Source organism: Ranitomeya variabilis, chromosome 6 (assembly GCF_051348905.1).
Source record: "Ranitomeya variabilis isolate aRanVar5 chromosome 6, aRanVar5.hap1, whole genome shotgun sequence".
Lineage (NCBI taxonomy): Eukaryota > Metazoa > Chordata > Amphibia > Anura > Dendrobatidae > Ranitomeya > Ranitomeya variabilis.
In genome coordinates, this window is record NC_135237.1 from 570329845 (window position 1) to 570401933 (window position 72089).

Below are 72089 nucleotides of genomic sequence, written 5' to 3' on the forward strand. Positions count from 1 at the left end.
GTGAGCTCCCCCTAGTGGTGGCTGTATAAATCTGTATGTAGGGAGCTCCCTCTAGTGGTGGCTGTATAAATCGTATGTAAGGAGCTCCACATACTGGTTGCTGTATAAATCGGTATGTAGTGAGCTCTCCCTCACATATATTTACAAAATTTAATAAATAAAAAAATAAAAAAATCACAGCCACTGTCAGACAAAAAGTTGCACAGATCTAACATTTACGTTAGATATATTTCGGGTGTCATAGCGAAGGGATGAACATAACGCATTTGCTCACATCACGGACATGCCGGCAAAACTCCTCTAACTTAATATTGGTCCTATGGATGATGCTATCCATGACGTTTCCTCTTTATAGACAGGTAAAACAGTTGCAAGAAACATGACAACCATATCTACTGTATGAGACCTCCAGGGACTAAGATATCCTGCAAATTGGGGACCTCAATCTTCTAACATACCCAGTACATCCCACAACCAGCCCCCACATGATCTCACCAAGGGGAGGTATGCTGGCGGAACCTTACTGAAATAAAAATTAAAGGTTGGGTCTCTGTCATTGTTCATTTCTGGAAGAGACAGTTCACTGTGAGATTGTTCCATTTTTCTAAATCTAAGCGTTTCCCTCCATAAAGGGAGCCATTCCTGCATCATCAGGTTTAGTACTTCTTTCATAATTCCTTTTTATCTTAATTTCATATATCGTATTGTTTGTTCCCATTTTGTATCATTTTTGTCTTTTTTATATAAACCCTGCCTACCTTTCTGAACCAAATATATACAATTTACTAGCTGTTCCTTTTGTTCTGTAAACTGCACCCATAAAGCCATACGCAACCTGTAATGAGTCTGATCGGTCTGGATAAACGACTGGAGGCAGCGGAGTTGCGTTTCCTTGACAGTGATGACATGTGAACACTAGAGAAATAAAACATAAAAAGGACCAAACAGGAGAAATCACCAAAAAATGATAATTTATTTCAAGCGTAGACAGATCAGACCCTAGGGAGCATTTATCAGCAGTAATGAGGCGCTGCTGTATTCAGGGCGCAGTCTTTATCTGCTCCAGCTGGTTGGGGCACCTTGCCCACTGTCGGCATGTTCCGCGCTCCCTAAGTAAGTGACCCCTGGTCTGATCAATCAGTGATTTGCATAGTGTTAAGAACCTATAACGACCCCTCACGTCGGCTCCGCTCGCTGCTGTACGTCCGGACAGTGAGGACAGAGGTAGATGATGAGGGTGATGATCCCACAGCCGACACCAGAAACCAAGAGCAATAATATCCTAACAGTCGCCATCGTCCGGGCATCACTACGCGGTTCTCAGCTCTCCGGCAGCGGGTCACTTCCGGGCCTGGGCGTAGTTGGCGTTAAACCAGTCACATGTTTCCTGGACGGCTGCAGAGAAAGCGCAAAATCTGTGATGGGAAGAAGCTGCGGTACATCACCCTGCACGAGACCTGGTGGGCCGGACACAAGTTATAAAATCCACCATGAATCCTGATCCCAATGTGAACAGGGCCATCCTCCCATTCTGTGCATACAGCACCTAGGCAGACCTATGCGTTTCCACATTTACAAACAATCCTTGCGTCGTCTAATCCTGCAGCGACTGCTCAACCGTGTGACTATGGGATCCGACTACGCCGTGCTTGTCTGTAGTCTGTAACTATGGAAACACAGAGATCTGCACTCGAGCTGAAGGTATAAAACGGGTTTATAAAGCGACTCTGTACAAAGCGGCTTCATGGCCGGAGAATAATCCTGTTACAATGGAATCTTACGTGTTCCGTTATCACATATTATCGATTCCTCCTCCTAGTTATTATCCTCCCACTCAGGGGCACATCAGAGCGGCGCCCCCCCGCTGGTGCATCACTTACCCTGACTGAACGGTGTGAACGTGAAGTCGGGCAGGTACTGGCGCAGTTTGCCGTTACTTGCCGTCTTCTTGTATTGTCCGTCAGACTTTGTGATGTCAAACTGAGCGAGGGGTTAAGAGAAAAGACCGCGGAGCCGAGAGAAGTCACAAGAACTGCGAGAATCGCAGCGATCGCTACATATATATGTGCCGTCTGTCTACCCTGCGCACAATGCAGGAGGAGGATTGGGATTGCAGCTCTGGGTGTAACTAGAGCATTATACTTGTGATTGTAGATGCAGGAGTGACAGCAGCATAAGAACTGGGATGGCAGGTTTAGATGTGACCGGTGTGTAAATATTGTGATTACAGCTCTGGAGGCGACCGATGTATGAGAAGAGCAAATACTGCTCTGGATGTGACTGCTTAACAGGATACGAGAACTTCCCCCTTGAAGTCCATGGCGGACACGATACTCTCTGCCGCCTCCTTGATGGACACCTCGTCCTCCTCTCCCACTGTAATACACAAAGGTTATAATACTACACATGTCCGCCGCTCCGACAGGACACGACACGCGGAGCACAGCCTCACCGGAGAGGATGATGGGATCCACCTCATCGTATTCCCGCAGCACCCAGATAAACAGCCGAGCCAGGTCCTGGGAAACAGGAGAATGAGAAAGTGAGCGCAGCTCTGGGGTATAATACTGGATGTAACTCAGGATCAGTAATGTAATGTATGTACACAGTGACTGCACCAGCAGAATAGTGAGTGCAGCTCTGGGGTATAATACAGGAGGTAACTCAGGATCAGTAATGTAATGTATGCACACACTGACTGCACCAGCAGAATAGTGAGTGCAGCTCTGCAGTATTAAGGGTCTGTTTGCTGACTCACCAGTGAGTAGATAAACTGCCGCCGCGGTTTCCCGGATCCCCAGATGGAGAGCGCGGAGCCATTTTCTGCAATCACAATGCACATTTCTGTTATTTGCCGTCTGATGGGGGAAGGGACAGATAATGGTGGCAGGAGATGCTCACCTTTAGCCTGATACACTTTGTGGATGAGTCCCGGTAACACGTGACCGTCCTCGATGTTGAAATTATCGTAGGGGCCGAAAACGTTGGTGGGGATGACGGCGGTGAACTTACATCCGTGCTGCTGGCGATACGCCCTGTAGTATGGGGAGGAGAGAGGTCATTGCAGCGGCTGCAGCTTCAGCAGGATATTCAGCCCTTTACACATTTATATTTGGACTATATTCAGACATTGTGGGTAAAGGAACAGTTTTACTTGTGATAATGCAGAGGATTACTGGATGTGCAAACAAAGAATTACAGACAGGTTGTATAGTACAGAGGAACCACTGCTGAAAAGTCATCCTGGTTCCCTGCACAGTATAAGCCTGCAGCTCCTGTACACTCCAGCTTCAGGTCGGCATGTCTCCCTGCTAATACAACAATCACCTAAGTTCTCCGATGTTCCCTTCTGTGAGGTCTTTGCAATGATCTTCGGGTCCATTTTGGACAAATGTTGTGAGACAGAAGCAGTTTGGACTTCTCTCTTCTTCATGCGCCTTGTTCTCTTCTCCTTCATCTCCGATGCTTAGTATCAGACGTTTTATCTGTTCCATCACAAGTTTCCTCTGCCTGTCCATGGCTTTTGGGTCTTACTCTTTTCCATTCCTTCTTTTTCCATGGTCGTCTTTTCTTCTTTTATCCATGTATTAACTTCCTCTTCTGAAAGCAGAGATATATCTTCCCAAGATGTGCGTTCGTGGACATTGACTGTGCATGTCTTCTCTACGAGACGTGGGGGTGGTTTACCTTTTTCGCTTGTTTAACGCCTTGGTTCTTTATCTGGACACTTGTCGTCTTTGGGCTTGCGCTGACGTCAGCCACTTTCTCAGAAATAGTCTGATCACTGACCATTTTCTGGTCTGGATGTAGTGACCTTGTAGTCTTGGATTTGATTCAAGCATTCTTATCTTCCCATATTTGAACAAGTGGACATTAGATGAATTGTGGACAGGGTCATATGTAGATGTACCAGATCTAGGGTCTCACCTGACCTTTTATTGTCTTGAGATTAGAACACTATTTGGCATTAGCCATCAGCCGCTTTCCCTCCTGATACAGAACGGTCATCTTGGAATGTTATATTGAGTCCTTTGGCCGTTACACGCTTTATAGATAACAGTCCTTCTATAGTGGGAAAATACAACACGTCTTTTACTGACTGTCCATTTTTACCAGGACACGAGAACTCCGTGTTCAGGACCTTTTGCATTTGTTCAACTTTCATAAGCAAGAAAGATTGTTTCCTGCAGAAGTTACTTACATCCCTGCTATCCACCTTCTAGGCTTGGCCTTTACAAATTCTAGTGTCAGGTCTATTGCAACCTCATGTCTACGGCGTAACTGTGTACTGCATGTATCAGGGAAACTGCACAGCACTATGACTGCAGAGTGCCCATCTTCTATGTCCTCACCCACTGATATCAGATGTGCGATCTCTTTCAGCACATTTGTGAGCTCATGTATATACTTTTCTTTGCGGCTTAGCATTTTGTACAGAGTCCTTCACAGATATAATTTGCCATTTAGACTGGATCTCGTGCAGCTGGTGCGTGCGTCCCACCAGTCTATTGCAGCGCATCCCACCAGCCTCTTGCAGCGTTCTCCCGTCTTACTTGGATGAGTTGTTCATCCTCTACTACTGGCAAAGATAAAGTGCGGTGTGCATACAGATTGATCCAAGGTGACAGCACAGCCTAAGGGATCAGTGGTGGTAGACAGAACACCTACCCGCAATGGAGGCACAGGGTAAGAACGATGGAGTTAATGCAGTGAAGGTAAGCAGCGTGTCCTCGCTGCCCCAACGCTCGTCTCGTTAGACCTTCTTCAGAAGCCGTGAGCTACGCTGCTGCACGTTATCTTTGCCGTGTTCACATAGGCAGTCACCGCAGCACTTACCTGTTTGCTGAACATTCTGCGCTCTATATTGTAACCTTTGCTCCACAATTTGGCGTCTCGCCGTTCTCTCTCTCTTAATAATTTCTACGAGATTTGCTCAATAAAGATTGTATAGTTTGGATTATACTCCATGGTGGCGGCGGCTCACTCCCCTCCGATCTCAGCATTTTCTACACGTATGGAGTTTTTGGTCCTAAATGAATTTACCCTTGGGATTTTTTCTCGTTAAATCCTTCATATGTATATAGCAGATGAGATCCTCGGGCAGATCCCATCAGCCTGTCCACCAGGCCAGGCAGTGCTCGGGTCTTCATGGACGGTGTCCAGGCCATGACCTGGAGTAGATTATAGCTTTCAGCCGAATATTTCTGTGCTCAGACACTGGGGGAGAACGAAATGTGATACGAGACATGGAGCAAATGGGACGTACGGCACCAGGAGATGGAGAACTACAGGAGGACACAAAGCCAAGAGGAGACACTGCACAAATCAACTAACAGTCCTCAGTGTCATCTGCTGTCCCTGCACAGTATGAGCCTGCTGCTGCTGTACGCAGACTACCCAGGCAGCCCCTCTATGCAGACTCCCCCGGCGGACCCCGTGCGCAGACTCCCCCGGCGGACCCCGTACGCAGACTCCCCCGGCGGACCCCGTACGCAGACTCCCCCGGCGGACCCCGTGCGCAGACCCCCTCGGTGGACCCTGTACAGTATGAGCCTGCTGCTACTGTACGCAGACTACCCAGGCGGCCCCTCTATGCAGACTCCCCCGGTGAACCCTGTACAGTATGAGCCTGCTGCTGCTGTACGCAGAGTCCCCCGGCGGACCCCGTGCGCAGACTCCCCCGGCAGACCCCGTACGTAGACCCCGTCAGCGAAACCTATACAGTATGAGCCTGCTGTGGCTGTACGCAGACTCCCCCGGCAGACCCCGTACGCAGACTCCCCCGGCGGACCCCGTGCTCAGACTTCCCCGGCGGACCCTGTGCGCAGACTCCCCCGGCGGACCCTCTACCCAGACCCCTTCAGCGTCCTCACGCCCCAACCATTCCCAGTTACACCAGTGAGCACAGCCCCTCCCCGTACAGTATCATGCTGGGGGCGTTACCTGTTCTGGACGTCAATCATCCTCTTGGCGTAGGAATAGCCGAAGTTTGAGCTGTGCGGGGGTCCGAGATGAATCTGCAGGGAAGACTGTGGTGAAAGCGGGTAGAGAGAAGTGGCGGATATATCACATGTGGTGGTCTCTACTAACCATGGTCTCATCAATGGGGTAGGTGGTCTTGTCTGGGAAGATGCAGGTGGAGAGGCAGGAGACCACCTTCTGGACCCCCAGCTCATACGAGGTGTGCAGCACATTATCATTAATCTGCAGGTTCTTCCTCTACAGTAGGAAAGAAGGTCAGCTCTGAGGGCACATCTCATGTAAGCTGCAGTCACATCCGGAGCTGCATCCCCCACTGTTCTCCTCCAGTCACATCCGGAGCTGCACCCCCACTGTTATCCTCCAGTCACATCCGGAGCTGCATCCCCCACTGTTCTCCTCTAGTCACATCCGGAGCTGCATCCCCCACTGTTCTCCTCCAGTCACATCCGGAGCTGCATCCCCCACTGTTCTCCTCCAGTCACATCCGGAGCTGCACCCCCACTGTTATCCTCCAGTCACATCCGGAGCTGCATCCCCCACTGTTCTCCTCCAGTCACATCCGGAGCTGCATCCCCCACTGTTCTCCTCTAGTCACATCCGGAGCTGCATTCCCCACTGTTGTCCTCCAGTCACATCCGGAGCTGCATCCCCCACTGTTCTCCTCCAGTCACATCCGGAGCTGCACCCCCACTGTTATCCTCCAGTCACATCCGGAGCTGCATCCCCCACTGTTCTCCTCCAGTCACATTTGGAGCTGCATTCCCCACTGTTATCCTCCAGTCACATCCGGAGCTGCAACCCCCCCTGTTATCCTCCAGTCACATCCGGAGCTGCATTCCCCACTGTTATCCTCCAGTCACATCTGGAGCTGCATTCCCCACTGTTATCCCCCAGTCACATCTGGAGCTGCATCCCCCACTGTTATCCTCCAGTCACATCCGGAGCTGCATTCCTCACTGTTATCCTCCAGTCACATCCGGAGCTGCATTCCCCGTCACATCCGGAGCTGCATCCCCCACTGTTCTCCTCCAGTCACATCCGGAGCTGCATCCCCCACTGTTATCCTCCAGTCACATCCGGAGCTGCATCCCCCACTGTTCTCCTCCAGTCACATCCGGAGCTGCATCCCCCACTGTTCTCCTCCAGTCACATCCGGAGCTGCATTCCTCACTGTTCTCCTCCAGTCACATCTGGAGCTGCATTCCCCACAGCTGCATTAACAATTCTTATCCTCCAGTAGCATGCAAAAGTAAATAGTCCTGCTTTCCTGATATTTCTGTGGGAAATCACACTTCACCCTTGGAGGCTCGGGGTCTGCAGAGCGTGCTGTGGCGCGTGCTCTGCTGTGGCACGTGCTCTGCTGCGGCGCATGCTCAGCTGCGGTGGCCGCTGGTAGATGTAGTGCTCACATCACGCACTAGATAATATCTGTTTATTTAGGTTCAAAACAGAAGGATGCAGTCAGCTGCAGCCAGCGGTATTGTGAATGCAGCTCTGGATGTGACTGGAGTATACGACCTGCTGATACTCAGCAGTTTCTGGATGTTAGTTTTTCCTGTGATGTGGCTGCAGGTGGATCCTGGAAACAAAGCTGCTCCTACACCTACTCGTATACACACATTACATACAGAAATGGCTTTTCTCCCATTTTTATTTATCTATCGAGAGAAAGGAGGAAAAAATGTTTGCAGGCTACGTTCACATTAGCGTTAAGCTAATGTGCGTCGGATTTGCGTCGGCGACTTAACATGGGGGACGCATGCGTTTTTTTTTGTTGCGTTGTGCCACACATGCGTCTTTTTTGCCGCAAGCGTCGGACCAAGAAAACGCAACAAGTTGCATTTTTCTTGCGTCCGATTATCGGCAAAAACCGACGCATGCGTCGCAAAACGCAGCGTTTTTGCGTGCGTTTTGCGTTGCGTCGCCGACGCAGCGGCGCACAACGCTAGTGTGAACGTAGCCTTATTCATTCATTAATTTGATTTTTTTTCCTTTTTCAAAAGTTTTTTCTCTTTTTTTTTTGAAGGATAGAAGGTCATTTATTGGGATACATCTTAGGGGGAATTTAATTAGATCGACAGGTTTCTTATAAATCGGTTCATGGATATATAGATATATATATATATATATATACACACACACACAACCAGCTGAAGAGCCCGGCGTTGCCCAGGCATAGTAACTGTTAGTTATAGCACCTCACTCCTCTTCATTTCCCCCTCGCTCCTCTCATTCCCCCCTAACACATGTCATTTTGACCTCACATCTGTCTTTTTCCAATCACTCCACTATTTTCCCCCCCTCACTCCTCTCCTTTTGCACTCACACCTCTTCATTTTCACCTCACACCTCTTATTTTCCCCTCAGTATATACCTGTATGTCATCTGCTCCTGTATATAGTATATACCTGTATGTCATCTCCTCCTGTATATAGTATATACCTGTATGTCATCTCCTGTATATAGTATATACCTGTATGTCATCTCCTGTATATAGTATATACCTGTAAGTCATCTCCCCTGTATATAGTATATACCTGTATGTCTCCTCCTGTATATAATATATAGCTGTATGTCATCTCCTCCTGTATATAGTATATACGTGTATGTCATCTCCCCTGTATATAGTATATACCTGTATGTCTCCTCCTGTATATAATATATAGCTGCATGTCATCTCCTCCTGTATATAATATATAGCTGTATATCATCTCCCCTGTATATAGTATATACCTGTATGCCATCTCCTCCTGTATATAGTATATACCTGTATGTCATCTCCCCTGTATATAGTATATACCTGTGTGTCATCTCCCCTGTATATAGTATATACCTGTGTGTCATCTCCTCCTGTATATAGTATATACGTGTATGTCATCTCCCCTGTATATAGTATATACCTGTATGTCTCCTCCTGTATATAATATATAGCTGCATGTCATCTCCTCCTGTATATAATATATAGCTGTATATCATCTCCCCTGTATATAGTATATACCTGTATGCCATCTCCTCCTGTATATAGTATATACCTGTATGTCATCTCCCCTGTATATAGTATATACCTGTGTGTCATCTCCTCCTGTATATAGTATATACCTGTATGTCATCTCCTCCTGTATATAATATATAGCTGTATATCATCTCCCCTGTATATAGTATATACCTGTATGCCATCTCCTCCTGTATATAGTATATACCTGTATGTCATCTCCCCTGTATATAGTATATACCTGTGTGTCATCTCCTCCTGTATATAGTATATACCTGTATGTCATCTCCTCCTGTATATAATATATAGCTGTATATCATCTCCTCCTGTATATAGTATATACCTGTATGTCTCCTCCTGTATATAATATATGTGTGTGTCATCTCCTCCTGTATATAATATATAGCTGTATATCATCTCCCGTGTATATAGTATATACCTGTATGCCATCTCCTCCTGGCTGTCAATTTGCCTCCAACACTTTTCCTTTCACTTTTTCCCCATTATGTAGATAGGGGCAAAATTGTTTGGTGAATTGGAATGTGCGGGGTTAAAATTTAGCCTCACAACATAGCCTATGACGCTCTCGGGGTCCAGACGTGTGACTGTGCAACATTTTGTGGCTCTAGCTGCGACGGTGCAGATGCCAATCCCGGACATACACACACACACATTCAGCTTTATATATTAGATTGTCTAAGGGGTACTTCTGTCTGTCTGCAACTTTTGTAACGGAAATCCTGCGTCCCTGATTGGTCGCGGCAGCCATGACAGGCAGCTGGCGAGACCAATCAGCGACAGGAACAGTCTGATTAGTCCCTCCCTACTCCCCCGCAGTCAGTGCCCGGCGCCCGCCCCATACACCCCTCCGGTCACCGCTCACACAGGGTTAATGCCAGCGGTAACGGACCATGTTGTGCCGCGGGTAACGCACTCCGTTACCGCTGCTATTAACCCTGTGTGTCCCCAACTTTTTACTATTGATGCTGCCTATGCAGCATCAATAGTAAAAAGATGTAATGTTAAAAATAATAAAAAAACAAAAAACCTGCTATTCTCACCTTCCGTAGTCCGCCGATGCACTCGCGGCTGCCGCCATCTTCCATTCCCAGAGATGCATTGCGAAATTACCCAGAAGTCTTAGCGGTCTCGTGACACCGCTAAGTCATCTGGGTAATTTCGCAATGCATCCTGGGAACGGAAGATGGCGGCAGCCGCGCGCGCATCGCCAGAGCTTCGCTGGATCCTGGCGGGTGAGTATATAACTATTTTTTATTTTAATTATTTTTTTTTTATTTTTTTATTTTTTTTAACAGGGATATGGTGCCCACACTGCTAAATACTACGTGGGCTGTGTTATATACCGCGTGGCTGCTATATACTACATGGGCAGTGTTATATACTACGTGGGCTGTGCTTTATACTACGTGCCCTGTGTTATATACTGCGTGGCCTGTGTTATATACTACGTCGCCTGTGTTATATACTGCGTGGCTGCTATATACTGCGTGGCCTGTATTAACGCATCGGGTATTCTACAGTATGTATGTATGTATGTATGTATGTATGTATGTATGTATGTATGTATGTATCAGCCACATAGTATATAGCACAGGCCACGTAGTATTTGTCTGCTATATACTACATGGCTCCTATATACTACGTGGCCTGTGCTATATACTATGTGGCTGCTATATGCATACATATAAACATATTCCAGAATACCCGATGCGTTAGAATCGAGCCACCATCTAATTATATATATATATATATATATATATATATATATATATATATATATATACACACACACACACACACAATATGCAGGATGGTTCCCTCCTCATCATCTTGTCTCCGCCTCTCACACTGGGAAAGGGCTAGATAAGAAGGTTCAAATTCACTTTCTCCAGACACCTGATGAAGGCTGCACACAGCCGAAACGTGTTGTCTATAAAGGCTTTATCAGTCTGAAAAAAAACATTTTTTTATTTTTACCTACAAGCAACCTGAAATTTCTGCACCTTGATTTCTCTCACTGTCAAAGTCCGCGCCATTCCCTGGTCCTCCTGTCTGCAACAACTCCCATCATGTCAGTCTAAAGAATCTTACCAGGAAATCCAGGTTATACTTCATGTTTCGGAAGAGTCCGCCCACCATGGCCGCCAGATGGATGACGTGGGTGGGTCTGTGCTTCTCAAATAGCGCCCGAGTGTCCACAGTGTCCCTGCAAGGAAGAGAACCAATGGGTGAGCGAGGACCAGTACTGAGCAGCAGGCGACCACGGCACACGCCAGCAACGGGCGACCCCGACACACGCAAGCGACAGCCAATTTGTGTGGACACAGTGTCTGCTCACTGCTCATGTACTTTGTACTCACGTGAGATCGGCGTCCTTGGAAGACAGAAAGATCCATTCCTCATCCGGTCGTCCTTCTCCATCCCCCACAATCTTCTCGATGGCTTTGCCCACCAGCCCGGAGCCGCCCGTTACTAGGATTCTCTTTGGTTTATTATCTGTCATAGTGATTTATCCTGCAGAGAAACAACAAAGTCGCCTTACTCCCACCGCCTCCCGCGACATCGCGCCTTACTCCCACCGCCTCCCGCGACATCGCGCCTTACCCCCCCGCCTCCCACGACATCCCGCCTCCCACGACATCGCGCCTTACCCCGCCCGCCTCCCACGACATCGCGCCTTACCCCGCCCGCCTCCCACAACATCGCGCCTTACCGCCCGCCTCCCACAACATCGCGCCTTACCCTGCCCGCCTCCCACAACATCGCGCCTTACTCCCCCCGCCTCCTATAGGGATATTACATTTTATATCCTATAGTTCCCGAGTTGCCAGTCCTCGTAGTAAGACCGCAGAGCAGGACCGGGGGGCGCTGTGCACCGTTCTCCCCGTACACAGGGTTATGACACCTCTGGTGTAGTCCCCCGCATTGAGGACAGAAGGTGAAGCTCCAGGCTGAGGGAGGAGAAGACATCCGGACAGGACACAGCACGGTCACCGAGCGCTCACACCTTCTCATACACTTTAGGTTTCTAATTTTCAACATTTTTGACGATCTTTCATTCCTGTGAATGAACTGGAAGGTTTTTTTGTTGCAAGGAGAACTGTGTAAAACACCCAATACTGCCTCACATCTGAGGGTTTGTTACAATTGCACCCAGTCTTCTGCAGGAAACAGAGGGATACATTGTAATCAATTATCAGGAGAGGAGGGAGAAAGGAGCTCAAGGAGATAATGTGGGCAGCCATGATAAATCTGCTCCTAACCTCAGCCCACCATGACCGGAGGAGGGGAAAGCCGGGCAGCAGATTACTGGCCTTCTGGAGGGGACCACCAACCTCTGCTCACCAGAGGGGCAGGATCACCCCCCAGTAATGGCTGACAACAGGGAGTAATAGAAGACTTCCACCTTCCAGTATCATCAGTGACCATATAACACAGGGGTGGGGAACGGCCGACCCACAGGCACCACAGTGCTTGGAATGGCGCTCCCATTTTGCTGGCCCTTTAATTCTTTCTTACACTGTGAGCACATACACGCAGCACTCACTACCGTACACTGCTGCGCATGCAATACAGTATGATGGCCGGACGCTGGCCAGTGCCGGCATCAGGATGTTCTTTGCTGGTGGAGATAACACACTCTACGCTCCCGTCTCACAAACTAAGACAGCCACAACAGTCTCGGCATCTCCTGTGTGATGACGTTTATACGGCAGTCTCCCGTGTGCTGTATATACAGCAGTCTCGGGTGTGCTGCATATACGGCAGTCTCGGCATCTCCTGTGTGGTGTATATACAGCAGTCTCGGCGTCTCCAGTGTGATGTATATATGGCAGTCTCGGCGTCTCCAGTGTGGTGTATATACGGCAGTCTCGGCGTCTCCAGTGTGGTGTATATACGGCAGTCTCGGCGTCTCCAGTGTGGTGTATATACGGCAGTCTCGGCGTCTCCAGTGTGGTGTATATACGGCAGTCTCGGCGTCTCCAGTGTGGTGTATATACGGCAGTCTCGGCGTCTCCAGTGTGATGTACATACGGCAGTCTCGGCGTCTCCAGTGTGGTGTACATACGGCAGTCTCGGCGTCTCCAGTGTGGTGTATATACGGCAGTCTCGGCGTCTCCAGTGTGATGTATATACGGCAGTCTCGGCGTCTCCTGTGTGCTGTATATACGGCAGTCTCGGCGTCTCCAGTGTGATGTATATACGGCAGTCTCGGCGTCTCCTGTGTGCTGCATATACGGCAGTCTCGGCGTCTCCTGTGTGCTGCATATACGGCAGTCTCGGCGTCTCCTGTGTGCTCCATATACGGCAGTCTCGGCGTCTCCTGTGTGCTGCATATACGGCAGTCTCGGCGTCTCCTGTGTGATGCATATACGGCAGTCTCGGCGTCTCCTGTGTGATGTATATACGGCAGTCTCGGCGTCTTCAGTGTGGTGTATATACAGCAGTCTCGGCGTCTCCTGTGTGCTGTATATACGGCAGTCTCGGCGTCTCCAGTGTGATGTATATACAGCAGTCTCGGCGTCTCCAGTGTGGTGCATATACAGCAGTCTCGGCGTCTCCTGTGTGATGTATATACAGCAGTCTCGGCGTACAATTCTCCTCCTGTGAGGAGACCTGCCGTGTATATACATGTTTTTGGAACAACTTACTTCTGTAATTTCTTTCCCAAACTTACTCACCGGACAGCAGCTCCGCCGTCACATCAGGGGTCATTACATGAATGACCAAATATAAAAGGGGAAGTTTCAAGTTGATGATTTTGTGCGACTGATGGTGGAAATATCCAAGTGGCCCCTGGAGCACCCCACTGACAGAACGCGCGCACACCCGGGATAAGCGCAGATTGTAGGGGATCGGCATATATTGTATATAACGTATAGTAGCCGGGATATTACGGGGTCCAGGTGAGAAGGGGCCGGACGTGTCATCAGTGGCAGCGCCGACCTGCCGCAGTACCGCCCCATTATGCCACGCTCCGTGGTGCCCGCTCCTGCTGCCGCCACCTGTATTAACCCCTCGTACACCCTGCCGACCATGTCCAGCCGCAGTGGGCCCAGGAGCACCCACAGTGGGGACCACCACGGATGATTAACCCCTCACCTGCTGCACCTGCACTGACCGCACGTGTGAGCAGAGGCGGACGGAGGGGAAGCATTCATTTAGAAATAGATAAATTATATATATATATATATATATATATATATATATATATATATACATATATATACATATATATATATACACAAAGCTCAGATCTAAAATCATTTGTTAAAAAAAGCCTCCAACAAAAACAGCGCAGACCTGGGGTCTGTGGGAGCGAAACGCCAGAGAGAAGCTTCATTCTTCATCTCCGGCCACAAAGAAGGAAAAACAACAGAAAAAGAGCCGCCTGCACCGAGGAGTCCACACACCGATCTAACGCTGCACAGGAGGCAGAAGACGCGGCGTGTGAATTATCCCGCAGGACTCCTCGTTACCACCCGGAAAGGAGGCTGATACCAGAGAGCAGCAGCAGCACACAGCGCGGCCCGGCGGAGCCCCCGGTATCACGGCGGAGGAAGACTCCCCCCAGCAGCGGCCGCTCCCCCCTCACCTGCTCCGGCTCCTCATTCAATCCACACTGCACTTCCGGGTGTGACGTGTCCAGTGCATGCCGGGAGATGTAGTCCGGACACACCCCCTCCTCATCCACCCCTGCACTGCTGGAGGAAAGTCACCAGCCTGTCAGTACAATGTGCGAGCAGCAAACCTGCAGGTAATAGTAGTGTGCCCCCATAATATAATATTACCCCCTATATGATAATGTGCCCCCATAATATAATATTACCCCCTATATGATAATGTGCCCCCATAATATAATATTACCCCCTATATGATAATGTGCCCCCATAATATAATATTACCCCCTATATGATAATGTGCCCCCATAATATATTACCCCTATATGATAATGTGCCCCCATAATATAATATTACCCCCTATATTATATTGTGCCCCCATAATATAATATTACCCCCTATACAATAATGTGCCCCCATAATATAATATTACCCCCTATACGATAATGTGCCCCCATAATATAATATTACCCCCTATATGATAATATGCCCCCATAATATAATATTACCCCCTATATGATAATGTGCCCCCATAATATAATATTACCCCCTATATGATAATGTGCCCCCATAATATAATATTACCCCCTATATGATAATGTGCCCCCATAATATAATATTACCCCCTATATGATAATGTGCCCCCATAATATAATATTACCCCCTATATGATAATGTGCCCCCATAATATAATATTACCCCCTATATGATAATGTGCCCCCATAATATAATATTACCCCCTATATGATAATGTGCCCCCATAATATAATATTACCCCCTATATGATAATGTGCCCCCATAATATAATATTACCCCCTATATGATAATGTGCCCCCATAATATAATATTACCCCCTATATGATAATGTGCCCTCATAATATAATATTAACCCCTATATGATAATGTGCCCCCATAATATAATATTACCCCCTCTATTATATTGTGCCCCCATAATATAATATTACCCCCTATATTATAATATGCCCCCATAATATAATATTACCCCCTATATTATATTGTGCCCCCATAATATAATATTACCCCCTATATTATAATGTGCCCCCATAATATAATATTACCCCCTATATTATATTGTGCCCCCATAATATAATATTACCCCCTATATGATAATGTGCCCCCATAATATAATATTACCCCCTATATTATATTGTGCCCCCATAATATAATATTACCCCCTATATGATAATGTGCCCCCATAATATAATATTACCCCCTATATGATAATGTGCCCCCATAATATAATATTACCCCTATATGATAATGTGCCCCCATAATATAATATTACCCCCTATATGATAATGTGCCCCCATAATATAATATTACCCCCTATATGATAATGTGCCCCATAATATAATATTACATGTCCCCTGATATTATAATGAGGCCCATAATGTAATATTACATGCCCCCAATATTATAATGTGGCCCCCATAATATATTACATGTCCCCTAATATTATAATGCGCCCCCATAATATAATATTACATGTCCTCTGATATTATAATGTGCCCCATAATATAATATCACCTGTCCCCTGATATTATAATGAGCCCCATAATGTAATATTACATGTCCCCAATATTATAATATAATAATAATAATAATAATCTTTATTTTTATTTAGCGCTAACATATTCCGCAGCGCTTTACAGGTTGCACACATTACCGTCAATGTCACCGTTGGGGCTCACAATCTGGATTCCCTATCAGTATGTCTTTGGAATGTGGGAGGAAACCGGAGAACCCGGAGGAAACCCACGCAAACACGGAGAGAACATACAAACTCCTTGCAGATGTTGTCCAAGGTGGCATTAGAGCCCTGAACTCCAGCACTGCAAGGCTGCTGTGCTATCCACTGAACCTCCGTGCTGCCCAACCCCATAATATAATATTACATGTCCCCCAATATTATAATGTGCCCTCATAATATAATATTACATGTCCCCCGATATTATAATGTGCCTCCATAATATAATATTAATTTACATGTCCTCTAATATTATTATATACCCCAATAATATATTACATGTCCCCTGATATTAAGCCCCATAATATAATATTACATGTCCCCTAATATTATAATGTGCCCCCATAATACAACATTACGTGTCCCCCGATATTATAATATGCCCCCATAATACAACATTACGTGTCCCCCGATATTATAATATCCCCCCATAATATAATATTACGTGTCCCCCGATATTATAATATGCCCCCATAATACAACATTACGTGTCCCCCGATATTATAATATGCCCCCATAATACAACATTACGTGTCCCCCGATATTATAATATTCCCCCATAATATAATATTACGTGTCCCCCGATATTATAATATGCCCCCATAATACAACATTACGTGTCCCCCGATATTATAATATGCCCCCATAATACAACATTACGTGTCCCCCGATATTATAATATGCCCCCATAATACAACATTACGTGTCCCCCGATATTATAATATGCCCCCATAATACAACATTACGTGTCCCCCGATATTATAATATGCCCCCATAATACAACATTACGTGTCCCCCGATATTATAATATGCCCCCATAATACAACATTACGTGTCCCCCGATATTATAATATGCCCCCATAATACAACATTACGTGTCCCCCGATATTATAATATCCCCCCATAATATAATATTACGTGTCCCCTGATATTATAATATGCCCCCATAATACAACATTACGTGTCCCCCGATATTATAATATGCCCCCATAATACAACATTACGTGTCCCCCGATATTATAATATCCCCCCATAATATAATATTACGTGTCCCCCGATATTATAATATGCCCCCATAATACAACATTACGTGTCCCCCGATATTATAATATGCCCCCATAATACAACATTACGTGTCCCCCGATATTATAATATTCCCCCATAATATAATATTACGTGTCCCCCGATATTATAATATGCCCCCATAATACAACATTACGTGTCCCCCGATATTATAATATGCCCCCATAATACAACATTACGTGTCCCCCGATATTATAATATGCCCCCATAATACAACATTACGTGTCCCCCGATATTATAATATGCCCCCATAATACAACATTACGTGTCCCCCGATATTATAATATGCCCCCATAATACAACATTACGTGTCCCCCGATATTATAAAATGCCCCCATAATGCAACATTACGTGTCCCCCGATATTATAATATGCCCCCATAATATAACATTATGTGTCCCCCGATATTATAATATGCCCCCATAATATAACATTATGTGTCCCCCGATATTATAATATGCCCCCATAATACAACATTACGTGTCCCCCGATATTATAATATGCCCCCATAATATAACATTATGTGTCGCCCGATATTATATGCCCCCATAATACAACATTACGTGTCCCCCGATATTATAAAATGCCCCCATAATACAACATTACGTGTCCCCCGATATTATAATATGCCCCCATAATACAACATTACGTGTCCCCCGATATTATAATATGCCCCTATAATACAACATTACGTGTCCCCCGATATTATAAAATGCCCCCATAATACAACATTACGTGTCCCCCGATATTATAATATGCCCCCATAATATAACATTATGTGTCCCCCGATATTATAATATGCCCCCATAATACAACATTACGTGTCCCCCGATATTATAATATGCCCCCATAATACAACATTACGTGTCCCCTGACATTATAATATGCCCCCATAATACAACATTACGTGTCCCCCGATATTATAATATGCCCCCATAATACAACATTACGTGTCCCCCGATATTATAATATGCCCCCATAATACAACATTACGTGTCCCCCGATATTATAATATGCCCCAATAATACAACATTACGTGTCCCCCGATATTATAATATGCCCCCATAATACAACATTACGTGTCCCCTGACATTATAATATTCCCCCATAATATAATATTACGTGTCCCCCGATATTATAATATGCCCCCATAATACAACATTACGTGTCCCCTGACATTATAATATTCCCCCATAATACAACATTACGTGTCCCCCGATATTATAATATGCCCCCATAATACAACATTACGTGTCCCCTGACATTATAATATTCCCCCATAATATAATATTACGTGTCCCCCGATATTATAATATGCCCCCATAATACAACATTACGTGTCCCCTGACATTATAATATTCCCCCATAATACAACATTACGTGTCCCCCGATATTATAATATGCCCCCATAATACAACATTACGTGTCCCCTGACATTATAATATTCCCCCATAATATAATATTACGTGTCCCCCGATATTATAATATGCCCCCATAATACAACATTACGTGTCCCCTGACATTATAATATGCCCCCATAATATAATATTACGTGTCCCCCGATATTATAATATGCCCCCATAATACAACATTACGTGTCCCCCGATATTATAAAGTGCCCCCATAATACAACATTACGTGTCCCCCGATAATATGCCCCCGTAATATAACATTATGTGTCCCCCGATATTATAATATGCCCCCATAATACATTACGTGTCCCCCGATATTATAATATGCCCCCATAATACAACATTACGTGTCCCCTGACATTATAATATGCCCCCATAATACAACATTACGTGTCCCCCGATATTATAATATGCCCCCATAATACAACATTACGTGTCCCCCGACATTATAATATGCCCCCATAATACAACATTACGTGTCCCCTGACATTATAATATGCCCCCATAATACAACATTACGTGTCCCCCGATATTATAATATGCCCCCATAATACAACATTACGTGTCCCCTGATATTATAATATGCCCCCATAATACAACATTACGTGTCCCCTGATATTATAATATGCCCCCATAATATAATATTACGTGTCCCCCGATATTATAATATGCCCCCATAATACAACATTACGTGTCCCCTGACATTATAATATGCCCCCATAATACAACATTACGTGTCCCCCGATATTATAATATGCCCCCATAATACAACATTACGTGTCCCCTGACATTATAATATGCCCCCATAATACAACATTACGTGTCCCCCGATATTATATGCCCCCATAATACAACATTACGTGTCCCCTGACATTATAATATGCCCCCATAATACAACATTACGTGTCCCCCGATATTATAATATGCCCCCATAATACAACATTACGTGTCCCCTGATATTATAATATGCCCCCATAATACAACATTACGTGTCCCCTGATATTATAATATGCCCCCATAATATAACATTACGTGTCCCCTGATATTATAATATGCCCCCATAATATAATATTACGTGTCCCCCGATATTATAATATGCCCCCATAATACAACATTACGTGTCCCCCGATATTATAATATGCCCCCATAATACAACATTACGTGTCCCCTGACATTATAATATGCCCCCATAATACAACATTACGTGTCCCCCGATATTATAATATGCCCCCATAATACAACATTACGTGTCCCCTGACATTATAATATGCCCCCATAATACAACATTACGTGTCCCCCGATATTATAACATGCCCCCATAATACAACATTACGTGTCCCCTGATATTATAATATGCCCCCATAATACAACATTACGTGTCCCCTGACATTATAATATGCCCCCATAATACAACATTACGTGTCCCCCGATATTATAACATGCCCCCATAATACAACATTACGTGTCCCCTGATATTATAATATGCCCCCATAATACAACATTACGTGTCCCCTGACATTATAATATGCCCCCATAATACAACATTACGTGTCCCCCGATATAATATGCCCCCATAATACAACATTACGTGTCCCCTGATATTATAATATGCCCCCATAATACAACATTACGTGTCCCCTGACATTATAATATGCCCCCATAATACAACATTACGTGTCCCCCGATATTATAATATGCCCCCATAATACAACATTACGTGTCCCCTGACATTATAATATGCCCCCATAATACAACATTATGTGTCCCCCGATATTATAATATGCCCCCATAATACAACATTACGTGTCCCCTGACATTATAATATGCCCCCATAATACAACATTACGTGTCCCCCGATATTATAATATGCCCCCATAATACAACATTACGTGTCCCCTGACATTATAATATGCCCCCATAATACAACATTACGTGTCCCCTGACATTATAATATTCCCCCATAATATAACATTACGTGTCCCCTGACATTATAATATGCCCCCATAATATAACATTACGTGTCCCCTGATATTATAATATTCCCCCATAATATAATACTACGTGTCCCCTGACATTATAATATTCCCCCATAATATAACATTACGTGTCCCCTGATATTATAATATGCCCCCATAATACAACATTACGTGTCCCCTGACAATATAATATTCCCCCATAATATAACATTACGTGTTCCCTGACAATATAATATTCCCCCATAATATAACATTACGTGTTCCCTGACAATATAATATTCCCCCATAATATAACATTACGTGTCCCCTGACATTATAATATGCCCCCATAATATAACATTACGTGTCCCCTGACATTATAATATGCCCCCATAATACAACATTACGTGTCCCCTGACATTATATTCCCCCATAATATAATATTACGTGTCCCCTGACATTATAATATTCCCCCATAATATAACATTACGTGTCCCCTGACATTATAATATTCCCCCATAATATAACATTACGTGTCCCCTGACATTATAATATGCCCCCATAATATAACATTACGTGTCCTGTTCTCCTCTGGGCCGGACACATTGTATCCCGGCGTCTGTGTACACACAGGTACAGCTGTCATGTGACGTCAGCGGGTGCAGCGCAGTATACGGTGTCATGTGTGCGGGGGAGGGGTGAGATGAAATGTGAAATATCACAGAAAGGCAAAGAGGCCATCACCTGAGAGGACAGAAGGGGCCCCCTGCTGACAGTGGGGTGGTCCGCAGAGCAGGAGGGACAGGACTTCTGTGTCACTCACTACTCAGATGTTCTGCTGACTTCACAAACAACAAATGTCTGAAAGGTTGTCAGAGCCCCCCGGTGATGACATCACTGATATAATATGGGGGGGCGGTGTGGTGTTCCCGCTGGAGCGGAAAGATGCTTCATGTCCTAAGTACAGGAGCTTCTCACAAAATTAGAATATCATCAAAAAGTGAATTTATTTCAGTTCCTCAATACAAAAAGTGAATCTCATATATTATATGGAGTCATTACACACAGAGTGATCTATTTCACGTGTTTATTTCTGTTAATGTTGATGATTATGGCTTACATCCAATGAAAACCCAAAAGTCATTATCTCAGTAAATTAGAATACTTTATAACACCAGCTTGAAAAATGATTGTATAATCTGAACTGTTCCTTACTGAAATGTCTGTTCAGTAAATGCACTCAGTACTTGGTCGCGGCTCCTTTTGCATCAATTACTGCATCAATGCGGCGTGGCATGGAGGCGATCAGCCTGTGGCACTGCTGAGGGGTTATGGAAGCCCAGGTTGCTTTGATAGCAGCCTTCAGCTCGTCTGCATTGTTGGATCTGGGGTCTCATCTTCCTCTTGACAAAACTCCTCTTGATGATATTCTAATTTTGTTAGAAGCACCTGTATGTGTTAGCACATGTCCTGATATTTCCGGTCCTGGAAAAAAACAGGACAGGAGATATCCGTGTGTGTGTGTACGTATGTGTAATACTTGCGGCACATCATGTGCCGCCCGTGTGCTGCGTCAGTACCACACATACACAGTTGGCACTGTTCCCTGGCACCAGGTGCTGAATATGACTGTAATCATTCTCCCCTGCTCTGCTGGCGATCAGCGCTAGCAGGGGACAATGTTGAGATTTGCATTCAGCTAATAACAGTGAGAGCAGGCGATGGCTGATGGGAGTATTCATCAGCCGACACCTGCATTATAAATAAAACAAACAGTGTGGGTTCCCCTGTATGTTTGATAACCAGCCAGGAAAAACTGACAGCTAGTGGCTTCAACATTCAGCTGTCAGCTTCAGCATGGCTGGTTATCAAGAATAGAGAGGTCCCAACGCCATATTTTAGAGTTAGTTAAATAAATAATTAAAAAAAAATGGCATGGGGTCCCCTTCATTTTTCAGAACCGGCCAAGCTAAAGCAGATAGCTGAGGGCCGGTGTTCTCAGGCTGGTAAGGGGCCATGGATATTGCCCCTTACAACCTAAAAATAGCAGCCCTCAGCTGCCCAGAAAAGGCACATCTATTGGATGCGACAATTCTGGAGCTGTGCCTGGCTCTTTCCACTTGCCATATAGCAGTGACAAGTGGGGTTCACATTTCTGGGGTTGATGTCAACCTTTGTATTGTCAGGTGACAACAAGCCCACGGATTAGTAATGAAGAAGCGTCTATAAGACACCTATCCGTTACTAATCCTACAGTTGTATAGTAAATAAAGACACAGCCAGAATAAAGTCCTTTATTAGAAATAAGACTAAACATACTTTTCCATTTTTATTTAAAAATAACAAACAGTTATACTCACCTAACACCTAATTCCACCGAAGCCCTCATCTCCTGTAATAAAACTAAAATAAAAAACAACAATATCCCTCACCTGTCCGACGTTCAGTCCCGTGGGGTAATCCATGTCTATGATGAGAGCGGTCTTCAGCACCCGGCGTCGGGGAACAGTGCTAACAGTACCACTGCTTCCCAGGCGCTGGTGCGTGTCACACTGATGACACACGTGTCATCTGTGTGTTATCCATGTGCACGTGTGCGGGATATCTTGCGGCCCGTGCCGCTGTTAAACAATGGACATGTCAGCGTATTTTGCCCATGGACACACAGTCCGTGGAGGTGCACTGACATGTGCACAGACTCATTCACTTGAATGTGTCCAAGTGTCTACAGTACGTGTGAAAACTGTCACCACACACACCAGACATACCGGATATCGTGCAGTCCCCAGCTGTTAGCTTTATCTTGGCTGGTTGGCACGTGCTCTGTGCTTCTTATCAGGCTAGTCTGTCTGTAAATCAACACGCAGTCCGTTTCCACACCCTGACTTCTGAACTCGAATGGAACAGCGAGGCACTGGTAGCCACTTTCTGGCAGAGATTGTCCGGAAGAACCAAGGATAAGCTGGTAGGCCGGGACATTCCTACTGCACTGGACGATCTAGTCTCCCTGACCATCCAAATTGATCTCTGTTTCCAGGAGCATTCCCAAGAAATGGGGTGTGAAAGAAAACCACTGTGTCTTGCTCCGTCCTTCCAAAGGTCGTCCTTAGCCTGCCGTGCCTGCAATATCTCATCAACCTATGCAAGTTGACAACATGTCAAGGGCTTGAGTTTCTATTGTGGAGAAACCAGTCATCTCATTCGCTCTTGTCCCAAGAAACCAGAAAATTCCCAAGTCTATGGCCGCTAGGAGAGGCTACCCTGGGTGAGAGCAATTCCTCTCTGCCATTGATCCTGACCGTAGCTGCGACTTGTAGAGGTTCCCGTTTCGTTGAGACTGCTTATCTAGATTCGGATGAGGCAGGGAACTTCGTACAGCAAGCAGTGGAAGGTCGCTATCCGATCCCCGTTCAACAACTCCAGAATCCGTTGTTGGTGTCATCTGTCGATGAAACGTCCCTATCCAAAGCCATACAGGTTGTCAACGAGCAAGTAGAGCTCTGGCTAGGAATGCTGCACACAGAGAAGATCACTTTCTATGTGCTTCCTAGCCTGTCTCATCCACTTCTTATAGGTGTTCCGTGGCTCCGCATACATGAACCCGTTCTTGACTGGAGATCAGGATAGGTTAGAGATGATGGAGCACTAAAATGCTTGGGTGCTTATTGCTTGAACTAAGCAATTTCTAATACACGCGTATAATGGGAGACAATTGGAAACCTGAGCTTTTTTCCGGCAGACCCTACAAAGAGGTCTTGGAGGCAGTAAAAATGTTGAAATGGATGTGAAAAGTGCTGAATGGAAGGAGAACAGCATGGGGAAGACCTCTGGGAGCATCTGACCCCTAGATCGCTGCTGAAAACAATGGTGTCACACTTTTACTCCACTTTAAGGGCTAATAATAAAACATTCCAAACCGATGAGAAATTGCATTTTACAGGAAAAAAATGTTAAGAAACATTCGTTCCTGTATAATGACTTGTATATAAGACAAAATTTAAAAAGTATTTTTAAAAAATTATAATTTAAGTAACCAAAATTGTTTTTTTTTTAAATTAAAAATACTACATTTCAGTATAATTTATGAAGCAAGTAAGAACTTCCAAAAATTAGAGACTCGGAGGGACTCAGATATACCCTGAATTAGACATAAAGGAGGCCTCATACACATTCTGGTCACATTGTCATGTACTGGTCTCCTAGACTCATAAAGGCTATGCACTAAGTGCAAATCCTGCCTGACATTGCAAGCAGGGTCATTCATACAACCTTGAAGGTACTAACTTTAGTTTCTCATTCTAATATTGTGAACAAAGTGTAGTTGTTGTACTCCTATATTCATAAAGATTTTGCACTTTGTGGAAAGCCAGGAAAAAATTATAAGTAGGGTCATCCATAGACCCTAGAAGGCAACAACTGGCAGGCTTCATTCAAGTATAGAACATTAAAAAAACACTTTTTGTGCTGCTGTCATCTGGTGGTGTGTAAAATTCGAGTCTAATTCAGACTTTGTTCATTGTTATCAGAGTGAGCCTGTCAGCACTTTCTGTTGACACGTGAAAGCATCTGTCTGTTACGTGGCACTAAAAATCTGCTCAGATAAGACACTAGCGACAGGGCAGCACAACATCTCCAAGGCATAGTGGGTCAGCACATGCCAGATGTAGAGCTTTGAAACCTAATAGCTCAAAGTCGCAGAGGAATTAGTGAATATGCTGGTTTTGTCAGATGAGATAATGATGGGAAGTATCTCCCTGTCTCATGTCTTCCTCCATCTCCACCTGGTCCGCATGCAAAGCTTCATGCTTAATTGTCAGCAGCGACTGTTTAAGTAGGCATGGAAGCGAGATTGTTGCACTGATTATGGCGTCTTCGCTGATCACCATCTTTGTGGGTCTTCAAAGCCTTGGAGAACCGCACAAATGTCAGATATCCATGTCCAATCTTCAGTTCAGGGGTGTAACTAGCGCGGTCGCGGGGGTCGCCAGTGCGACCGGGCCCGGCAGGTCAGGGGCCTGGGCTCGGCAGTTCAGAGGCACCCAACACCATGTTGCAGTGCAGGAGATTCCTCCTGCACGGCAACAGTTCGAGGCGTATCTAGGGGGAGGGGGCAGCCGGGGCACGTGAGAGACAGGAAGCAGCTCTGTTGTGATCCTAAGTGGCCGAGGATCACAAATAGACCAGCAAGTGAATAAACTAAGGACGAGCTCTAGGGAGATGGTAACTGGACTGATCGCAAATCTGAACCTATCCAACACAACTGAGGTAGCCGGTGAACGTGCCTAAAAAATTCCTAGACGTCTCGAGCCAGCCTGAGGAACTAGCTACCCCTAAAGAGAAAGAAAGACCTCGCTTGTCTCCAGAGAAATAATCCCCAAAGATATAGAAGCCCCCAACAAATATTAACGGTGAAGTAAGAAGAAGGCCCATACATAGGGATGAAATCAGATTCAGCAAAAGAGGCCCACTAGTACTAGAAAGCAGAAAATAGAGCAGGGGTCTATGCGATCAATAAAAAACCCTTACAAAATATCCATCCTGAGATTTCAAGAACCCACACACCAACTAACGGTGTGTGGGGAGAAACTCAGCCCACTAGAGCAACCAGCAAGCGAGGGCATTACATTTTAGCAAGCTGGACAAGAAAACATGATAAACACTGCTGATCAAAAAATGAGCAAACAAAACTTGGCTTATCCTGGATGGACTGGGAGCAAGGTAGTCAGAAGGAATCTGAGTAGCACTGATTACATCGACAGCCGGCAACAAGTGGAAGTAAAACAGAGCTATATAGGAACCTCCCAGAGGATAACGAACCAGCTGATAGCCAGAGACCAGCAGGATAACAGACAAAGCCACCAGGGGGAGCCCAAAGCAAAAGTCACACCATACCACCAGTGACCACAAGAGGGAGCCTGAAAACAGAGCTCACAACAGTACCCCCCCCTTGAGGAGGGGTCACCGAACCCTCATGAAAACCGCCAGGGCGATCAGGATGAGCCACATGGAAGGCACGAACCAAATCGGCCGCATGAACATCAGAGGCGACAACCCAAGAAATATCCTCCTGACCATAGCCCTTCCATTTAACCAAATACTGGAGCCTCAGTCTAGAAATACGAGAATCCAAGATCTTCTCCACCACGTATTCCAATTCTCCCTCAACCAGCACCGGGGCAGGAGGCTCAACCAGAGGAACCACAGGCACCACATACCTCCGCAACAACGAGCGATGGAACACATTATGAATAGCAAATGATGCTGGGAGGTCCAGACGAAATGACACAGGGCCAAGGACTTCCAGAATCTTATAAGGACCGATAAACCGAGGCTTGAACTTAGGAGAGGAGACCTTCATAGGAACGAAGCGAGAAGACAACCACACCAAGTCCCCAACGCGAAGTCGGGGACCCACACAGCGACGGCGGTTGGCAAAGAGCTGAGCCTTCTCTTGAGACAGCTTCAAATTGTCCACCACATGATTCCAAATCTGATACAACCTATCAACCACAACATCCACTCCAGGACAGTCAGAAGGCTCCACCTGACCCGAGGAAAAACGAGGATGAAACCCCGAATTACAAAAAAAAGGAGAAACCAAAGTAGCAGAACTAGCCCGATTATTAAGGGCAAACTCGGCCAACGGCAAAAAAGTAACCCAGTCGTCCTGATCAGCAGAAACAAAACATCTTAAATAAGTCTCCAAGGTCTGATTAGTTCGCTCGGTTTGGCCATTCGTCTGAGGATGGAAGGCCGACGAAAAAGACAAATCAATGCCCAATTTAGCACAAAAGGTCCGCCAAAATCTAGACACAAACTGGGATCCTCTGTCAGAAACAATGTTCTCAGGAATCCCGTGCAAACGAACCACATTTTGAAAAAACAGTGGAACCAACTCGGAGGAGGAAGGCAACTTAGGCAAGGACACCAAATGGACCATCTTAGAAAAACGATCACACACCACCCAGATGACAGACATTCTCTGAGAGACAGGGAGATCTGAAATAAAATCCATGGAAATGTGCGTCCAAGGCCTCTTCGGGACAGGCAAAGGTAACAGCAAACCACTGACTCGAGAACAGCAAGGCTTAGCCCGAGCACAAATTCCACAAGACTGCACAAAGGAACGCACATCCCGCGACAAGGAAGGCCACCAAAAAGACCTGGCCACCAAGTCTCTGGTACCAAATATTCCAGGATGGCCCGCCAACACCGAAGAATGAACCTCGGAGATGACTCTGTTGGTCCATCTATCCGGGACAAACAGTCTCTCCGGTGGACAGCGATCAGGTCTATCCGCCTGAAAATCTTGCAGCACACATCGCAAATCTGGGGAGATGGCAGACAAAATCACCCCTTCTCTAAGGATACCAGCCGGCTCTGAATCTCCAGGAGAGTCAGGCACAAAACTCCTAGAAAGAGCATCAGCCTTCACATTCTTCGAACCAGGCAGGTACAAAACCACAAAATCAAAACGAGAGAAAAACAACGACCAACGAGCCTGTCTGGGATTCAGCCGCTTGGCCGACTCGAGGTAAATCAAATTCTTGTGATCAGTCAAGACCACCACACGATGCTTAGCTCCCTCGAGCCAATGTCGCCACTCCTCAAATGCCCACTTCATAGCCAACAACTCCCGATTACCGACATCATAATTCCGCTCGGCAGGCGAAAACTTTCTTGAAAAGAAAGCACATGGCTTCATCACAGAGTCATCGGAGCTTCTCTGCGACAAAACAGCCCCCGCTCCAATCTCGGAAGCATCAACCTCCACCTGGAAGGGAAGTGAGACATCTGGCTGACATAAGACTGGAGCCGAAGAAAACCGGCGCTTCAGCTCCCGAAAGGCCTCCACAGCCGCAGAGGACCAATTAGTCACATCAGAACCTTTCTTGGTCAAATCCGTCAAAGGCTTAACAACACCAGAAAAATTAGCTATGAAGAGACGGTAAAAATTAGCAAAACCCAAGAACTTCTGAAGACTCTTAACAGATGTAGGCTGCGTCCAGTCATGAATTGCCTGAACCTTGACTGGGTCCATCTCAATAGTAGAAGGAGAAAAAATGAAACCCAAAAAAGAAATCTTCTGGACTCCAAAAAGACATTTTGAGCCCTTCACAAATAAAGCATTATGGCGCAGGACCTGAAAGACCATCCTGACCTGCCTAACATGAGACTCCCAATCATCCGAAAAAACCAGAATATCATCCAGATTCACAATCATAAACTTATCCAGATATTCACGGAAGATGTCGTGCATAAAGGACTGAAAGACTGAAGGAGCATTAGAAAGTCCAAAAGGCATCACCAGGTACTCAAAATGGCCTTCAGGCGTATTAAATGCAGTTTTCCATTCATCACCCTGTTTTATATGCACAAGGTTATATGCACCACGAAGATCTATCTTGGTGAACCAACTAGACCCCCTAATGCGAGCAAACAAATCAGTTAACAATGGCAAAGGATACTGAAATCTGACCGTGATTTTATTCAAAAGGCGATAATCAATACAAGGTCTCAGGGAACCATCCTTCTTAGCCACAAAAAAGAACCCTGCACCAAGAGGGGAAGAGGATGGGCGAATATGTCCCTTCTCCAAAGACTCCTTTATATAACTCCGCATGGCAGCATGCTCCGGCACAGATAAATTGAAAAGTCGTCCCTTAGGAAACTTACTACCAGGAATCAAATTTATAGCACAATCACAGTCCCTATGAGGAGGTAGAGAACTGAGTTTGGGCTCCTCAAATACATCCTGGTAGTCTGACAAAAACGTAGGGACTTCAGAAGGAGTGGATGAAGCAATTGACACCACAGGAGTGTCACCATGAATTCCCTGACAACCCCAACTTGACACAGACATTGCTTTCCAATCCAGGACTGGATTATGAGTCTGCAACCATGGTAGACCCAACACGACAACATCATGCAAATTATGCAATACAAGAAAGCGAATCACCTCCTGATGAACAGGAGTCATGCACATGGTCACTTGTGTCCAGTACTGAGGTCTATTCGTAGGCAATGGTGTAGCATCAATTCCCCTTAGTGGAATAGGGAATTTTAAAGGCTCCAAATCAAAACCACAGCGCCGGGCAAATGACCAATCCATCAGACTCAGGGCGGCACCTGAATCTACAAAAGCATTAACCGGGTAAGATGACAGGGCACAAATCAGGGTAACAGACAAAATGAACTTAGGCTGTAAAGTACCAATGGTGACAGATTTATCAACCTTTTTTTTGCGCTTAGAGCATGCTGAGTCACCACAGTAAAAGCACAACCCATTTTGCCGTCTATAATTTTGCCGTTCACTTCTGGTCAGAATTCTATCACATTGCATAGATTCAGATGTCTGTTCAGAAGACACCGCCAAATGGTGCACAGGTTTGCGCTCCCGCAACCGCCGATCAATCTGAATGGCCAGAGTCATTGACTCATTCAGACCTGCAGGCGTAGGGAACCCCACCATGACATTCTTAATGGCTTCAGAAAGACCTTCTCTGAAATTTGCAGCCAGGGCACACTCATTCCACTGAGTAAGCACCGACCATTTCCGAAATTTCTGGCAGTACACCTCTGCTTCATCTTGCCCCTGCGAGAGGGCCAATAACGCTTTTTCAGCCTGGTTCTCAAGATTAGGTTCCTCATAGAGCAATCCAAGGGCCAGAAAAAACGCATCTACACTAAGCAATGCAGGATCCCCTGGCGCCAATGCGAAGGCCCAATCTTGAGGGTCACCACGCAAGAAAGAAATAATAATCTTAACTTGCTGAACGGCATCACCAGAGGAACGAGGTTTCAAAGAAAGAAACAACTTACAATTGTTCTTAAAATTCAGGAACTGTTGTGATTTTGCTTTTTGCTCCCTCTAGTGGTCATTAGTGATTTGACTCTGGAGCTTCTGTCTTTTCCTATATCCTCACCTGGGCCGTTAGTTCAGGGGCGTTGCTATATAAGCTCCCTGGACCTTCAGTTCAATGCCTGGCATCGTGGAAATCAGAGCTAATCTGTTGTGCTCTTGTCCTATGATCCTGGTTCCTGTATTTCAAGCTAAGTCTGCTTCCTTGCTTTTTGCTTTTGTTTAGTTTGGTATTTTTGTCCAGCTTGTTCCAATCTGTATCCTGACCTTTGCTGGAAGCTCTAGGGGGCTGGTGTTCTCCCCCCGGACCGTTAGACGGTTCGGGGGTTCTTGAATCTCCAGCGTGGATTTTATAGGGTTTTTGTTGACCAGATAAGTTATCTTGCTATATTCTGCTATTAGTAAGCTGGCCTCTCTTTGCTGAACCTGGTTCATTTCTGTGTTTGTCATTTCCTCTTACCTCACCGTTATTATTTGTGGGGGGCTTGTATCTTGCTTTGGGGTCCCTTTCTCTGGAGGCAAGAGAGGTCTTTGTTTTCTTCTCCTAGGGGTAGTTAGATTCTCCGGCTGGCGCGAGTCATCTAGCGATCACCGTAGGCATGATCCCCGGCTACTTCTAGTGTTGGCTGTCATGATCTCAATGGCAAGAGAACATAGCATCAGCATATATATGAACTAGCTCTTGGAAGATGGAAACTGAGCTGACCATGAACTAAACCTAACGCACAACTAGCAGTGGCCGGGTAGCATGCCTACGTTGATTCTAGATGCCCAGCACCAGCCGGAGGACTAAATAAAGCTAGCAGAGGAAAATATTAGTCCTAGCTCACCTCTAGAGAAATACCCCGAAAGGAGACAGAGGCCCCCCACATGTATTGGCGGTGAGTTAAGAAGAAATAACAAACGTAGAATGAAAATAGGTTTAGCAAATTTGAGGTCCACTTACTACATAGCAGAAGACAGAAAGGACACTTTCATGGTCAGCTGAAAACCCTATCAAAACACCATCCAGAAATTACTTTAAAACTCTGGCATTAACTCATAACACCAGAGTGGCAATTCCTGTTCACAAGAGCTTTCCAGACACAGTAACGAAACTACAGCTGTGAACTGGAACAGAAATGCAAAAACAAACATGGACAAGAGTCCAACTTATCTAGTAGTTGTCTAGGAGCAGGAACAAGCACAGAGAGGCTTCTGATAACATTGTTGACCGGCAAGCAACTAACAGAGCAGCAGGGTTATATAGCGACTCCCACATCCTGATGGGAACAGGTGAACAGAGAAGATGAAGACACAGTTCAATTCCACCAGTAGCCACCGGGGGAGCCCAGAATCCAAATTCACAACAGTACCCCCCCCTCAAGGAGGGGGCACCGAACCCTCACCAGAACCACCAGGGCGATCAGGATGAGCCCTATGAAAGGCACGGACCAGATCGGAGGCATGAACATCAGAGGCAGTCACCCAAGAATTATCCTCCTGGCCGTATCCCTTCCACTTGACCAGATACTGGAGTCTCCGTCTGGAAACACGAGAGTCCAAGATTTTCTCCACAACGTACTCCAACTCACCCTCAACCAACACCGGAGCAGGAGGCTCAACGGAAGGCACAACCGGTACCTCATACCTGCGCAACAATGACCGATGAAAAACGTTATGAATAGAAAAGGATGCAGGGAGGTCCAAACGGAAGGAAACAGGGTTAAGAATCTCCAATATCCTATACGGGCCGATGAACCGAGGCTTAAACTTAGGAGAAGAGACCCTCATAGGGACAAAACGAGAAGACAACCACACCAAATCCCCAACACAAAGCCGAGGACCAACACGACGGTGGCGGTTGGCAAAAAGCTGAGTCTTCTCCTGGGACAACCTCAAACTGTCCACCACCTGCCCCCAGATCCGATGCAATCTCTCCACCACAGCATCCACTCCAGGACAATCCGAAGATTCCACCTGACCAGAGGAAAATCGAGGATGAAACCCCGAATTACAGAAAAACGGGGACACCAAAGTGGCAGAGCTGGCCCGATTATTGAGAGCGAACTCCGCCAATGGCAAAAAAGCAACCCAATCATCCTGGTCAGCAGACACAAAACACCTCAGATATGTCTCCAGGGTCTGATTAATCCGCTCAGTCTGGCCATTCGTCTGAGGATGGAAAGCGGACGAAAAAGATAAATCTATGCCCATCCTAGCACAGAATGCCCGCCAAAATCTAGACACGAATTGGGTCCCTCTGTCAGAAACGATATTCTCAGGAATACCATGCAAACGAACAACATTTTGAAAAAACAGAGGAACCAACTCGGAAGAAGAAGGCAACTTGGGCAGAGGAACCAAATGGACCATCTTAGAAAAACGGTCACACACCACCCAGATGACAGACATCTTCTGAGAAACAGGCAGATCTGAAATAAAATCCATCGAGATGTGCGTCCAAGGCCTCTTAGGAATAGGCAAGGGCAACAATAATCCACTAGCCCGAGAACAACAAGGCTTGGCCCGAGCACAAACGTCACAAGACTGCACAAAGCCTCGCACATCTCGTGACAGGGAAGGCCACCAGAAGGACCTTGCCACCAAATCCCTGGTACCAAAAATGCCAGGATGACCTGCCAACGCAGAAGAATGAACCTCAGAGATGACTCTACTGGTCCAATCATCAGGAACAAACAGTTTATCAGGTGGGCAACGATCAGGTCTATCCGCCTGAAACTCCTGCAAGGCCCGCCGCAGGTCTGGAGAAACGGCTGACAATACCACTCCATCCTTAGGCTACGTTCACACGATCCGTTTTTCACTGCGGATTTTTCCGGTCCTTTTTCGGGGAAATCCGCAGTGGAAAACGGCGGTGCTTCTCTCGGCGGATTTGTGTCCTTTTTCTTCTGCGGATTCCACTGCGGGTTTCCAACTGCAGTTTCCTATTGGTGCTGTTGGAAACCCGCAGCGGAATCCGCTGAAAGAATTGACATGGTACTTCTTTTTTCCGTTGGCAAATCCGCGCGGATTTTCCAGCGAAAAAAAGGATCGTCGGCACAGCGGGTTTTGTTTTCCATAGGGTAACATTGTACTGTACCCTGCATGGAAAACGGCTGCGGATCCGTAGCTGCAATTCCGCTACGGATCCGCAGCAAAAAACGGATCGTGTGAACGTAGCCTTAAGGATACCTGTGGGCTCAGAGTTACCAGGCGAGTCAGGCTCAAAACTCCTAGAAAGGGCATCCGCCTTAACATTCTTAGAACCCGGTAGGTATGACACCACAAAATTAAACCGAGAGAAAAATAATGACCAGCGCGCCTGTCTAGGATTCAGGCGCCTGGCGGTCTCAAGATAAATCAAATTTTTGTGGTCAGTCAATACCACCACCTGATGTCTGGCCCCCTCAAGCCAATGGCGCCACTCCTCAAAAGCCCACTTCATGGCCAAAAGCTCCCGATTCCCAACATCATAATTCCGCTCAGCGGGCGAAAATTTACGGGAAAAGAAGGCACAAGGCCTCATCACGGAGCAGTCAGAACTTCTCTGCGACAACACTGCCCCAGCTCCGATCTCAGAAGCGTCGACCTCAACCTGAAAAGGTAGAGCAACATCAGGCTGACGCAACACAGGGGCAGAGGAAAAACGGCGCTTAAGCTCCCGAAAGGCCTCCACAGCATCAGGGGACCAATCAGCAACATCAGCACCCTTCTTAGTCAAATCGGTCAATGGCTTAGCAATATCCGAAAAACCAGCAATAAATCGACGATAAAAGTTAGCAAAGCCCAAAAATTTCTGAAGACTCTTAAGAGAAGAGGGCTGCGTCCAATCACAAATAGCTTGAACCTTGACAGGATCCATTTCAATGGAAGAGGGGGAAAAAATATATCCCAAAAAGGAAATCCTCTGTACCCCAAAAACACACTTAGAACCCTTCACACACAAAGAATTAGACCGCAAAACCTGAAAAACCCTCCTGACTTGCTGGACATGAGAGTCCCAGTCATCCGAAAAAATCAGAATATCATCCAGATACACAATCATAAATTTATCCAAATAATCGCGAAAAATATCATGCATAAAGGACTGGAAAACTGACGGAGCATTTGAAAGACCAAAAGGCATCACTAAATACTCAAAGTGGCCCTCGGGCGTATTAAATGCGGTTTTCCACTCATCCCCCTGCCTGATTCGCACCAAATTATACGCCCCACGAAGGTCAATCTTAGAGAACCACTTGGCCCCCTTTATGCGAGCAAACAAATCAGTCAGCAACGGCAATGGGTATTGATATTTAACAGTGATCTTATTCAAAAGCCGATAATCAATACATGGTCTCAAAGAGCCGTCTTTTTTTGACACAAAGAAAAAACCGGCTCCTAAGGGAGATGACGATGGACGAATATGTCCCTTTTCCAAGGACTCCCTTATATATTCTCGCATAGCAGCATGTTCAGGCACAGACAGATTAAATAAACGACCCTTTGGGTATTTACTACCCGGGATTAAATCTATGGCACAATCGCACTCTCGGTGCGGAGGTAACGAACCAAGCTTGGATTCTTCAAAGACGTCACGATAGTCAGACAGGAACTCAGGAATTTCAGAGGGAATAGATGATGAAATGGAAACCACAGGTACATCCCCATGAGCCCCCTTACATCCCCAGCTCAACACAGACATAGCTCTCCAGTCGAGGACTGGGTTGTGAGATTGCAGCCAAGGCAATCCTAGCACCAAATCATCATGTAGATTATACAGCACCAGAAAGCGAATAATCTCCTGGTGATCCAGATTAATACGCATAGTTACTTGTGTCCAGTATTGTGGTTTATTATTAGCCAATGGGGTGGAGTCAATCCCCTTCAGAGGAATAGGAGTCTCCAAAGGCTCTAAATCATACCCACAGCGTTTGGCAAAGGACCAATCCATAAGACTCAAAGCGGCGCCAGAGTCGACATAGGCGTCCGTGGTAATAGATGACAAAGAGCAAATCAGGGTCACAGATAGAATAAACTTAGACGGTAAGGTGCAAATGGAAACAGATTTACCAAGCTTTTTAGTGCGCTTAGGGCATGCTGATATAACATGAGTAGAATCACCACAATAGAAACACAACCCATTTTTCCGTCTAAAATTCTGCCGCTCGCTTCGGGACAGAATTCTATCACACTGCATACTCTCTGGCGACTTCTCAGTGGACACCGCCAGATGGTGCACTGGTTTGCGCTCCCGCAAACGCCTATCGATCTGAATAGCCATTGTCATGGACTCATTCAGACCCGCAGGCACAGGGAACCCCACCATAACATCCTTAATGGCATCAGAGAGACCCTCTCTGAAAGTCGCCGCCAGGGCGCACTCATTCCACTGTGTAAGCACAGACCATTTACGGAATCTTTGGCAGTAAATTTCCGCTTCATCTTGCCCCTGAGATAGGGACATCAAAGTTTTTTCTGCCTGAAGCTCCAAATGAGGTTCGTCATAAAGCAACCCCAAGGCCAGAAAAAACGCATCCACATTGAGCAACGCAGGATCCCCTGGTGTCAATGAAAAAGCCCAGTCTTGAGGGTCGCCCCGGAGCAAGGAAATCACAATCCTGACCTGCTGTGCAGGGTCTCCGGCAGAGCGAGATTTCAGGGACAAAAATTATTTGCAATTATTTCGAAAATTCTGAAACCCGGATCTATTCCCCGAGAAAAATTCCGGCAAAGGAATTCTCGGCTCAGATACAGGTGCATGACAAACAAAATCTTGCAAATTTTGTACCTTCGTGGCGAGATTATTCACACCTGCAGTTACACTCTGAAGATCCATTACAAACAGGTGGACACAAAGCCATTCAAAGATTAGAAGGAGAGAAAAAAAAAAAAAAAATTTCAGCAGACTACTTATTTCTCTCCTTTCTCAGCCAAGGATTTTAACCCTTTAGTGGGCCGGTCAAACTGTCATGATCTTAATGGCAAGAGAACATAGCATCAGCATATATATGAACTAGCTCTTGGAAGATGGAAACTGAGCTGACCATGAACTAAACCTAACGCACAACTAGCAGTGGCCGGGTAGCATGCCTACGTTGATTCTAGATGCCCAGCACCAGCCGGAGGACTAAATAAAGCTAGCAGAGGAAAATATTAGTCCTAGCTCACCTCTAGAGAAATACCCCGAAAGGAGACAGTGGCCCCCCACATGTATTGGCGGTGAATTAAGATGAAATAACAAACGTAGTATGAAAATAGGTTTAGCAAATTTGAGGTCCACTTACTACATAGCAGAAGACAGAAAGGACACTTTCATGGTCAGCTGAAAACCCTATCAAAACACCATCCAGAAATTACTTTAAAACTCTGGCATTAACTCATAACACCAGAGTGGCAATTCCTGTTCACAAGAGCTTTCCAGACACAGTAACGAAACTACAGCTGTGAACTGGAACAGAAATGCAAAAACAAACATGGACAAGAGTCCAACTTATCTAGTAGTTGTCTAGGAGCAGGAACAAGCACAGAGAGGCTTCTGATAACATTGTTGACCGGCAAGCAACTAACAGAGCAGCAGGGTTATATAGCGACTCCCACATCCTGATGGGAACAGGTGAACAGAGAAGATGAAGACACAGTTCAATTCCACCAGTAGCCACCGGGGGAGCCCAGAATCCAAATTCACAACAGTTGGCGTTAGGAGTAGCTATTTGGTCAACCCAGTTACCACAGCCCTATGAGCTGGATTTTTGAATCTCGCAGACTTACACGTTCCTCTGAGACCCTGTCCACTGGGGTCATAACAGTATGCCAGGACAGTATTAAATGTTTAATGCATTGCAGAAGTGGGATTATAAGAAAGAAAATTTTGAGGTTTTTTTTTCCCTCTCTCATTTTTTTTTTTCTTTTCCCCTTTACCTCAGAGTGGCTTAAGCTTGCTGCAGACATGAATGTCCAGACCTTGATTACAAGTGTGGACCAGCTTGCCGCTCGTGTGCAGGGTATACAAGATTATGTTACCAGAAATCCTAGGTCTGAACCCAAGATTCCGATTCCTGAACTGTTTTCAGGAGACCGATTTAAGTTTAGGAATTTCAGGAATAATTGTAAATTGTTTTTGTCCCTGAAACCTTGTTCGTCTGGAGACTCTGCTCAACAAGTAAAAATTGTTATTTCATTCTTACGGGGTGACCCTCAAGATTGGGCTTTTTCGTTGGCGCCAGGAGATCCGGCATTGGCTGATATTGATGCGTTTTTTCTGGCGCTCGGTTTACTTTATGAGGAACCCAATCTTGAGATTCAGGCAGAGAAAGCCTTGCTGGCTATGTCTCAGGGCCAGGACGAGGCTGAGGTGTATTGCCAAAAATTTCGGAAATGGTCCGTGCTGACACATTGGAACGAGTGTGCACTGGCTGCTAATTTTAGAAATGGCCTTTCTGAGGCCATTAAGAATGTTATGGTGGGTTTTCCCATTCCCACAGGTCTGAATGATACCATGTCCCTGGCTATTCAAATTGACCGGCGGTTGCGGGAGCGCAAAACCGCAAATTCCCTCATGTTGTTGTCTGAACAGACACCTGATGTGATGCAATGTGATAGAAAAACCGCAAATTCCCTCATGGTGTTGTCTGAACGGACACCTGATTTGATGCAATGTGATAGAATCCTGACTAGAAATGAGAGGAAAATTCATAGACGCCGGAATGGCTTGTGCTACTACTGTGGTGATTCTACACATGTTATCTCAGCATGCTCTAAACGTATAGCTAAGGTTGTTAGTCCTGTCACCGTTGGTAATTTGCAACCTAAATTTATTCTGTCTGTAACTTTGATTTGCTCACTGTCATCTTATCCTGTCATGGCGTTTGTAGATTCAGGTGCTGCCCTGAGTCTCATGGATCTCTCATTTGCTAAGCGCTGTGGTTTTACTCTTGAACCATTCGAAAATCCTATTCCTCTTAGGGGTATTGATGCTACACCATTGGCAGCAAATAAACCGCAGTATTGGACACAGGTTACCATGTGCATGACTCCTGAACACCGCGAGGTGATACGTTTTCTCGTTCTACATAAAATGCATGATTTGGTTGTTTTGGGGCTGCCATGGTTACAGACCCATAATCCAGTCCTTGACTGGAAGGCTATGTCAGTGTCTAGTTGGGGCTGTCGTGGTATTCATGAGGATTCCCTGCCTGTGTCTATTGCTTCTTCTACGCCTTCGGAAGTTCCGGAGTATTTGTCTGATTATCAGGATGTCTTTAGCGAGTCCAGGTCCAGTGCATTGCCTCCTCATAGGGAATGTGACTGTGCAATAGATTTGATTCCAGGCAGTAAATTTCCTAAGGGAAGACTTTTTAATCTGTCGATACCTGAACATACCGCTATGCGTTCATATATCAAGGAGTCTCTGGAGAAAGGACACATCCGTCCGTCTTCTTCCCCTCTTGGTGCGGGATTCTTTTTTGTGGCTAAAAAGGACGGATCTTTGAGGCCTTGTATTGACTATCGGCTTTTAAATAAGATCACTGTCAAATTTCAGTATCCTTTGCCGCTGTTGTCTGACTTGTTTGCCCGGATTAAAGGTGCCAAGTGGTTTACCAAGATAGACCTTCGTGGTGCGTACAACCTTGTGCGCATTAAGCAAGGGGATGAATGGAAAACCGCATTCAATACGCCCGAAGGTCATTTTGAGTACTTGGTGATGCCTTTTGGGCTCTCTAATGCGCCTTCAGTTTTTCAGTCCTTTATGCATGACATTTTCCGGAACTATCTGGATAAATTTTTGATCGTTTATCTGGATGATATTCTGGTTTTTTCTGATAATTGGGACTCGCATGTGGAGCAGGTCAGGATGGTCTTTAAAATTTTGCGTGAAAATTCTTTGTTTGTCAAGGGCTCAAAGTGTCTTTTTGGTGTACAGAAGGTTCCCTTTTTGGGGTTCATTTTTTCCCCTTCTGCTGTGGAGATGGACCCAGTCAAGGTCCGAGCTATTCTTGATTGGACTCAGCCCTCGTCAGTTAAGAGTCTTCAGAAGTTCTTGGGTTTCGCTAACTTCTACCGTCGTTTTATCGCTAACTTTTCTAGCATTGTGAAACCTTTGACGGATATGACCAAGAAGGGCTCCGATGTGGTTAATTGGGCTCCTGCTGCCGTGGAGGCTTTCCAGGAGCTGAAACGTCGGTTTACTTCGGCGCCTGTTTTGTGCCAGCCTGATGTCTCGCTTCTCTTTCAGGTTGAGGTGGATGCTTCAGAGATTGGAGCAGGGGCCGTTTTGTCGCAGAGAGGCCCTGGTTGCTCTGTTATGAGACCTTGCACCTTTTTCTCTAGGAAGTTTTCGCCTGCGGAGCGAAATTATGATGTGGGCAATCGGGAGTTGTTGGCCATGAAATGGGCATTTGAGGAGTGGCGTCATTGGCTCGAGGGTGCTAAGCATCGTGTGGTGGTCTTGACTGATCACAAAAATCTGATGTATCTCGAGTCTGCTAAACGCCTGAATCCTAGACAGGCCCGCTGGTCATTGTTTTTCTCCCGTTTTGACTTTGTTGTCTCGTATTTACCAGGTTCAAAAAATGTGAAGGCCGATGCTCTTTCCAGGAGCTTTGTGCCTGATGCTCCTGGAGTCGCTGAACCTGTTGGTATTCTTAAGGATGGTATTATCTTGTCAGCTATTTCTCCAGATCTGCGACGTGTGTTGCAGAGATTTCAGGCTGGTAGGCCTGATTCTTGTCCACCTGACAGACTGTTTGTGCCTGATAAGTGGACGAGCAGAGTCATTTCCGAGGTTCATTCCTCGGTGTTGGCAGGTCACCCAGGAATTTTTGGCACCAGAGATCTGGTGGCCAGATCCTTTTGGTGGCCTTCCTTGTCTAGGGATGTGCAGTCATTTGTACAGTCCTGTGGGACTTGTGCTCGAGTTAAGCCTTGCTGTTCTCGTGCCAGCGGGTTGCTCTTGCCCTTGCCTGTCCCTAAGAGACCTTGGACACATATCTCCATGGATTTCATTTCTGATCTTCCGGTGTCTCAAGGCATGTCTGTTATCTGGGTGATATGTGATCGCTTCTCCAAGATGGTCCATTTGGTTCCTTTGCCTAAGCTGCCTTCCTCTTCCGATCTGGTTCCTGTGTTTTTCCAGAACGTGGTTCGTTTGCACGGCATCCCTGAGAATATTGTGTCAGACAGAGGATCCCAGTTCGTTTCCAGATTCTGGCGATCCTTTTGTAGTAGGATGGGCATTGACTTGTCGTTTTCGTCTGCTTTCCATCCTCAGACTAATGGACAGACGGAGCGAACTAATCAGACTCTGGAGGCTTATTTGAGGTGTTTTGTCTCTGCTGATCAGGACGATTGGGTGACCTTCTTGCCGTTGGCTGAGTTTGCCCTTAATAATCGGGCTAGTTCCGCCACCTTGGTTTCGCCGTTTTTCTGCAACTCTGGTTTCCACCCTCGTTTTTCTTCGGGTCATGTGGAACCTTCTGACTGCCCTGGGGTGGATTCTGTGGTGGATAGGTTGCAGCGGATCTGGAATCTTGTGGTGGACAACTTGAAGTTGTCACAGGAGAGGGCTCAGCGCTTTGCCAACCGCCGCCGCGGTGTGGGTCCCCGACTACGTGTTGGGGATTTGGTGTGTCTTTCTTCCCGCTTTGTTCCTATGAAGGTTTCCTCTCCCAAATTTAAACCTTGTTTTATTGGTCCTTACAAGATATTGGAAATCCTTAATCCTGTATCCTTTCGCCTGGATCTTCCTGTGTCGTTTGCTATCCACAACGTGTTTCATAGGTCCTTGTTGTGGCGGTACGTTGTGCCTGTGGTTCCTTCTGCTGAGCCTCCTGCTCCGGTGTTGGTTGAGGGCGAGTTGGAGTACGTGGTGGAGAAGATCTTGGATTCTCGTCTCTCCAGGCGGAGGCTTCAGTACCTGGTCAAGTGGAAGGGCTATGGTCAGGAAGATAATTCCTGGGTGGTCGCCTCTGATGTTCATGCGGCCGATTTAGTTCGTGCCTTTCACGCCGCTCGTCCTGATCGCCCTGGTGGTCGTGGTGAGGGTTCGGTGACCCCTCACTAAGGGGGGGGGTACTGTTGTGATTTTGCTTTTTGCTCCCTCTAGTGGTCATTAGTGATTTGACTCTGGAGCTTCTGTCTTTTCCTATATCCTCACCTGGGCCGTTAGTTCAGGGGCGTTGCTATATAAGCTCCCTGGACCTTCAGTTCAATGCCTGGCATCGTGGAAATCAGAGCTAATCTGTTGTGCTCTTGTCCTATGATCCTGGTTCCTGTATTTCAAGCTAAGTCTGCTTCCTTGCTTTTTGCTTTTGTTTAGTTTGGTATTTTTGTCCAGCTTGTTCCAATCTGTATCCTGACCTTTGCTGGAAGCTCTAGGGGGCTGGTGTTCTCCCCCCGGACCGTTAGACGGTTCGGGGGTTCTTGAATCTCCAGCGTGGATTTTTATAGGGTTTTTGTTGACCAGATAAGTTATCTTGCTATATTCTGCTATTAGTAAGCTGGCCTCTCTTTGCTGAACCTGGTTCATTTCTGTGTTTGTCATTTCCTCTTACCTCACCGTTATTATTTGTGGGGGGCTTGTATCTTGCTTTGGGGTCCCTTTCTCTGGAGGCAAGAGAGGTCTTTGTTTTCTTCTCCTAGGGGTAGTTAGATTCTCCGGCTGGCGCGAGTCATCTAGCGATCACCGTAGGCATGATCCCCGGCTACTTCTAGTGTTGGCGTTAGGAGTAGCTATTTGGTCAACCCAGTTACCACAGCCCTATGAGCTGGATTTTTGAATCTCGCAGACTTACACGTTCCTCTGAGACCCTGTCCACTGGGGTCATAACAGGAACCTAGATCTATCTCCAGAAAACAACTCCGGAATAGGTATTCTAGGCTCAGACATAGGACTGTGAACAACAAAATCCTGAATACTTTGAACCCTAGCAGCAAGATGATCCAGACTGGAAGCCAAGCTCTGGACATCCATGTCAGCAGCTGAACTCAGAGCCACACCAAGATTAAGAGGAGGAGAGAAGCTAGCCACAGCAGCTAGACACACGGCAACAAAACAAAACAAAAAAAAATTCTCAAGGCTTCTTTTCTCCTGCTTCTGCCATGCAATTAACACTTTGTTGGCCGGCTGTACTGTTATGATCCTTAGTGGCCGAGGATCACGAATAGACCAGCAAGTGAATAAACTAAGGACGAGCTCTAGGGAGATGGTAACTGGACTGATCGCAAATCTGAAGCTATCCAACACAAATAGAGGTAGCCGGTGAATGTGCCTAAAAAATTCCTAGACGTCTCGAGCCAGCCTGAGGAACTAGCTACCCCTAAAGAGAAAGAAAGTCCTCGCTTGCCTCCAGAGAAATAATCCCCAAAGATATAGAAGCCCCCAACAAATATTAACGGTGAAGTAAGAAGAAGGCACATACGTAGGGATGAAATCAGATTCAGCAAAAGAGGCCCACTAGTACTAGAAAGCAGAAAATAGAGCAGGGGTCTATGCGATCAATAAAAAACCCTTACAAAATATCCATCCTGAGATTTCAAGAACCCACACACCAACTAACGGTGTGTGGGGAGAAACTCAGCCCACTAGAGCAGCCAGCAAGCGAGGGCATTACATTTTAGCAAGCTGGACAAGAAAACATGATAAACACTGCTGATCAAAAAATGAGCAAACAAAACTTAGCTTATCCTGAATGGACTGGGAGCAAGGTAGTCAGAAGGAATCTGAGTAGCACTGATTACATCGACAGCCGGCAACAAGTGGAAGTAAAACAGAGCTATATAGGAACCTCCCAGAGGATAACGAACCAGCTGATAGCCAGAGACCAGCAGGATAACAAACAAAGCCACCAGGGGGAGCCCAAAGCAAAAGTCACACCATACCACCAGTGACCACAAGAGGGAGCCTGAAAACAGAGCTCACAACACAGCTCCAGTCATCATGGTGAGACTGTCAGCTTCTACTCTGCAGCCCCGGGACAGAAGGTGAGAGCAGGGGGGAGGTGCGGGACAGAGCCTCTTTAGTCAGGAGAAGCTGCAGCCGATTTACATCAGCCACCCCTGTACCAGAGAGGGGATTGTGAGTTGTGTATATGACCTGGTATCCAGTGTGTATGTGTGTGTGTGATATCTGTATCGTGTGTGATATCTGTAGTGTGTGTGATATCTGTAGTGTGTGTGATAACTGTAGTATGTGTGTGTGTTATCTGTAGTGTGTGTGTGTGTGTGTTATCTGTAGTGTGTGTGTGATATCTGTAGTGTGTGTGTGATATCTGTAGTGTGTGTGTGTGATATCACACACACACTACAGATATCACACACACACACACTACAGATATCACACACACACACTACAGATATCACACACACACACACACTACAGATATCACACACACACACACACTACAGATATCTGTAGTGTGTGTGTGTGTGTGTGTGTGTGATATATGTAGTGTGTGTGTGATATCTGTAGTGTGTGTGATATCTGTAGTGTGTGTGTGTGATATCTGTAGTGTGTGCGCGATATCTGTAGTGTGTGTGTGATATCTGTAGTGTGTGTGTGTGATATCTGTAGTGTGTGTGTGATATCTGTAGTGTGTGTGTGTGTGTGATATCTGTAGTGTGTGTGTGTGTGTGATATCTGTAGTGTGTGTGTGATATCTGTAGTGTGTGTGTATGTGATATCACACACACACTACAGATATCACACACACACACACTACAGATATCACACACACACACTACAGATATCACACACACACACACACTACAGATATCTGTAGTGTGTGTGTGTGTGTGTGATATATGTAGTGTGTGTGTGTGTGTGTGTGTGTGATATCTGTAGTGTGTGTGTGTGTGATATCTGTAGTGTGTGTGTGTGTGTGATATCTGTAGTGTGTGTGTGTGATATCTGTAGTGTGTGTGTGTGAGGCAGGGGCGTAATTACCACAGTCGCAGTGGTCGCCACTGCAAGCGGCTCTGGCAGGTCAGGGGCCCATGTGTCCCCTTGAGCCTGTCTCCCTTGTCCCCTGATGCTTGTGTCCCTTGTCCCCGTGTGCCAGTCTCCCTTGCCCATTAGTCCCTGTGTGTCCCCATGTGCCTGTCTCCTTTGTCACCTTGTGCTTGTGTCAGTCTCCCTTGCCCACTAGTCCCTGTGTGTCAGTCTCCCTTTCCCACTTGTCCGTGTCCCCTTGTGCTTGTATCCCTTGTCCACTAGTCCCCGTGTGCCCCTTGTGTCAGTCTCCCTTGCCCACTTGTCCCCGTGTGCCCCTTGTGTCAGTCTCCCTTGCCCACTTGTCCCCGTGTGCCCCTTGTGTCAGGCTCCCTTGCCCACTTGTCCCCGTGTGCCCCTTGTGTCAGTCTCCCTTGCCCACTTGTCCCCGTGTGCCCCTTGTGTCAGGCTCCCTTGCCCACTAGTCCCCTTGTGTCAGTCTCCCTTGTCCCCTTGTGTCAGTCTCCCTTGCCCACTAGTCCCCTTGTAACCTTCTCCCCTGCCTCCTAGCCCCCATGTGTCCCCTTGTGCCTGTCTTCCTTGCTCCCTAGCCCCCCTATGTTGCCCTTGTGCCTGTCTCCCCTGCCCCCTCGTCACCATTTGCTCGTGTCTTTCTCACTGCCCCTGTATGGAGGGGCTACATTATCCCCTTAATCCCATATGACGTACTATACCGTCGAGGTGGGGTGGGCCTTAATTCCCGGTGACGGTATAGTACGTCATACGCGATCGGCCGCGCTCACGGGGGGAGCGCGGCCGATCGCGGCCGGGTGTCGGCTGCATATCGCAGCTGACATCCGGCACTATGTGCCAGGAGCGGTCACGGACCGCCCCCGGCACATTAACCCCCGGCACACCGCGATCAAACATGATCGCGGTGTACCGGCGGTGCAGGGAAGCATCACGCAGGGAGGGGGCTCCCTGCGGGCTTCCCTGAGACGATCGGTACAAGGTGATGTACTCACCTCGTACCGAACGTCTTCTCCCTGCAGGCCCCGGATCCAAAATGGCCGAGGGGCTGTATCCGGGTCCTGCAGGGAGCACTTCCGGGTCGGAGCAGGCTGCAGATGAAAGCTGCAGCCTGCTCCGATGAAAGTATGATCGCGGATCTGATAGAGTGCTGTGCACACTATCAGATCTGCGATCTGTGATGTCCCCCCCTGGGACAAAGTAAAAAAGTAAAAAAAAAAATTTCCATATGTGTAAAAAAAAAAAAAAAAAATTCCTAAATAAATAATAATAAAAAAAAAAATATTATTCCCATAAATACATTTCTTTATCTAAAAAAAACAAACAAAAACAATAAAAGTACACATATTTAGTATCGCCGCGTCCGTAACGACCCAACCTATAAAACTGGCCCACTAGTTAACCCCTTCAGTAAACACCGTAAGAAAAAAAAAAAAAAACGAGGCAAAAAACAACGCTTTATTACCATACCGCCGGACAAAAAGTGGAATAACACGCGATCAAAAAGACGGATATAAATAACCATGTTACCGCTGAAAACGTCATCTTGTCCCGCAAAAAAAGAGCCGCCATACAGCATCATCAGCAAAAAAATAAAAAAGTTATAGTCCTCAGAATAAAGCGATGCCAAAATAATTATTTTTTCTATAAAATAGTTTTTATCGTATAAAAGCGTCAAAACATAAAAAAATGATATAAATGAGGTATCGCTGTAATCGTACTGACCCGACGAATAAAACTGCTTTATCAATTTTACCAAGCGCAGAACGGTATAAACACCTCTCCCAAAAGAAATTCATGAATAGCTGGTTTTTGGTTATTCTGCCTCACAAAAATCGGAATAAAAAGTGATAAAAAATGGTCACGTGTCCGAAAATGTTACCAATAAAAACGTCAACTCGTCCCGCAAAAAACAAGACCTCACATGACTCTGTGGACCAAAATGTGGAAAAATTATAGGTCTCAAAATGTGGAGACGCAAAAACTTTTTTGCTATAAAAAGCGTCTTTTAGTCTGGTTTCACACTTGCGTTTTTATCTGCATGCGTTTTTTAAAAAAACCGCATGTGTGAAAAAATGCATGTAAACGCGGTAAAACGCATGCGTTTTTATAGAAAAACACAAGAAAACAAGAAAAAAACAAAAAACCCTAACCCTAACCCTACCCCTAACCTGAAATACGTGGCACTGAAATACGTGGCACTGAAATATACGTTTATATACGTATATACGTATATAAGTGCCACGATATTTCAGTGGCCACGTATATAAGTGCCACGTATTTAAGTGCCACGTATTTAAGTGCCACGTATTTAAGTGCCACGTATTTAAGTGCCACGTATTTCAGTGCCACGTATTTACGTGCCACGTATTTACGTGCCACGTATTTACGTGCCACGTATTTTTCAGTGCCTGAAATACGTGGCACTGAAATATACGTTTATATACGTATATACGTATATAAGTGCCACGATATTTCAGTGGCCACGTATATAAGTGCCACGTATTTAAGTGCCACGTATTTAAGTGCCACGTATTTAAGTGCCACGTATTTAAGTGCCACGTATTTACGTGCCACGTATTTACGTGCCACGTATTTTTCAGTGCCTGAAATACGTGGCACTGAAATATACGTTTATATACGTATATACGTATATAAGTGCCACGATATTTCAGTGGCCACGTATATAAGTGCCACGTATTTAAGTGCCACGTATTTAAGTGCCACGTATTTACGTGCCACGTATTTACGTGCCACGTATTTTTCAGTGCCTGAAATACGTGGCACTGAAATACGTGGCACTGAAATACGTGGCACTGAAATACGTGGCACTGAAATATTGTGGCACTGAAATATCGTGGCACTTAAATACGTGGCACTTAAATACGTGGCACTTAAATACGTGGCACTTAAATACGTGGCACTTAAATACGTGGCACTTATATACGTGGCACTTATGACTGTCAGAAAATGTTCAGTAAACGGTTAGGGGTAGGGTTTCAGGTAGAATTGGGGAGTTTCCACTGTTCAGGCACATCAGGGGCTCTCCAAACGCGACATGGCGTCCAATCTCAATTCCAGCCAATTCTGCGTTGAAAAAGTAAAACAGTGCTCCTTCCCTTCCGAGCTCTCCCGTGCGTCCAAAAAGGGGTTTACCCCAACATATGGGGTATCAGCGTACTAGGGACAAATTGAACAACAACTTCTGGGGTCCAAGTTCTCTTGTTATCCTTGGGAAAATAAAAATTTGGGGGGCTAAAAATCATTTTTGTGGGAAAAAAAATATGTTTTATTTTCACGGCTCTGCGTTGTAAACTGTAGTGAAACACTTGGGGGTTCAAAGTTCTCACAACACATCTAGATAAGTTCCTTGGGAGGTCTAGTTTCCAATATGGGGTCACTTGTGGGGGGTTTGTACTGTTTGGGTACATCAGGGGCTCTGCAAATGCAACGTGACGCCTGCAGACCAATCCATTTAAGTCTGCATTCCAAATGGCGCTCCTTCCCTTCCGAGCTCTGTCATGCGCCCAAACAGTGGTTCCCCCCCACATAGGGGGTATCAGCGTACTCAGGACAAATTGGACAACAACTTTTAGGGTCCAATTTATCCTGATACCCTTGTGAAAATACAAAACTGGGGGCTAAAAAATCATTTTTGTGAAAAAGAAAAATAATTTTTATTTTCACGGCTCTGCGTTATAAACTGTAGTGAAACACTTGGGGGTTCAAAGTTCTCACAACACATCTAGATAAGTTCCTTGGGGGGTCTAGTTTCCAATATGGGGTCACTTGTGGGGGGTTTGTACTGTTTGGGTACATCAGGGGCTCTGCAAATGCAACGTGACGCCTGCAGACCAATCCATTTAAGTCTGAATTCCAAATGGCGCTCCTTCCCTTCCGAGCTCTGTCATGCGCCCAAACAGTGGTTCCCCCCCACATAGGGGGTATCAGCGTACTCAGGACAAATTGGACAACAACTTTTAGGGTCCAATTTATCCTGATACCCTTGTGAAAATACAAAACTGGGGGCTAAATTTCATTTTTGTGAAAAAAAAAAAAAATTATTTTCACGGCTCTGCGTTATAAACTGTAGTGAAATACTTGGGGGTTCAAAGCTCTCAAAACACATCTAGATAAGTTCCTTAGGGGGTCTACTTTCCAAAATGGTGTCACTTGTGGGGGGTTTAATGTTTAGGCACATCAGGGGCTCTCCAAACGCAACATGGCATCCCATCTTAATTCCAGTCAATTTTGCATTGAAAAGTAAAATAGCGCTTCTTCCCTTCTGAGCTCTGCTATGCGCCCAAACAATGGTTTACACCCACATATGGGTTATCGTCGTACTCAGGACAAATTGCACAACAACTTTTGTGGTCTAATTTCTTCTCTTACCCTTGGGGAAATAAAAAAATGGGGGTGAAAAGATCATTTTTGTGAAAAAATATGATTTTTTATTTTTACGGCTCTGCATTATAAACTTCTGTGAAGCACTTGTTGGGTCAAAGTGCTCAACACACATCTAGATAAGTTCCTTAAGGGGTCTACTTTCCAAAATGGTGTCACTCGTGGGGGGTTTCAATGTTTAGGCACATTAGGGGCTCTCCAAACGCAACATGGCGTCCCATCTCAATTCCAGTCAATTTTGCATTGAAAAGTCAAATGGCGCTCCTTCGCTTCTGAGCTCTGCCCTGCGCCCAAACAATGGTTTACACCCACATATGGGGTATCAGTGTACTCAGGACAAATTGCACAACAATTTTTGGGGTCCAATTTCTTCTCTTACCCTTGGGAAAATAAAAAATTGGGGGTGAAAAGATCATTTTTGTGAAAAAATATGATTTTTTATTTTTACGGCTCTGCATTATAAACTTCTGTAAAGCACTTGTTGGGTCAAAGTGCTCACCACACATCTAGATAAGTTCCTTAGGGGGTCTACTTTCCAAAATGGTGTCACTTGTTAGGGGTTTCAATGTTTAGGCACATCAAGGGCTCTCTAAATGCAACATGGCGTCCCATCTCAATTCCAGTCAATTTTGCATTGAAAAGTCAAATGGCGCTCCTTCCCTTCCGAGCTCTGCCCTGCGCCCAAACAATGGTTTACACCCACATATGGGGTATCAGCGTACTCAGGACAAATTGCACAACAATTTTTGGGGTCCAATTTCTTCTCTCACCCTTGGGAAAATAAAAAATTGGGGGTGAAAAGATTATTTTTGTGAAAAAATATGATTTTTTATTTTTACGGCTCTGCATTATAAACTTCTGTAAAGCACTTGTTGGGTCAAAGTGCTCACCACACATCTAGATAAGTTCCTTAGGGGGTCTACTTTCCAAAATGGTGTCACTTGTGGGGGGTTTCAATGTTTAGGCACATCAGGGGCTCTCCAAATGCAACATGGCGTCCCATCTCAATTCCAGTCAATTTTGCATTGAAAAGTCAAATGGCGCTCCTTTGCTTCCAAGCTCTGCCATGCGCCCAAACTGTGGTTTACCCCCACATATGGGGTATCAGCGTACTCAGGACAAATTGTACAACAACTTTTGGGGTCTATTTTCTCCTGTTACCCTTGGTAAAATAAAACAAATTGGAGCTGAAATAAATTTTGTGTGAAAAAAAGTTAAATGTTCATTTTTATTTAAACATTCCAAAAATTCCTGTGAAACACCTAAAGGGTTAATAAACTTCTTGAAAGTGGTTTTGAGTACCTTGAGGGGTGCAGTTTTTAGAATGGTGTCACACTTGGGTATTTTCTATCATATAGACCCCTCAAAATGACTTCAAATGAGATGTGGTCCCTAAAAAAAAATGGTGTTGTAAAAATGAGAAATTGCTGGTCAACTTTTAACCCTTATAACTCCGTCACAAAAAAAAATTTTGGTTCCAAAATTGTGCTGATGTAAAGTAGACATGTGGGAAATGTTATTTATTAAGTATTTTGTGTGACATATGTCTGTGATTTAAGGGCATAAAAATTCAAAGTTGGAAAATTGCGAAATTTTCAAAATTTTCGCCAAATTTTCGTTTTTTTCACAAATAAACGCAAGGTATATCGAAGAAATTTTACCACTATCATGAAGTACAATATGTCACGAGAAAACAATGTCAGAATCGCCAAGATCCGTTGAAGCGTTCCAGAGTTATAACCTCATAAAGGGACAGTGGTCAGAATTGTAAAAATTGGCCCGGTCATTAACGTGCAAACCACCCTCGGGGCTTAAGGGGTTATACTATGAGGGGGGCTGCGTTGTATTCTATGGGGGTTACATTGAGTTGTATGGCAGGGCTGCAGGGGGGGGGGCCCATTTGGAAGTTCGCACCGGGACCCATAACTTTGTAGTTACGCCACTGCTTCAGTTGTTATGTGCGGGGCCTGACCAGAATACCGAATGGCATGTTGGAGCTGGTATTCCACAACTGGCCTTTGCTGGTCACAAAGCCTTGCCAGTAAGTGCAGTTTGTATTTTCAGCGCACGGGCACGTCGCACACCAGTCGGTGAGCTGGCACTTGCATGCGCCGCCGCAGTAGTGCCGGATTGGCGGCAGCTGTAGATGACTTGTGGAAATGGGTGCTGACACTGCGTACCTTGACCACAAGCTCTGTCAAATCTGAGTAGGTTTTCAGAAACTACCAAGTTGAGCACATGGGCCAAGCATGGTAGTTGTGTGAGCTTGCCAAGCTTCACATCCGCCACCAGGTTACGCCCATTAGCACACATGACCATGCCTAGTTGGAGGTTCAGTGGCAAAAAGCACAGATCTGTCTGGTCTGTTATTCCTTTAAGTAACTCTTCCGCGGTGTGCGAAAATGTAGCGTCACTGGCCACAAGTGCTTGTCCACGTGTCGGTCGTTAAGTGGACAATCCCAGTAACCGACCGTGTTGGTAAAGGCACATTTGATGTTCCTGGACACGTGCCGGTACAAGGCGGAGACGCCACACTGGGAGAAAAAGTGTCGCCTGGGGACCGAGTACTGGTTTACATACCACGGCAGAATTTTTGCTTTCTCAGCCTTTTTTCAGAGAATATGAATGATAACACCAAATCTTTTTCTCCCCTCATGGTTAGTGATTGGGTGAAGCCATTTATTGTCAGACTACTGTGTTTTCTCTTTTTAAATAACGACAACCCAAAATATCCAAATGACCTTGATCAAAAGTTCACATACCCTGGTGATTTTGGCTTGATAACATGCACAGAAGTTGACACAAATGGGTTTGAATGCCTACTAAAGGTAACATCCTCACCTGTGACCTGTTTGCTTGTAATCAGTCTGTGCATAAAAAATGAGTGAGTTTCTGGGATCCAGACAGACTCTTGCATCTTTCATCCAGCCACTGACATTTCTGGATTGTGAGTCATGGGGAAAGCAAAAGAATTGTCACCGGATCTATGGGAAATGGTAGTTGAACTGTATAAAACAGGAAAGGGATACAAAAAGATATCCAAGGAATTGATAATGCCAGTCAGCAGCGTTCACACTGTGATTAACAAATGGAAAATCAGGGGCTCTGTAAAAACAAAACCACGGTCAGGTAGATGAACAAAAATGTCATCCACAACTGCCAGGAAAATTGTTCGGAATGCAAAGAAAAACCCACAAATAACATCAGCTGAAATACAGGACTCTCTGAAAACTAGCGGTGTGGCTGTTTCAAGATGCACAATAAGGAGGAACTTGAAGAAAAATTGGCTGCATGGACGACTCGCCAGAAGAAAGACATTACTGCACAAATGACACCTTCTGTATATAGGAGGCTCTGTGAGGGCTCTTGCTGTATATAGGGGCTCTGTGAAGGCTCCTGCTCTATATAGGGGGCTCTGTAAGAGCTCCTGCTGTATACAGTGGGCTCTGTGAGGGCTCCTGCTGTATATAAAAGTCTGTGAGGGCTCCTACTGTATATAGGGGGCTCTATGGGTGCACCTGCGGTATATTGGGGCCTCTATGAGGGCTCCTGCTGTATATAGGGCATTCTGTGAGGGCTCCTGCTGTATATATGGGCTCTGTGAGGGCTCCAGCTGTATATAGGGGGCTCTGTGAGGGCTCCTGCTGTATATAGGGGGCTCTATGAAGCCTCCTGCAGTATATAGGTGGGACAGAAGGCTAGCATGTTTGTTGTGCTCCTGCAGTAGGCATAGTTTCACCTGGCCCTTGGCTCCAGCCTCTGCGTGCACCATCAGTAACATGTCCAATTCCCCGCCTCTTACCGCAGGCCTTGCGCATTTTAATTCATGCATGCAGCTAAGAGCGTTATTATTAGAGTATAGAATCTATGTGAATTAGCCCTATAATGGACTGCTGGTTTTAGCCTTCTTTTGCAAGGCCTTTAATGCTCACTTTCCGTCCTGCAGGTCGTCTCCCACCTCTGTTTCCGGGTACAATGTGGAGCGCATCGTGTCACCAGGTTTTATATAGACCCAATGATGTTATGCTTTCAGCCAATAACAGTAATGCAAATATTCAACATGGCTATGGCATTACCGTGATTGGTAGAATATCCGCGCAATGTTTAATAATTAAAAAACAGCAGTGAGACATGCAGGGTGGGGAATCGATCAGGGCGCACGAGTACTTGGATATAGATTGAGTAATGAGCAGTGCCGAAGACGTTTCTCCATCACTAGTTACAACAATATCCAACCTACAAAATGCGATGTAAACAGCCAGCATTCCAGACTAATATACTTTAGCAGCACATAAAAGAAAAAAGAATAAATTATTATCCTGGTGCAAGAAGACCCAATGAGACATAATCTTCCCTAGTGGTGGCTGTATCAATCTGTATGTAGTGAGCTCCCCCTAGTGGTGGCTGTATAAATCTATATGTAGTGAACTCCCTCTAGTGGTGGCTCTATAAATCTGTATGTAGTGAGCTCTTTTATTATAAAAATACAAAACTTACAATAAATAGCAAAAATCAAAACCCCAGCAAAAGCAACTGTCCGAGTCCAACATTACCCCCCCAGTCCAAAGCAAAGTCCGAGTCCAGCATAACTGCCCCCAGTCAAAGCAACCCCGCAAAAGAAAACAAACTGCCGCCTTCTTTCTCAGAGAAGCTTCATCCATCTTTCCTTTCTTTCTTTATGTTGTTTTCTGTCCTTTACTCTTCTTTTCACTTTTTGATTCCTCCTCCACAGGTTACCTCACCCAAGGAGAGAAGAAACATTTTATTAATACACACGCACATACACACTTCATACCAAACCTGACAAAGAAAACTCTGGTCCATCGCCCAAAAAGAAACATTATAGCCACCTGGCTTAAACACATCTATCTAAATCACAAAAATTTTTTTTTTTTTTTTTTAAATTTATATATATTTTTTTATTATTATTTCATTTTTTTTACATTTTTTTTTTACACAGCAAACACAACTATAAACAACCTACCACCAAACCCACACAATACAAAAATTAGCTCACCGAGGAACTCATAACCTCTTGCTTACAAGACACTGTGCATTAACCCTGTAAGCCACAGGATCATCACCGTACAATACAATGCTACATAACTCTATATTACAACACTTACCCAAAGCCAGGATTGGTGCCTGTAAGCCCTATATCAATAATTCACTTCTGCAAAACAAAAATCTGATAGTGAAAAGCCCCAGCCCGCCACCGGGAAACCGGAGATGACAGGCTTCTACCCTAGCAATCCTTACCCTACCAGCCGTCCCTACCTGTCTAGACATCTGCCCCTATTCATCTACCTACCTTTCCCTGTCTCTCCCTGCCTGACCCTACTACCCTACCTAACTCACCGCGTGCCTACCTAACTGTCCCTAGGCTGTCCCTATCCTGTCCCTAACTATTTACCTGTCCCTACTGAAGCTATCTACCTGTCCCTATCATTTACCTGCTTATCTAAGCCCTAGGTACATTAAATGAGAACCCTCTCCAGAGAAGAGAGGCCCTCGCTGCACCTAGCCTGTCATACTCCAGAGAGCGCACCTTCACCAGGCCACCCAGAATATTCCTAACAACCTCGTCCCTGGGGAGGATTTTCTGCTGAGTTGACACTAAGCACCGTGCGTTCCACGTGTAAAACCTGACCACTAAACTGACTAGAAATAAAGTGCCCCGATCTCGGCCACCCAGGGATCCGAATGCCCCATACGCCCACTCCGCATAGGAAAGGTGTGCCAGCCGAGGCCAGCCTATGGAAGCACCCACCCTGTTGTAGACCCCTGTATTAAAAGGACACTGAAGGAGGAAGTGCTCCATGCTTTCCAGCGTGTCGCAACACCCCTCACGGGGACAACCCCGATCATCGGAGTTCTTACACTTCAGGTTGTCCCTTACATACAGTTTCCCATGGAAGCAACGCCAAGCCAAGTCCCAAAACTTCAAGGGGACCCGTGTAGAATTCAATAACCTCAGCCCACCCTCCAGATCCCGACTTGGGCAATCTTTGAGCACCAGAGGCTTCTGGAAATGGGTCAACAGGACCCTCCTGTCAAGGAATTTCCTCGACATGGTCCTGATCTCCCACATTCCCAGACCCCACCGGCGGATCACCTTCAGAACCGGGGTAGCGTAAGCCGGGAGATGCCCGTGCGGTGTGCGCAGGTCCTTCACTTGCCCTACTGTCTCCCATTCCTGGAAGAAGGGTCGAAGCCACCCCTTGCAGGAGAATACCCACGGAGGAGCCCTCTCTGACCAGAGGTTGGCGATGTTAGTCTTGACAAAAGTGTTTATTAGAAACACCACTGGGTTGACCATACCCAACCCTCCTAGTCTCCTTGTGTGGTATGTGACCTCCCGCTTGACTAGGTTCAGCCTATTTCCCCATAACATCTGGAAAAACAGGCTGTAGACCCGTGTCCAGAGCGGCTCTGGCAACATGCAGACACTGCCCAGGTATATTAACAAGGGTAGCAAAAAACCCTTAACCAGGCTAACCCTTTCCCTCAGGGTCAAAGACCAACCCTTCCATTGGTCCACCTTCTGGGCGGCGATCTTAAGTCTGCCCTCCCAATTTTGCTGGGGGTAGTCCCCAGGGCCAAATTCGATGCCTAGGATTTTTGCCGATACCTGGGGCTCTGGAAGAGTGTCCGGGAGACCAAAACTAGGGTCTCCCCCTCCCAGCCAGAGACTCTCACACTTTTCCTGATTAATTCTGGACCCAGAAGCCTCCGAGTAGCGATCAACCTCAGACATGACCCACTCCGCCTCCTCACCCGAGGACACGAAAAGGGAGACGTCATCGGCATACGCTACCACCCTCAGAGTGGCTTCCGGGGCCACCTGGTCCATCCTGACTCCCACCAACGGTCCACGCTCAATCCTCCTTAAAAGGGGATCTATCGCGAACACGTATAACAGCGGGCTCAATGGACAGCCCTGGCGGACCCCAGACCCAACCTCAAAAGGGCGGCCAGACCAACCATTCACGAGCGGGAAAGTCTCTGCCCCCGCGTACAAGATCTTTAGCCAATTTACAAACCCCCCAGGCAGACCATACCTCAGAAGGACGGACCAGAGGTACTCATGGTTAACCCGATCAAAAGCCTTCGCCTGGTCTAAGGACAGCAAGTACCCCTTCCAGTGACCTGCCCTGCCCTGCTCCACTGCCTCTCGGACACCGAGCACAGCACTAAACGTACTGCGGCCTGGAACAGAGCAGTGCTGGGCCTCCGAAAGGAGCCGGGGTGCAAACTTCACCAGCCGTTTGAACAGCACCTTTGCCAGAACCTTCCGGTCCGTATTGAGAAGCGCTATGGGACGCCAATTCTCAATACGGGACGGGTCCTTACCCTTTGACAGGATAATCAGGGCAGACTGCCTCATTGACTGGGAAAGAGCGCCCGAGGAGAGACACTCGTTAAACACCTCAGTCAAGAGAGGGACCAAGGAGTCCCTAAAGGTCTTATAAAACTCGGATGTTAAGCCATCCGGACCTGGCGATTTCTTAGGCCGAAGCCCATCAATGGCCAGTCGCACTTCCTCTTCCCTGATTGGTTCTGTCAAAACGTGAAGCGAGGGGTCATCTCCTGGCTCAGGGATGGCTTCGGCCAGGAAAGCCGACATCACGTTCCGATCCAGATCCCTCTTCCCCAAGAGGTGTGAGTAGAAAGATCTGATCACCTCCAGGATCCCGGATTTGGATCTGTTCAGGGAACCCGTATCGTCGACCAAACCTGTCACCACCTTACAACTCACTGACATCTTACAGTTTCTGTAGGGGTCAGGCGAGCTGTACCTCCCGAAATCCCTCTCAAAAACCAAAGATGTGTGCCTATCGTACTGACACCTCTTGAGTAAAGACTTCACTCTGGAGATCTCCTCACGGTCACCTCCAGCCGAGACGAGATGTTCGAGTTTCCTCCTCAGTTCCTGATACAGGCGGTACCTGCTCAGGCTCCTGAGGCTCGAGAGCCGGCGGAAGAAACTCGCAACCCGATCCTTGAACATCTCCCACCACTCTGACTTATCGCTACAGAGATCCAAAAGCGGTACCTGGCTCTGAAGAAAGTCCTCAAAGGATTGTCTTATCTCTGCTTCTTCCAAGAGGGACGAATTCAGCTTCCATAGTCCCCTTCCCATCCGAGGGGTTTCTGAAACATTCAGAGAAAAAGAAATCAGACAGTGATCGGAGAACTCCACCTCAACAACGGACACTGCTGAAGAGATGGCATCCTCCTTTAAAAAAAACCTGTCTATCCTAGACCTACAATTACCTCTATGAAAGGTGAAACCACAGTGACCTGGGGTGTGCCGGATGTGGACATCCACCAGGCGAGCGTCACTAGCTATGCTATTAAGAGTATTACTATCATAAGCCAGCCGGTCAATGGAGCCTCCCCTATCACGAAGCCTTGTGACAGTGTTAAAGTCACCTCCAAAGACCACCTGCCGACTCGTAAAAAGATAGGGCTTAATCTTCAGGAAGAGACATTTACGGTCCCACTTTGACTGCGGACCATAGATGTTAATGAGCCGAAGCTCCTGTCCCCTCATGAAGACGTCTAAGACCAGGCACCTCCCCATTTCTACCTCGATAACTCTCCGGCATTCAACCGATACAGTCTTAAAAAGGACTGCCACCCCGCTACACGGCTCGGCCGCAAGAGACCAGTACGAAGACCCGCACCTCCACTCGCTCTCCGCCTTGCGTATGGCCCCCATATCCGTAAGCCTGGTCTCCTGCAAAAACAAAATTTCAGCCTCAAATCGGGTGAGAAAATCAAAGGCCGCAAATCTAGCCGCATCAGACTTTATACTAGCGACATTAATGGTCGCTAGAGTCAACAGGGTGGGTGCCGCCATCATGAGTGATCAAGTTAGATGGCCTTTTTCTTCCCCCCACCCTTTTTCTTAGCCCGCTCATCTCTGGACGATGAAGCCCCCCCTCTTCTTTTCAGAGAGACTGAGGTATCCATCCCTCCCACCTCTTTCTCATCTCCGGACCCAGGGTCGTCCCCACCTCCCGAGGAAGACACACCCCCTGGAGAAGGGACTCCCCCGCCTCCCAAAGGCCCTCCCGATGTTACCTCCGGAACCTCACCCCCGACTCCCGTCTCAGCAGGATCGTCAAGGGCTTGGAACCGGTTGGAGAGGGGGATCAGAGGGGAGTCGGTGGGACCTTCCTTAGGCACCTTGGTCAGGGAAGAAGATTTTCCACCTTTTTTCTTCTTTTTTTTTACTTTTGGCACTCTTGGCACTCTTGGTACCCTTGTCACCCATTTCTTTTGGCTGTTCCCCTCCATCCTCATCAAAACTTTCATATTGAGAGGCATCTGAGAGATCAGCCACTTCCTCATTCTCCATCCGTCTGATCTCCTCATTCACCGCTTCCTCCCCCGGTGCCTCAGTGACATGGGCCGTCGCCTCAGAGGAGGGGGCAGCCATTACCCCAGTTTCCCGAGGCTCCTCCTGCCCCCTGCCCTCCTGACGCCTTGCCTGCCTCCGCTGGTAAGAGGGGCCCCTCGCCCTGCCATTCCTCATCGGCCCCTCAGCTCCTCCCCCGCTGCCACCTCCAACCTCTGCAGAAGTTGCACCACCAGGAACTTCCTCGCGGCTCCCCTCCGCCCGGCCGGCCATGGCATTAGAGAAGGAACGAGGGCAGCGGCTGAACGGGTGACCTAGATCACCACACAGGTGACACCGAATGACACCACAGGATGCGGCGAGGTGACCCACCTCGCCACACAAGGAACATTTCTGCACCTTGCAGCCTGCGCTGAAGTGGCGAGGATCACCGCACCTGTGGCATACCTTCGGCTGCCCCTGGTAGAAGACCAGAATCCGATCCCTTCCCAGGAAAGCCGAGGAAGGGATGTGGGTGACAGTGCCACCTGAACGCTTCAACTTTACCATGAAGGTCCAGCCTCCTGACCAGATACCAAAATCGTCCCGGTTCTTCTTAGGGACGTCCACAACCTCGCCATAGCGGCTCAACCAGGTCATTATGTCAACGCCAGAAAGAGACTCATTACATGTTAAAACGGTCACTTTCTTCGGCCCACTTTGGCGAGAAATTGCTTCCACGGCGAACCCTCGCCAGCCGGGCTCCTCTTTTACCAGCTCATAATTCGACCAAAAGAGCTCCAAGCCCTCCGGCCGAACAAAGCTGATATCAAAGGTGGAGGTCCCAAAAGGATGTATCAGAGCAAAGATGTCAATAGCCCTGAAGTCCATCTTCATGAGGAGCTTCACCACATTTGTCCTGGATGGACACGCCTCATCGCCCCTCCAGCGAAGACGAACCACATTTCTCCTGGAGACCCCCTGCCCGGCTGTCGGGAGGGACCACACGGTCTCCCCCCCCTTTTTCTCTTGGAAGGCAGCTAGACCAAACTTATCTAGCCAGTAGGACAACGCCACCTCTCTTCCCTCTACATTGATCGTCCGCTCACCTTTTTTGAGGGCCTCCAGGAAACAGCGGCGAAAAGCTTTATTCCCTGGGTTCGGAGATGAGGAAGACCCCAGTGGAACCCCAGCGGCAGCAGCCGCATAACTAATGGCGGCTGCAGGTGAGGGGGACGATGGACCAGCCCCTATATTCCCTGAACCCTCAACCTCACAGTCAACCATCTCCACCTCACTTACCTCAGCCTCACCATTTTCACTGGTAGAAATCACCGCACTGGCACCATTCACACCAACCATACCTCCAGCAGAAACCACCCCTGACCCGTCACCATTATCACAGACACTATTCACACCACTTGCACCAATTCCATTCTTATTTACATTTTTGTTTGCATTTTTTTTTCTGCTTTCTGCTGGGGTTGTTGCTATTTGCAGTGCAGCTGCCCCTTTAAGATCCATACTGCAGGGTTTGATTACCACACCCTGCTTTTCAGCAGAGCATGTGCAGGCAGCTGCAGACTGTTGCTCCAGCCTCTCCTGCAGACCATCTCCACGCTGTGTGCACTTCACCGCCGGGTCCCCCACAGATACAGGTGACACACATGCAGAGGACCCCGGCAGTGCGACCCCCTCCGGCGAGGGTGCGATCCGGGCCGGCATTACCGCAGCCATTACAGCTGCACCCGAGATGATAACCGGTGCCGGGGTCCCGGACTTTGACCCAGCATCGGATCTGCATGTGGGGGACCCCGACACCACAGCACACGCCGCCGATGATGCGGCCCCGGCTGACAGCGCACCGCCAACACTGCGGGGAGCGGTGACCACCGGTAAGGTACCCACAGCCTCCACCCCCCGAGCGCCAGCAGGTGCAGCAGGCACCAGGCCGTCCCCCGTTTCCACAGAGGATCGGGCCTGGACACCTCCACAGATTTTATTACCGCCCGCCACAGGGCCACACTCCAGACCATGCACACTGTCCGGCTCTGCAGCCACATGCCCACTCTCGCCCCCTCTGCTACCGCCAGCAGAGACAGCGACCTGCGCCATACGACTTGTACTCTCCCTGCTCCCTCGCACCGGACCCACTGCAGGTCCCGGGCCGGGGTGGGTAGCGGGCTCCACACAGCGGGACCGGGGGGTCCCAGGAAGGGGGACAAACACCAACCTCTCCTCCGATGTTTTCTTCCTTTTTTTGCTTTTCTTTTTCCCCCTCCTGGTTGCCTCGTCCCCGCAGACCTCATCCCCAAACTTCAGGTGGGCATAATTTACTGGGGACTCTAGCTGACGGATCTGCTGCAAGACGAGGCAACCCCCACTACTGCTGTTATCGCTGCTGCTATCATCCGCATCACCCCCATCATCCTCTGAAATACTATTGTCTGATGGGAGTGGGACCTGCACTGGATCTATCCCGCTGTGTGTGGCCTGGAGATCACTTACCAAGCCCCCAGGTGGGTACGGTGCCTCCTCCATCTCCTCATGCTCCACCTCCTCCACCTGGGTCGGACGCCGAGACCCCTCTGGCTCCTTTGCAGCAGCCATGTTGTGGAATCGGTCCTCATTTTCCAGCTTTTCCTGGAAAGGCCCGCTGTTGTCCAATATCGCCGCTCTCCGGGCTTCCATGCCCTCAATGCAGATCCCCAGGCTGGATATCCTGGCTGTCAGGGCAGACTTCTCTGTGCGGGAGGCTCTGCTTGCAGCTTGCCTCACCTCCTTCAGCTCCTCCCGGAGTCTCCTGATGGTCTTCCCAGCCTCATCGTACTCGCTGAGGTACACATGGACGCGGGAGCCATAGCTGGTAACCGGCTCCCGTGCAACCCTAGTGCCCCAATCCTTCGGCACCGCCGCCGCTGCACCTCTGCGAGTGCTCCGCTCACCTCCTGGAGGAGACACCGCAGTGGCCCTCGCCTCAGCCTTAGGGGCTTTGCAGCCCTCCTGGGTCTTCCTGGGCTCCCCCATGCTCTGGGCCTTGCCAGATCTGGTGACCCTCTTTGCCGGTAGCAATGAGCTCCCACCCCTCTCCGGCTTAGACCGAGGGGTGGGAGACGGGGACTCAGCCCCACAGTCCATCCACTACACCCCTCTCTTTCCTGGGTCAGAGAGGGGGGGGAATTACTGGGTGGAAAAAAACGGTGACTCTCCTGGAGCAAACAAACCAGCACCTTCCTCCACAGACTACAAGCTCCTAGTGGTGGCTGTATAAATCTGTATGTAGTTTGCTCCCCCTAGTGGTGACTGTATAAATCTGTATGTAGTTTGCTCCCCCTAGTGGTGACTGTATAAATCTGTATGTAGGGAGCTCCCCCTAGTGGTGGCTGTATAAATCTGTATGTAGTGAGCTCCCCCTAGTGGTGACTGTATAAATCTGTATGTAGTGAGCTCCCTCTAGTGGTGGCTGTATAAGTCTGTATGTAGTGAACTCTTTTATTATAAAAATACAAAACTTACAATCAATAAATAGCACAAATCAAAACCCCAGCAAAAGCAACTGTCCGAGTCCAACATTACCACCCCCCCCAGTCCAAAGCAAAGTCCAAGTCCAGCATAACTGCCCCCAGTCAAAGCAACCCCGCAAAAGAAAACAAAACTGCCTTCTTCTTTCTCAGAGAAGCTTCCTCCATCTTTCTTTCTTATGTTGTTTTCCGTCCTTTACTCGTCTTTTCACTTTTTATCCATCCAGATCTCCTCCTCCCCAGGTTACATCACCCAAGGAGAGAAGAAACATTTTATTAATACACACGCACATACACACTTCATACCAAACCTGACAAAGAAAAACTCTGGTCCATCGCCCAAAAAGAAACATTATAGCCACCTGGCTTAAACACATCTATCTAAATCACACAAAACACATTTTTTTCCTTTTTATCTATTTTATAATTTTTTTTTTTTTAATATATATATATATATTTTTTTTTTTAATTTTTTCTTATTTTTTTATTTTTTTTTTTACACAGCAAACACAACTATAAACAACCTACCACCAAACCCACACAATACAAAAATTAGCTCACCGAGGAACTCATAACCTCTTGCCTACAAGACAGGATCATCACATTACAATACAATGCTACATAACTCTATATACAACACTTACCCAGAGCCAGGATTGGTGCCTGTAAGCCCTATATCAATAATTCACTTCTGCAAAACAAAAATCTGATAGTGAAAAGCCCCAGCCCGCCACCGGGAAACCGGAGATGACAGGCTTCTACCCTAGCAATCCTTACCCTACCAGCCGTCCCTACCTGTCTAGACATCTGCCCCTATTTATCTACCTACCTTTCCCTGTCTCTCCCTGCCTGACCCTACTACCCTACCTAACTCACCGCGTGCCTACCTAACTGTCCCTGGGCTGTCCCTATCCTGTCCCTAACTATCTACCTGTCCCTACTGAAGCTATCTACCTGTCCCTATCATTTACCTGCTTATCTAAGCCCTAGGTACATTAAATGAGAACCCTCTCCAGAGAAGAGAGGCCCTCGCTGCACCCAGCCTGTCATACTCCAGAGAGCGCACCTTCACCAGGCCACCCAGAATGTTCCTAACAACCTCGTCCCTGGGGAGGATTTTCTGCTGAGTTGACACTAAGCACCGTGCGTTCCACGTGTACAACCTGACCACTAAACTGACTAGAAATAAAGTGCCCCGATCTCGGCCACCCAGGAATCCGAAGGCCCCATACGCCCACTCCGCATAGGAAAGGTGTGCCAGCCGAGGCCAGCCTATGGAAGCACCCACCCTGTTGTAGACCCCTGTATTAAAAGGACACTGAAGGAGGAAGTGCTCCATGCTTTCCAGCGTGTCGCAACACCCCTCACGGGGACAACCCCGATCATCGGAGTTCCTACACTTCAGGTTGTCCCTTACATACAGTTTCCCATGGAAGCAACGCCAAGCCAAGTCCCAAAACTTCAAGGGGACCCGTGTAGAATTCAATAACCTCAGCCCATCCTCCAGATCCCGACTTGGGCAATTTTTGAGCACCAGAGGCTTCTGGAAATGGGTCAACAGGACCCTCCTGTCAAGGAATTTCCTCGACATGGTCCTGATCTCCCACATTCCCAGACCCCACCGGCGGATCACCTTCAGAACCGGGGTAGCGTAAGCCGGGAGATGCCCGTGCGGTGTGCGCAGGTCCTTCACTTGCCCTCCTCTCTCCCATTCCTGGAAGAAGGGTCGAAGCCATCCCCTGCAGGAGAATACCCATGGAGGAGCCCTCTCTGACCAGAGGTTGGCGATGTTAGTCTTGACAAAAGTGTTTATTAGAAACACCACTGGGTTGACCATACCCAACCCTCCTAGTCTCCTCGTGCGGTACGTGACCTCCCGCTTGACTAGGTTCAGCCTATTTCCCCATAACATCTGTAAAAACAGGCTGTAGACCCGTGTCCAGAGCGGCTCTGGCAACATGCAGACACTGCCCAGGTATATTAACAAGGGTAGCAAAAAACCCTTAACCAGGCTAATGCGGCGCGCCCCCACACCGCCGCAGGGCCGAGGGGTACCCGGAGCCGGGCCTCTAGGTCTCAGTCCTGGGGTTGTCACGGTGGCTAGACCCGGTCCGTGGCCCTGTCCGTCAGTGGGGGACGTCCGGTGAAATAAGTGGTGCTAATGGTGGTGTAGCGGTGCAGTTGTGGGGTGCAGGTCGCGGTAAATAACGAGGACACCAGGTTGCAGTCTCTTTACCTCTTTACTGGAGATCTCTGAGTCCTCAGTCCAGAATACGGTTCACCAGGCTGCGCAAGTCCGGCCGGTCCAATGGCACCTCCAGAGTCCTCCTCTCAGGTGGAAATCTGTGCCTTCCTTCTAGCGCTATGTGTTGTAGTCCTTCCCTGCTGTGCTCACGGAAAGTGACCCCACAACGGTTGTGTCTGTTTCTTAAGTTCCCTCACAACTCGATTTGATGTTCCTCTGTAATCCACCCCTCCCTGTATTCAGGTTGGAATGGCACCCGTTTGTCAGGTAGGCCTGGAGTTCTTCCGGGACCCTAGAGACGCCCCTCTCCCGCAATTGCCCCCCAAGACTTCATAGGTGATATGTGGTAGACAGCCCGCCTGAGACCGACTGTCCTGCCGCTGTTTGGAGTATGGCTTGAAGCTGAATTCTAATCCACTCCGTCGGCGTTCCGGCCACCGGTATTGCGCCTCAGCAGGGTGCTGCCTCTTTCAACAAAACCCCTGCTGGTATTCTCCTTCTGCTTGATCTCGTTTCTCACTCAGCACAATCTGCCTCGCTTCTAGTCCTTTCTTGGGCACCGCCGCTAAGCTGAGCAGGCACGGTCCCGTTACGTTCTCTCAATGCCAAGCCTCTGCCAGGATCCCACCCCTGGCAGAGACCCTACAGTCTCTCCCTTCACAACACCCTCTGCCACAAGGTGTTGCTCCGTTCAATCCCGTCAGCGTTCTCTCTCACTTCCTGCCTGACCCCCAGTTTACCCACTATGGTGGGGAGTGGCCTAATGAATAGCACCCTTAGCTCCCCCCGGAGGCCCTGCTGTGAAACATATTGGTGTCTGTGATACCTGATTGGAGGAACTCCTTCAGTGCCATCGAACGTACCATGGCTCCCCTTAGTGGCAGAGCCACAGTACTGCAATGACCAGGACTCTGGGGCGCTGCACTCCCCCCTGGTTAAACACAGTACTCCGGGACTGGGAAGAAAAACAACAATACAGATTAGTAAACAGACATACAATTTTGTTGAGTGCAAAACAATAAGTATACTTGAACAGGCTTCCCTTTATGGGAGGTGAGGACACTTTTAACGTTACAAACATAGTCAACATTATAAATTACAGGCTATACATAACTCCTGTTACCCAACCGGGTATTCTACTTAGTGCAAATTCTGGAACAATAAATTAACATTGCCTTTAAGAAACATACACTCTTAGTTTACCAAAGGCCTTCCTATAATCACATTACAGGGTAGGGTAACTTCACATTCTCCTACTTTGAACCTGCAGGACCGCCTGTCCCTATGGCACCAGACCTACTGCCTCTCCTTTCTTTTACAGGACCGCCCCGTTCAGCCAGGGCCTACTGCCTTTCGCTACTATACATAGTATAGACATAACATTCCTTTCGTTTAAAGAACTCTGAGCCAGCTCTACTCGGCTCCTTTAAGGACTCACTCTCTAACCCCTACGGGTTCGCTTTCTGTCCTTAGTAACAAAGTAACTTTCTATGGGGACGCAGGGTTTACCTTCTATCCTCACCTTCATCATTACTTCTTTACTTTCAACTATGCAGATCTCTACTTCTACCCCTGCGGGCTCTCTGCATCTTTTCCTTTCACAAAACATTATTTTCAGATTTCACAATTCAAACAATTTAAACACATATAACTTTTCATGTAAAACAGTTACATTTTTTTTTCAAAGCATCATCATGGCATTACTGTTCTGCAACAGTATCTTTCTCAAGTTCAATTCTTCACATCCCCTTTAAGAGGGGACCAAGTCTTTCTGAGGTAGCTCGTCTTCTCAGCCTACCAGTCCATGCAAAGGTTCCAGCATTGATATCTTCGCAAAGTGTCTTTTAGCTAAAACCAGTAGGAAAGGTATCTTCGCAAAGTGTCTTTTAACTAAAACCAGTAGGAGGCACCCTTAAGAAGGTGCAACTATTTACAAGGAAGTTCGAATCATGCACAGTCCATGATTACTGCAGTTTGTGTAACTTTTGTGCAAAACTTCAAGGAAACAGCAATAGTGACCCCGGGTCAACAAAGGGGTCACCTTTTAAAGTTTACCCTGGACGGGTTTTAGCAGCAAACAGGAACAACAGAAAAATAGTAGCAAAAATCAAGAAAAGTAAACAGTTGAAAGAACTATATACAATTACGCAGTGTTCCTTTTTCAGTATCTACTCATTTCTCGGTGACCCTCCACGAGGCTCCACCTGCCGGGTGACCCCTTGACTCTAGGTCCACTCCCGCTGCCAGGTATACCCCATGGTTCTGGGTCTTCTGCACAACCAGGTCGTGTGCGGTGATGAGGGTCTGCGTTCCCACTTCTCTCTGTTCTGGTACCTCAAGAACACCGGTCACTTGAAGGGGGCCCTCCTTAGCCACTACGGTGGTTGCGGCGATCGGGCGGCAGATCGCAAGTTCTGTGGTCTGGCAGGTGGGGGCGACCAGGGTGGTTACAGGTCGGTCACACGGTGGCACTTTGGCTACAGGGGCTGGTTTCTCTTTTTTGTAGACGTTCAGAGCGAACCACCCCTTTTCCCCAAAATGCCGGGTGTAAGTAACACTGTCCCCCGGATAGAGGTCTCGATCGGGGTGACCCTCTCTCAGGTGTGACTCGACATCTCGTCGGTTAACAAAGACCTCCGCGTATAGCCCCGGTTCTTTAATGAAGCCCCAACCTCCTTGGAGTTTAAAGGTGGTGACGATGCCCTGCCTGCGAGGGGCCTGGTGAGTGGTGGGGTCCTTACGGGCCCGGTCCTTGACCGCCAAATCTTTTTGATGGTAGGCCTCCCGTCTAGCCTGGTGTGTTTTCTCCTCCTCTTGCCACCGTTGTTCTAGCTGGATCTGGTATTCTTCCCAGCTTAGGGCCTGTACCATTTCTCCCTTCTGGGTTTCCACCCCGGGGAACCCCATAAGATTGGATCCAGGGTTCACCCAGCGACACACCGTGCGCTCCGCACTGACCTCACACGGTAAGGGAGTAGGGGTGATTGGGGCTCGCATACGGTGTTCCATGCCCGTGGCTTCCTCCCATGGTAACAGGCGCTGGAGTCTATGGGTTCCCGGGAGAGGTGGTGCCGCTACGGGGCCCACTAACACACCCTCGGCTGGCGGGGCAGGATCGGCGGACTCACCCACTGGTACGAATCCACTTTCCGCGACAGGTCCCGCTGGTTCTTCCAGTGCGAACTCCGATGTCCGGGAATCCTCTGCCGGCACCACCGGGTGCGGGGCCTGGACTTTCACATTCAGTTGGAGGAGCTGGTTATATAAGTCCTCCATCTCGGCTCTCAGGAATCTGGTGTTATCCACGGAGGACAGGCTGCTGGGCTCATCCGGGTAGTCAGGGGAGACTTCCACTTCAACCCCTCTTCTCTTCCTGCGCTCTCCTCAGCGCTGTAATGGCGGCGGATTTTGGCGGCAACTGGCGCAGCACAGTCTTACAATAAAGTACAGTCCAAGCACAGTAAATCACAGTCTCTAGGCACACATGACCTGATTCTTCAGGCTTAAGTAGATCCTGTTCGTGACGCCAAGTCTGCGGCGCGCCCCCACACCGCCGCAGGGCCGAGGGGTACCCGGAGCCGGGCCTCTAGGTCTCAGTCCTGGGGTTGTCACGGTGGCTAGACCCGGTCCGTGGCCCTGTCCGTCAGTGGGGGACGTCCGGTGAAATAAGTGGTGCTAATGGTGGTGTAGCGGTGCAGTTGTGGGGTGCAGGTCGCGGTAAATAACGAGGACACCAGGTTGCAGTCTCTTTACCTCTTTACTGGAGATCTCTGAGTCCTCAGTCCAGAATACGGTTCACCAGGCTGCGCAAGTCCGGCCGGTCCAATGGCACCTCCAGAGTCCTCCTCTCAGGTGGAAATCTGTGCCTTCCTTCTAGCGCTATGTGTTGTAGTCCTTCCCTGCTGTGCTCACGGAAAGTGACCCCACAACGGTTGTGTCTGTTTCTTAAGTTCCCTCACAACTCGATTTGATGTTCCTCTGTAATCCACCCCTCCCTGTATTCAGGTTGGAATGGCACCCGTTTGTCAGGTAGGCCTGGAGTTCTTCCGGGACCCTAGAGACGCCCCTCTCCCGCAATTGCCCCCCAAGACTTCATAGGTGATATGTGGTAGACAGCCCGCCTGAGACCGACTGTCCTGCCGCTGTTTGGAGTATGGCTTGAAGCTGAATTCTAATCCACTCCGTCGGCGTTCCGGCCACCGGTATTGCGCCTCAGCAGGGTGCTGCCTCTTTCAACAAAACCCCTGCTGGTATTCTCCTTCTGCTTGATCTCGTTTCTCACTCAGCACAATCTGCCTCGCTTCTAGTCCTTTCTTGGGCACCGCCGCTAAGCTGAGCAGGCACGGTCCCATTACGTTCTCTCAATGCCAAGCCTCTGCCAGGATCCCACCCCTGGCAGAGACCCTACAGTCTCTCCCTTCACAACACCCTCTGCCACAAGGTGTTGCTCCGTTCAATCCCGTCAGCGTTCTCTCTCACTTCCTGCCTGACCTCCAGTTTACCCACTATGGTGGGGAGTGGCCTAATGAATAGCACCCTTAGCTCCCCCCGGAGGCCCTGCTGTGAAACATATTGGTGTCTGTGATACCTGATTGGAGGAACTCCTTCAGTGCCATCGAACGTACCATGGCTCCCCTTAGTGGCAGAGCCACAGTACTGCAACGACCAGGACTCTGGGGCGCTGCACTAACCCTTTCCCTCAGGGTCAAAGACCAACCCTTCCATTGGTCCACCTTCTGGGCGGCGATCTTAAGTCTGCCCTCCCAATTTTGCTGGGGGTAGTCCCCAGGGCCAAATTCGATGCCTAGGATTTTTGCCGATGCCTGGGGCTCTGGAAGAGTGTCCGGGAGACCAAAACTAGGGTCACCCCCTCCCAGCCAGAGACTCTCACACTTTTCCTGATTAATTCTGGACCCAGAAGCCTCCGAGTAGCGATCAACCTCAGACATGACCCACTCCGCCTCCTCACCCGAGGACACGAAAAGGGAGACGTCATCGGCATACGCTACCACCCTCAGAGTGGCTTCCGGGGCCACCTGGTCCATCCTGACTCCCGCCAACGGTCCACGCTCAATCCTCCTTAAAAGGGGATCTATCGCGAACACGTATAACAGCGGGCTCAATGGACAGCCCTGGCGGACCCCAGACCCAACCTCAAAAGGGCGGCCAGACCAACCATTCACGAGCGGGAAAGTCTCTGCCCCCGCGTACAAGATCTTTAGCCAATTTACAAACCCCCCAGGCAGACCGTACCTCAGAAGGACGGACCAGAGGTACTCATGGTTAACCCGATCAAAAGCCTTCGCCTGGTCTAAGGACAGCAAGTACCCCTTCCAGTGACCTGCCCTGCCCTGCTCCACTGCCTCTCGGACACCGAGCACAGCACTAAACGTACTGCGGCCTGGAACAGAGCAGTGCTGGGCCCCCGAAAGGGGCCGGGGTGCAAACTTCACCAGCCGTTTGAACAGCACCTTTGCCAGAACCTTCCGGTCCGTATTGAGAAGCGCTATGGGACGCCAATTCTCAATACGGGACGGGTCCTTACCCTTTGACAGGATAATCAGGGCCGACTGCCTCATTGACCGGGAGAGAGCGCCCGAGGAGAGACTCTCGTTAAACACCTCGGACAAGAGGGGGACCAAGGAGTCCCTAAATGTCTTATAAAACTCGGATGTTAAGCCATCCGGACCTGGCGATTTCTTAGGCCGAAGCCCATCAATGGCCAGTCGCACTTCCTCTTCCCTGATTGGTTCTGTCAAAACGTGAAGCGAGGGGTCATCTCCTGGCTCAGGGATGGCCTCGGCCAGGAAAGCCGACATCACGTTCCGATCCAGATCCCTCTTCCCCAAGAGGTGTGAGTAGAAAGATCTGATCACCTCCAGGATCCCTGATTTGGATCTGTTCAGGGAACCCGTATCGTCGACCAAACCTGTCACCACCTTACAACTCACTGACATCTTACAGTTTCTGTAGGGGTCAGGCGAGCGGTACCTCCCGAAATCCCTCTCAAAAACCAAAGATGTGTGCCTATCGTACTGACACCTCTTGAGTAAAGACTTCACTCTGGAGATCTCCTCACGGTCACCTCCAGCCGAGACGAGATGTTCGAGTTTCCTCCTCAGTTCCTGATACAGGCGGTACCTGCTCAGGCTCCTGAGGCTCGAGAGCCGGCGGAAGAAACTCGCAACCCGATCCTTGAACATCTCCCACCACTCTGACTTATCGCTACAGAGATCCAAAAGCGGTACCTGGCTCTGAAGAAAGTCCTCAAAGGATTGTCTTATCTCTGCTTCTTCCAAGAGGGACGAATTCAGCTTCCATAGTCCCCTTCCCATCCGAGGGGTTTCTGAAACATTCAGAGAAAAAGAAATCAGACAGTGATTGGAGAACTCCACCTCAACAACGGACACTGCTGAAGAGATGGCATCCTCCTTTAAAAAAAATCTGTCTATCCTAGACCTACAATTACCTCTATGAAAGGTGAAACCACAGTGACCTGGGGTGTGCCGGATGTGGACATCCACCAGGCGAGCGTCACTAGCTATGCTATTAAGAGTATTACTATCATAAGCCAGCCGGTCAATGGAGCCTCCCCTATCACGAAGCCTTGTGACAGTGTTAAAGTCACCTCCAAAGACCACCTGCCGACTCGTAAAAAGATAGGGCTTAATCTTCAGGAAGAGACATTTACGGTCCCACTTTGACTGCGGACCATAGATGTTAATGAGCCGAAGCTCCTGTTCCCTCATGAAGACGTCTAAGACCAGGCACCTCCCCATTTCTACCTCGATAACTCTCCGGCATTCAACCGATGCAGTCTTAAAAAGGACTGCCACCCCGCTACACGGCTCGGCCGCAAGAGACCAGTACGAAGACCCGCACCTCCACTCGCTCTCCGCCTTGCGTATGGCCCCCATATCGGTAAGCCTGGTCTCCTGCAAAAACAAAATTTCAGCCTCAAATCGGGTGAGAAAATCAAAGGCCGCAAATCTAGCCGCATCAGACTTTATACTAGCAACATTAATGGTCGCTAGAGTCAACGGGGTGGGTGCCGCCATCATGAGTGATCGAGTTAGATGGCCTTTTTCTTCCCCCCACCCTTTTTCTTAGCCCGCTCATCTCCGGACGATGAAGCCCCCCCTCTTCTTTTCAGAGAGACAGAGGTATCCATCCCTCCCACCTCTTTCTCATCTCCGGACCCAGGGTCGTCCCTACCTCCCGAGGAAGACACACCCCCTGGAGAAGGGACTCCCCCGCCTCCCAAAGGCCCTCTCGATGTTGCCTCCGGAACCTCACCCCCGACTCCCGTCTCAGCAGGATCGTCAAGGGCTTGGAACCGGTTGGAGAGGGGGATCAGAGGGGAGTCGGTGGGACCTTCCTTAGGCACCTTGGTCAGGGAAGAAGATTTTCCACCTTTTTTCTTCTTTTTTTTACTTTTGGCACTCTTGGCACTCTTGTCACCCATTTCTTTTGGCTGTTCCCCTCCATCCTCATCAAAACTTTCATATTGAGAGGCATCTGAGAGATCAGCCACTTCCTCATTCTCCATCCGTCTGATCTCCTCATTCACCGCTTCCTCCCCCGGGGCCTCAGTGACATGAGCTGTCGCCTCGGAGGAGGGGGCAGCCATTACCCCAGTTTCCTGAGGCTCCTCCTGCCCCCTGCCCTCCTGACGCCTTGCCTGCCTCCGCTGGTAAGAGGGGCCCCTCGCCCTGCCATTCCTCATCGGCCCCTCAGCTCCTCCCCCGCTGCCACATCCAACCTCTGCAGAAGTTGCACCGCCAGGAACTTCCTCACGGCTCCCCTCCGCCCGGCCGGCCATGGCATTAGAGAAGGAACGAGGGCAGCGGCTGAACGGGTGACCTAGATCACCACACAGGTGACATCGAATGACACCACAGGATGCGGCGAGGTGACCCACCTCGCCACACAAGGCACATTTCTGCACCTTGCAGCCCG

The 72089-nt window shown here is 47.6% G+C and overlaps 1 protein-coding gene across 4 annotated transcripts; it reads right to left on the bottom strand.

Moving 5' to 3' along the window:
* Positions 1-946: 946 nt before the first annotated feature.
* Positions 947-14727, bottom strand: GFUS (GDP-L-fucose synthase). Of its 4 annotated transcripts, none has more exons than XM_077271395.1 (11): positions 14592-14727; positions 11356-11509; positions 11087-11201; positions 6091-6219; positions 5944-6017; positions 2902-3035; positions 2759-2823; positions 2453-2519; positions 2297-2376; positions 1881-1980; positions 947-1395 (listed from the first exon to the last, which is right to left on the bottom strand). In XM_077271395.1, exons 2-11 carry the CDS (start codon positions 11496-11498, stop codon positions 1340-1342), a joined length of 963 nt encoding a protein of 320 aa, XP_077127510.1. In that variant the 5' UTR covers positions 11499-11509; positions 14592-14727; the 3' UTR covers positions 947-1339. The 4 variants fall into 4 exon arrangements, with proteins under 4 accessions (XP_077127510.1, XP_077127512.1, XP_077127513.1 ...); XM_077271397.1 differs by lacking the exon at positions 14592-14727 and adding an exon at positions 14410-14586; XM_077271398.1 differs by lacking the exon at positions 14592-14727 and adding an exon at positions 14498-14579.
* Positions 14728-72089: the final 57362 nt, after the last annotated feature.

Bases quoted from the DNA above. Each gene is read 5' to 3' on its own strand.
- GFUS (XM_077271395.1), bottom strand. From the start codon at position 11,498: ATGACAGATAATAAACCAAAGAGAATCCTAGTAACGGGCGGCTCCGGG. The intron at 6,220-11,086 runs GTAAGATTCTTT...TTCCTACTGTAG, and splicing joins AGTATAACCTGGATTTCCTG to AGGAAGAACCTGCAGATTAA. The intron at 2,377-2,452 runs GTGAGGCTGTGC...TGTGTATTACAG, and splicing joins GGATCCCATCATCCTCTCCG to TGGGAGAGGAGGACGAGGTG.